Here is a 72,089-nt window from a genome sequence, read left to right as displayed (position 1 = left end):
GGCTTGTCTAGAATGCTGCTGTGCTTACAACAGGCACCCAACAAACGGTTACTGAGCAGACTTTGCAGAACTCGATTCCCCCATACTTGGTACAATTGGTAGAAGAATTGAGAGAAGAACCTCAAGTTTCTTGAGTGCTGGGATAATGCATTGTGGTCATTTGTTGCATGGAAAACAGCTCAGTGACTTAGTCAATTTAATCCATCCACACAAGGACCCCTAGCCAATAATGAGCCTATTATCTAGGACTCTACGTGCCCTTCCTAGGGAAAACTCTGAACTAGTAGCTCTATTTGCAGGCTGAATGACATGCTTCTTAGACAGGAGAAAACAATATTTGTCTCAGGGCACAGAAGAGGCTAAAGGGCTGGGACCTGGAAAGAAACAAATGAAGAGAAAACTCCCAGTTTCACATTTATTGCCATATGTGTTTTCATCAATACTCATCAGCAATATATATTTTTAAACACAGCACCAATTAAGCCTTACAATTTAACAGACAACTGATGAAAGCAACATGCTATGACTCAGTTAGGTCTCATTGTTTTTGCTATTTGATCTCTTTTTTCCAGTGTCACAAGTGATCTGACAGCCTTATTATTGACAATGTAAGCTGCTCAAACTGCTATGTTTTGGGAAGAGATGGATATGACTGTGGTGCAAACACTGTCCAAAAGAGACTAAAGACACTGTTTAAAAATAAGACAAAAATGCTCCTTTTTATAATCAGGGATGTTGCAGTCTGTGAAACAAGTCATTACAGCCTATCAGGCAGTGCTGAGGATAGAAATGGCAGTATTCACAACAAGGAGCCGGGTGGGTGTTGTGGCACAGGGGGTTAGCAGTTGCCTGGATGCCCACATCACATATCAGAGTGCCAATGTGAGTCTTGGCTACTCTGTGTTTCTGCTCTAGCTTCCTGCTAATTCTACTGAAGCAGCCGATGATGACCCTAGTACTTGGGTCCCTGCCATGTGGGAGACCTGGATGGAGTTCCTGGCTGCTGGCTTTCACTTGGCCAAGTCCTAGATATTGCAAGCAGTTGGAGAGTGAACAGATGACTGAAGGTTCTCTCTCTCTCTCTCTCTCTCTCTCTGTCTCTATGTGTGTGTCTCTTTCCATCTTTCCCTCCCCACTTGCTTGCTCCCTCTGTATCTGTCACTACTATTGGATATAAGGGTCCTGGGGCTGTGAGTCACCACCTGGAGGAAAGCCACCCAACCAGAACATCAGCAGACTTCTTACAAGTGAGACAAACCTCTATTGTGTTAAGGCACTGGGGTTGGGTGTTGTTATAGCCACTAGATTTGTTCTAATATTGTGTCTTGTACTCACTTATAGTGCCCTCTTTCTCACTGTGACTTCCACTTGTTCACGCCTCCTGGTCTACCCACTTCAGTTCTGGAATCATTTCCCTACCATTTAGTTCAATCCATCGGTCAGTAATTTTGTGATGTTATTGCCATAAACCTAGAATCATTTCTGGTGTCTGATTCTATTGGTACAAGTTGTAGTGGTAATAATAGTAGCAATAGTCATTGTTTCTTTTTTTTTAACTTTTATTTAATGAATATAAATTTCCAAAGTACAGCTTATGGATTACAATGGCTCCCCCCCCCCCATAACTTCCCTCCCACCTGCAACCCTCCCCTTTCCCACTCCCTCTCCCCTTCCATTCATATCAAGATTCATTTTCAATTCTCTTTATATACAGAAGATCAGTTCAGTATATATTAAGCAAAGATTTCAACAGTTTGCCCCCACATAGCAACACAAAGTGAAAAATACTGTTGGAGTACTAGTTATAGCATTAAATAACAGTGTACAGCACATTAAAGACAGAGATCCTACATGATATTTTTTAAAAATTAATTAATTTTCTATGCAATTTCCAATTTAACACCAGTTTTTTTTTCAATTATCTTTATATACCGAAGATCGATTCAGTATATACTAAGTAAAGATTTCATCAGTTTGCACCCACACAGAAACACAAAGTGTAAAAATACTGTTTTAGTACTAGTTATAGTATCACTTCACATTGGACAACACATTAAGGACAGATCCCACATGAGATGTAAGTACACAGTGACTCCTGTTGTTGACTTAACAATTTGACACTCTTGTTTATGGTGTCAGTAATGTCCCTAGGCTCTAGTCATGAGTTGCCAAGGCTATGGAAATTAGTCATTGTTTCTGCTCAGTAGGATCATGCAATGCCTTGTAGATGATATGGTATTTTTGCATTTGTTGTCTTGGTTTTGTTTTGACCTCTCATGGTTTCTGTCTTAGTTCAAAGTTCTTCCTGCCTGTTTTCTCCACATCGGAATCTGAGTTGATATCACTGAAGAAAGTTACAAAAAACCATGTTTTGGTTCAAATACAAATTAATACTTTTTACCCACTTCCACTGAATAAGTCATATCTTATATTCCTTATGTCTCCACTTTTTACAACATGTTTTCTATTCTCTTCAAAACCACACCTTTTATCGTGTGTACCTGATTTCTTCTTCTAATGATTCTTTTTCTCTCTTGTTTCTTTTAGAAGTCCATAGGTCAAAGGCTGTATCTTATTTGTCCCTCATCCTCCCTCTTTTCACCATCATCCTGCCTTACTATAGCCCACATTCTAGACACATAACAATTTCTGGCTCCCCACAAACTTTTGCTTCTCAAACTGGTGTTATTGTTTGCTGCCATGCCCATTCTCCACCTTCCCAGAATGGAAAACACCTTCCTTTCTTAAACTTTCTCATGCATTCTCCAGGAAGCATAGAGCTTCTTCCTCTACGCTCCCACAGTGGCTCAGATAGTTTTGTATCATTCCCTTACAGTGTTATCGTGATCTCTTCCAGATTTGTCTACCCCCTAGCCTTCCAGCCTTTCTGAAGGTAGAACCACCACGTCTGATTGCTCTCTTTATTTTTAGCGCCAGAAAGAATGTCTCACACAAGCAGTTCTTTAAACAAGGCAAGAAGACAACTGAATCTGCTCCATGGAGAAGTGGCTCCAGGATGCTAAAAACCAACAGCTTAGGACTCATAGTTAATGAGGCTGAGTTCAAGAGCAAGGAGTTCATCCTCATAAGAGAAATAATAAGCTAGGCTCTTCTCTGTAATTAAAAACTGCAAACTTACTTGGCTGTGGATCTTAGCTGTGTCCTAAATTACCTCAGAATGCAGAACCATGAGTGAAAGAAAAAAGTCATATTCAGACAGAGGTCACTCAACGCACTTAGGCCTTCCTAAACATTAATGATGTGTAACATGCAAGAAGCTGCTTGGAATGACAGTGATCCTCCTTATGGGAGCCAATCCAGCAGAGGCCGGCTGGCTGCCATGGAAAAGCTGCCCCCTAGATTTCTGCAGCAGATAAGATGCATGTAGTGTTATGTATAACATTCATTAGTCTGGAGCACACTTAAATGAGAAAGGCACAAACAAATGAGCAAATGTCAAACTATATGGATTTTAAATGGGCTTTGAGATCATCCACAGTCTTTTCTTCATATTTCTAGTCCAGTAAGGTATTATGACTGAAAACTTCAAGTTTAGGAATGACTTCATATGATATGACCTCTGTTGCTGACACAATGCTGTTTGTAAAAATACAGAGAATTCCACCCATAAAAGGAAGCTGTGTCACTTTTCTATCTCAGCATTTCCCCAAAGTTTTTCCCACTAAACTTTTATGTGATAGACTTGTGAATATTTTGTGGAAGAGTTCAGTCTAATTCTGCTTTTACCTGTGCAGAAACATCTTGCTCTGGAGACAGGCAAGCACAATATTTTTTCCTTTGATGATATCAACCCACATAGGTCTGAGATATGCAGCAAGGCTGCAGGCATTTTGAGGGAGAACTTATCAGTGGAGACAAGATATTTACTAAACTCTTACAACTTTGTTTAAAATTTAATACTGATCCCAACCCCGAACCTACAAGAGTGCTGTGAATATTCTTCCTTTTACGTATAAGGAACCAGATGCAGCATGTAAGATAACAATCCAGGACTCCGAAATCCAGTACCTTCCCGTTTCTTGACTCAGTTGACACTGAGCTAGGAGTACAGAGATGGGAAAATTTAATTAAGAGATTGTCAAAACTCCTTCTAGCATAATGGTCAATCATTCTTGATTTCATTATTTGAAAATTGACAGTCCCCAGAAGCATAAATGTCACCCTGATAATAACTATTGGAGTCCATTAAGCCCAGAAACTTAACCATTTCATAGTTACTACAGGAACAGGAATGCAGGAAAAAGTGATCATTACTCAATGGCAATATGAAAATCAATAACCCATTACCTCTGCCACCTTCACAAAGGAGACGCTGATGAGCCACCCCCTGGATATGAGTCACACCTCATATAGATAGACCGAAAGGGAATGAGTTAGATAAGATCATGGATGCTGGGCCAAGCAGCAAACGATGGCAAATTCTGGAACTTGTAACCTTCAAGGATACCTTTTACTGTCATCATGTGGGCTCCTACTTTGCTAACAAACTTACTGCTTATGTAATGCTGAAGTTTCCTGGTTGTATTGATGAATAGCACGTAGAGCTGCCACTCAGAACTTGAGGCCTGCTTATGTGAGGCAGAGTCTTGCATCAGTTGCTGTAACTCCATTCAAAACAAAGGAGCGATGGTGTTTCAGGTTGCATTTGCCTCCTCAGTACATATAAATGCTTATCTTTACTGGGGCTCCTTAAAATACTAGATAGTTTGAGGGAACGTGAGAAGGATTTGAATGGATATGTTTCAAAACTTCATATATCTACACAGTTCTCACTAGTATGATGATCATGTATTATTTGCATAGTTGAAAGACTCAATAAAGCAGAAAGTAATTCTGAAAAAGTGCAATGCCCTGAGAATTCTTACTCCTGTTTTCATGGTCTTCTTAGGGTTCAAAAGGCAGGAAACTAGTTTTTGGGTATCTCTAAGGACTCCTCTGGCTGAAAAATTCCAGGAAAAAATCCTATGGCTTTCTGTTTTGTTTTGTTTTCAGAGGGAAATAATCGCTCTCTCCCCAGTAGGATCACCATCAGCTATAGTAACAATTTGGCAAGGCTCTGTAATGCTGCTGGTAATGAGGCATCCTCAGACCCATATTCAGTTCATTCAGTGTCTTGCTGGGATGGCAGAGTGGTAAAAAAAAATTATGGAACAACAACAACAAAAAAAAACAGCCTTCCCATTTTCACATCAGAAATCACAGCCAAAAGCAAAAAGAAAAAGAGGAAAAGAAAATCCTTAAATACTCCACATCCTGCTACCTCAGCATTTATATAATTAGTCTCCTGAAGTTTGGCCACAAGGCTCATAAACAGCTACAAAGGTCCTACTATTTATTTTACAACATAGCCCCAAACCCAGTGCAAACAGCCTATAGGTTGGACATTAATTGGATCCCTGTATTGATTTATTTACTTCGATTGGAGAACCAGGGAAAACAAACACTGAAACACACACACACACACACACACGAAAACAACTGAGTTTACTATTATTCTTCCACTAAATTATCCTTGATGTTTTCCAAAATGAAAAGTCCAAATGTCTTGGAGTGGGTGTTTTTATTTCAACCCCAACCTTGCAAAACTCCCACTTAGGAAGTTACTTGTCATTGCTTCTTTTAATGACCAAATTAATTTGATTTTATTAGTTTGACTTCTTACTAACTTCCACTAATGGATGAGTTAACACATGACTCACACTTACAGTTATTTCTTTTCATCTTCAGGGATGAGGAAATGCTTTTTAAAAATTTCATCTACATAAATATTTGGACCACTTTGCATTGAAAGCCATATTTTATTGCTCATAAAAGAAAGCTGCCATGCTGTGAAGACTACTAATTTTGGTAAATTGATAGCACTTTTACCTCCCTACTAGTCTAGTGGATGGTAAATGGAAAAATTGTGTGTCCTCTGCCTAAATTATTCCCAAGGAGAGAGTGAAGTGCCTGAAGTGCTGCATTTGGTCATTTGGGTCACAGTTTGCTTTAGCAAGAGCAGTGTAAGACACCAAGCCATTCCCTACAGATATAGCATCAAGAACAACTTAAAGCCTGCACCTATTAAGGAAAAGGGTGGGAAAATTGGGGAGAAATTTAATTTGAACTTTTTAGCACATATTTTGTTCCAAATTTAATGCTAAGGTACAAAGATAAACAGATAAACTCCTGCCCACATAAACTTAGAGTTTAGCATAATAGGAGAGGCTCATATATTGTATTAGGGTTGTTTACAGATATGATAGGATATGCATATAAGTATATGAAGGAGAATTTATTAGGGGCTGTGGCTCATGTGATTGTTGGAGCTGAGAAGTTTCTTAACAGGCTGTCTGTGGTCTGGACAGCCTGGGATGCCAGCAGCATGGCTAAGTTCAAGTTCAAGTTCAAGGGCCTCAGAACCAGAGAAATCAAGGATTTGTGTCTCAGATCCAGGTTGAAAAGCCTGAGGGTCAGCAAAGGAACCATGGATGTAATCCTGGAGTCAAATGGCCAGCAACAAACATCCAAGGCAGGAGCCGAGTGAGCATGTCCCAGTTTTCTCTCTGTGTGTGAGAACTCCAAATCACCTTTCTATTTAGTCTATTCTATTTTAGCCCAGCCCATTGATGATGTCTGCCCAAATCAGGGCTGGGTTTTTACATCCAGTGTGCTCTGACTCACATGCTAATCTCATTGGAAATACACCCAAAATAATGCTTTCCCAGGTTTCTATACACTCCTCAATCAAGTCAAGTTGACACCATAAAGTTAGCCATCACACACATAAATAAGTTTAACCCTAAAAAAGTAAGAAGGATGGGTGTAGAGACAATAGCAGAAGTGATGGCAACACCAGTATAACAGGTACCTGAACTCTGAGTAAAGAGTGTGGGAGGAAACCATATTTCTTGTCTATCCTCTTCCTCAATCTTTTCACCACTTGACCTGAGAGACAGACAAAGGACAAAAGGTATATAGAGAGTAGATAATCCAAAGCTTTAGTTTTCTGACACTAAGACAAAGAACAGGTATTCCAAGAGCTGAGAAGTATTAGGTAAATCTTGCAGTTGAGGAAGCTAATGAAATCAAATCCTTAATGATGAATATCAAGTCCTGGGATCCTCCTTAACCTGTGTGTGTGTGTGTGTGTGTATGTGTGTAAACTAAAACAGTATACCCCAGACTTTCAGATCTGATAGATTAGTTAGACCACCACCTATCATTGGGTGGCATATAAGCAGGGCAGATCCAAAGGCTTTGAAAAGTGAAGACATTGGAATAAAAACTTCCCAGAAGGTGGATTCCCCAGAACTGAAACTTATGGCTTAAACCTAACCTAATAAACTGCCTAATTTAAAAATCAATATTAATAATTTACATAATATAAGAATTAATATCATCAAAATGTTCATCCTGTACAAAGCAATTTACAGCTTCAGTGCAATTCCATCCAAAATATAGAGGACATTCTTCTCAGACCTAAAAAAGAAAGATCCCCAAACTCATATGGAAAAACAAGAGACCCCAAATAGCTGAAGCAATCTTAAACAACAAGGACAAAGCCAGAAGAATCACAATACCGGATTTCAAAACATACTACAGGTTGTTATAATCAAAATAGCCTGGTACCAGCACAAAAATGGACATGTAGACCATGGAACAGAATAGGAACTCCAAAAATTATCCACACAAATACAATCAACTAACCTTTGACAAATGAGCTAATATAACTCACTGGATAAAGGACAGCCTCTTCAACAAATTGTGTTGGAAAAGCTGGATCTCCACAGGTAGAAGCACAAAATAAGATCTCTACCTAACACCTTATACAAAAATCAAGCCCCAATGGACAAAGGGTATAAATCTAGGACCTGATACCATCAAATTACTAGAGGAAAACATCTGGAAACTCTGCAAGACATTGGCAGAGCAAAGAATTTTGATAAAGGACCCCAGAAGCACAGGCAATAAAGACAAAAATAGACAAATGGGCATTCATCAAGCTAAGAAGCTTCTGCACTGCAAAGGAAACACTCAGCAAAGTTAAGAGGCAACTGACAGAATGGGTTGCCAACTACACAACTGATAAAGGATTAATATCCAGGATCTATAAAGAGCTCAAGAAACTCAACAGCAAAAAATAAACTATCCAGTTAAGAAATAGACAAAGGACATGAACAAGCAATTTTCAAAGGATGAAATTCAAATGACCAACGACACGCGGCAAAAATGTTCAGGATCATTAGCCATCAGGGAAATGCAAATAAAAGCCACAATGAAGTGTTACCTCACCCTAGTTAGAATGGCTATTGTCCAGAAATAAAAAAAACAATAAATGCTGGCAAGGATAGGGGGGTATATGTACCCTAATACACTGTTAATGGGAATGCAAATAAATGTAATGCTTTTGTGGAAGATAGTATGGAGAGTCTTCAGAAGTGTGAAAACAGACCTCCATAAGACTCAGCCTTCCCACTCCCGGGAATTCAGCAAAAAGAAATGAAATCAGCATATGAAACAGTTGTTTATACCACCATGATCATAATAGCTCAACTCATAATAGTTAAAATATGAAATAACCCAGATGTCCATCAACTGATGACTGGATACAGAAAATCTGGAGTATATATACATGATAGAATACAATTAATCCATAAAAGGAGTTAAATCTTGTCGTATGCAACAAAATGGGTACACTGGAAACCAATATGTTTAGTGAGATATGTGGTAGTTAATATAGAATACAAAAAAAACCCCAATGTATAAGAATAAAACTGAAATCTTATGATTTATTTATTTAATTGAGGGGCAGAGCTACAGACAGAGAGAGGGAGAGACAGACAGAAAGGTCTTCCATCTGCTAATTCATTCCCCAAATGACCACAATGGCTGGAGTTGGGCCAATCTGAAGCCAGGATCCTGGATCTTCTCCAGATCTTCCATGTGGGTGCTGGGGCCCAAGTACTTGGGCTATCTTTCATTGTTTTCCTAGGCCATTAGCAGAGAGGTGGATTGGAATTGGAGCAGCTGGGACTCAAACTGGCACCCAAATGGGATGCCAGTGCTGCAGGTGAAGGCTTAACTTACCATGCACAGACCCAGCTCCTGACTCCCTATGGTTTGATTATTGTTCATAGCCTTTCTTTATATTCCTGTGTAAAAGTAGTCTTTCTACTTTGTGTTTTTTGAACATTATGGTTAGTGGTGTATTAAGCCTGTGATTATAAAGTAATTTGAAAGTATGTTATTGTAAAAATTAAAGGAAGAAAAAGAAAGGAAGAAGGGGGAATTGAGGGAGAGAAGGAAGTATGGTTATCTTCTTAGAATTGTAGCTTTGAATTATTTATTTGTACTAATAAAAATTTAAGAAGATATAAGAAAGACTTAAGACCAAGAGTTATACAATTTAATATTTGTCCAGTACACAAACCAAAATTACTCCACATATGAAAAACCAGGAAAATTTTAATGGCTTGAAAGGGAAAAAAGATTCAACAGATGCTAACCTAACATGACACAAATATTACTGTTATCAGATATAAAAGAAGCTATTTTAACCAAGAAATGAGGGTAATGATTATTGAAATAAATGGAAAAATGGGAAGTCACAGCAAAGAAATTGAAGTTATTAAAATGACCAAAATGAAAATATTAGAACTAAAAATCACAATAAGAAAAGTGAAAAATTACACTATATATGCTCAATAGAAAATGGATATAACAGATACAAGATAATTGAACTTGAAGATAGATCAACCAAAATTATCTAGAGGCAGACATTTGGCCTAGCACTTAAGATGTTTATTAGTATGCCCACAGAAAAAGTGCCTGGGTTCAAGCCTCACTTCTACTCCCTATTCCAGTTTCCTGCTTACACATACCCTGGAAGGCAATAGTTGAGGCTCAAGTAGTCGGTACCTGCCACCCAAGTGGGAGACTTGATTTGAATTTCCATCTCTCAGCTTCAGCCTCTGGCTCAAGGCCACTGTGGGCATCTGATGAGTGCACCAGCAGATGAGGACTCTCTGTTTCTCTCTCCCTCACCCTGCTCTGTCTCATAAATGAATGAATGAATGAATAAATAAATAAATTTGTTTGAAGATTTATTTATTTTGAAGGTCAGAGTTACAGAGAGAGAGAGAGAGAGAGAGAGAGAGAGAGAGAGAGAGAGAGACAAAGAGAGAGCTTCCATCTGCTGGTTCATTCTTCAGATGGCTACAACAGCCAGTGCTGGGCTAGGCCATAGCCAGGAGTCAGAAGCTTGACCCAGGTTTCCCACATGGATGCCAGGGACTCAAACACCTGAGCCATTTTCCACTTCTTTTTCCAGGCCATTAGCAGGGAGGTGGATCAGAAACAGAACAACTGGAACACAAGTTAGAGCCCATATCATATTCCTGTGTTGCTTTACCTGCTACATTACAATGCTGGTCCCAAAATTTTTTTGAAGTTAAAAAATAAGCCCAGATCTGGCACTACAGCATAGCAGGTAAGGCTGCTGTCTGAAGTGCTGGCATTCCTTGTGGGCACCCGTTGAAGTCCCAGCTGCTCCACTTCTGATCTAGCTCTCTGCTGTGGTCTGGGAAAGCAGTGGAAGATGGCCCAAGTCCTTGGGCACCTGCCACAGTGTGGGAGACCTGGCTTCAGATCAGTATAGCTCTGTCCATTGTGGCCATCTGGGGAGTGAACTAGTGGATGGAAGACTTCTCTCTCTCTCTCCTCTCTCTCTCTGCCTCTTTGTAACTATGCTTTTCAAATAAATAAATAAATCTTTTAGAAAATTATCCAATCTGGAAATATAAAAGATTGACAAAAATGAGCAGAGCCTTTGGGACATCTATGACAGTACCAAAATATCTAATAATCATATTGTCCAAGTTCCAGAAGAAGAGGAACCATAGTGTAACAGACAAAATTTTTTAAAGAAATTTTGAAAATTTTCCAACATTGCAAAATATTCAATGAGATTCAAGAAGCTCATTGAAGCTCAACCAAATGAATTTAAAGAAATCCTTGCTCAGATACATGTTAATAAAATTGCTAGAATTAGAGACAAAGACAATTTTCTTAAGATAATCAGAGAAAAATCAGTGTTGTACAAATAGAGGGCCAATAATCTAATAAACAGAGAAAGAGCCAGAGTGGGCTCCATAGAAGAAGCCATATATTTTGTCCAATCTAACCTAGGAAGTTACATCCATAACTTCAGCCACACTCAATCTATTAGAAGTGAATTGCTGGGCCGGTGCCGCGGCTCACTAGGCTAATCCTCCGCCTTGCGGCGCCGGCACACCGGGTTCTAGTCCCGGTCAGGGCGCCGGATTCTGTCCCGGTTGCCCCTCTTCCAGGCCAGCTCTCTGCTGTGGCCAGGGAGTGCAGTGGAGGATGGCCCAAGTGCTTGGGCCCTGCACCCCATGGGAGACCAGGAGAAGCACCTGGCTCCTGCCATCAGATCAGCGCGGTGCGCCGGCCGCAGCGCGCCTACCACGGCGGCCATTGGAGGGTGAACCAACGGCAAAGGAAGACCTTTCTCTCTGTCTCTCTCTCTCTCACTGTCCACTCTGCCTGTCAAAAAAAAAAAAAAGTGAATTGCTAAGTCTGCTCACACTGAAAGTGAGGGTCTTACACCAAGATATGAATGCCAGGAGATGGGACCATTAGGGGAAATTGGGGAAGCTGGCTCTCACAAGGCTCAAGCCAGACTGAAGCCAGAGTTTCTTAAGCCAGGGGAGGGCTCTGGTTGGTTCTCTTTTGTGCCTATCCCTGCAGCAATCATTGGGATCCATGGGGCCATGGTCACATTTATTTTATTTTATTTTATTTTTTTATTTGACAGGTAGAGCTATAGACGGTGAGAGAGACAGAGAGAGAGAGAGAGAGAGAGGTCTTCCTTCTGTTGGTTCACTCCCCAAATGGCCACTACAGCCAGTGCTGCACCGATCCAAAGCCAGGAGCCAGGTGCTTCCTCCTGGTCTCCCATGCGGGTGCAGGGTCCCAAGCACTTGGGCCATCCTCCACTACCCTCCCAGGCCACAGCAGAAAGCTGGATTGGAAGAGGAGCAACTGGGGCTAGAACTCGGCGCCCATATGGGATGCCGGCACTGCAGGTGGAGGATTAACCAAGTGAGCCATGGCACCAGCCCCAAGGGTCACATTTCTAAACAGACTTTCTTTTTTTTTTTCTCTCTCTCTTTTTTAAAAAAATTTTATTTAATGAACATAAGTTTCCAAAGTACAGCTTATGGATTACAATAGATTCCCCCCCATAACTTCCCTCCCACCCCCAACACTCCCCTCTCCCACCCCCTCTCCTCTTCCATTCACATCAAGATTAATTTTCAATCATCTTTATATACAGAAGATCAATTTAGCATATATTAAGTAAAGATTTCAACAGACTAAACAGAATTTCTGTGAACAGAGTGGCCATTGTTCTGGGAAATGGAGCTGAACTTCTCATTGTAATTACTGGAAATTCTCACTGGCCTATACATACTACAGCCACACACACACATACATGCTCACAGATAAACACACATTCACACCCCTGATTAACCTGCTCTTCATCTGTTGTACATATTAGAATATTAGGATTCTGAAAGCATGCTTGTTTGGATGAAACTTTACAAACTTTGGGCAGAGACAAGATTTGTGTCAGATCACAGAGCAAGCTCGTGGCAGAGCAGGCAAGGAGGTGATGGGCTGGCGGAAGACGAACGCTTCCTGACTGTGGCTAGAGACGGTGCCCGAGATTCCAGAAGTGGCTCTGAAGGAGGAGGGCAGTGGAAGCCTTTGTGGAATCGGGGTTTATAAAGACAGATGGAGAGGAAGAAGTGCCTAAAGGATGAATGATTTGGTAGAGAAAAATAGATGTAAGATGATGCCAAGACTAGGCAGCTGGGTCAAAAGAAAGTCTGAGATGACTGAGACCCGCATTGTTTGTCGATGGAAGGGACAGGGTGGCAGGGAGAATGCTGCTGAGGGGACAGGAGATCAGGGGACAGTAGATGAAGTCAAGGGCTTGCAGAGAGCTGGAAAGGGAGAGGCCAGAAGTATAAGGGGTTGCAGACAGTGCTCTTTACCAGCAGAAAAAAAAAAAGGAGTGAAGAATGGGAAAGATCTCTGAGACATTTTCCTGGGAGGCACACGAAGCTGAGGACGCCCAGAGCAGAGTACACCTGCCAGCAAGTCAAAGACCAGCCATGAGCTGGGACACACAGTAGACCTGGAGACTTGAGAGTGTGTGGAAGAAATTTCACAGCTGCTGTGTGGACACACCTGGACAGCACGGGACAAGAAACACAAGGTTAATCAGATGCTGGAACTTTGCAGGGGGTGGGGGATTGCTCGTGTCCCAGAACTTCTCTGTCCCAAAACGAGCAACACAGTGCTGCCTCCTGACCACCCCAGTGAGATACCAAGGTTCCTGGATCTCTCCAATGCCTCTGCTTAGACTTGAGGAAGCTGCATCAGTTAATGGTGGCCAAATGGAGAGTACTCTGAAGACGAGGATCAGCTGTTCTTCCTTTTCATCAGGGAGAACAACGGGCCTGTGAGATACGCAGAGAGCACACAGAAATGGAGTTAAGGGGAACAGAAACTGCTGCCCAATTGGATTCAAGAAAACAAACTCCCCAGCTTGACTTCGTCCTATGGGATACCAATGTAGTTGTAGAGTAACATATGTAATTCTTCAACTGGTTATTTCCATTATGTGCCAAAGAATAAATGAGCTTAAGCTGTAGCTTGAGCTATTTAAGTAAATGTCAAGGAACCATTTGTGGGGCTGTTAAAAGGCAATGGCTTCGGAGCCACACTGTCTGAATTTGAATCTTGCCTCTAAATAACTGCATGGCCCTGGATGAGTCACAGGCCTCTTATATTTTGTTTTATTCCTCTCACCAATCGTGACGACAACTGTACCGACCTCATGCGGCGGTTGTAAAAAGCCACTGGCACAAAACGTGATAAACAGCATTCAATGAATATTAGTTACTAGCTGTTACCATTAAAAAAAATAACTCAGATTCCTTGGTGGGTTTCACAGAAGGATCTACTGGCTGTTGGAATAAGGGATTCTAAGACATCTAGGTCTGTGGTTTTCAAACTGGGTTCCTCACTGTCCAAGAGGGAAAGACAGGTGCTTCTAGGGTTCCTTTGGGGAGGGGGGAGAGAAAGCTGCTTGGATGAGCACAGCTCAGCTTCTGTCAATTCACATTCTTGGTGGGCTTCAGTCTATATCGGCCAAGCAGCTTCCAGTGTTTGAAATAAATAATGAAAACTGCATTTGGCACCGTGGCTAGGGCACCACTTGGTATGCATGTGTCACATACCAGTGTGCCTGGGGTCATGTCCCAGCTCCACTCCTGATTGGAGCTTCCTGAGAATATGCACCCAGGGAGGCTCAAGTACTTGCATCTCTGCCACCCGTGTGGGAGACTCGGACTGAGCTATGGGCTCCTGGCTTTAGCCTGGCCCAGTCTCTGCTGTTGCAGGTGTGTGAGGAGAGAACCAGCGTACTGAAGACCTCTGTCATGGAGCACCCAGGCCCCTGCTTCCAGTCCAGGGCTACTTCTACTTCTACTACAGCTTTCAGTGGCTTGGGGCCCTGCCACCACCCAGACTGAGTTCACAATGTCATTATAACATAACCCTCACCTGCTCTAAAACATACAATCCAATGAGAACCTTTCATTATAGAGTCGTATGGAAAGAGAGGAGTATCTTGAAGTTTGTCTTCAATGTGTATGTGTGCATGTGCGTTCCCAGATGCCTGATTTCTCCTCCCACAGGACCTAGCTGATCACATTTCCTACTTCCCTCGGCAGCTGTTTATCCCCTCCCAGAGCATCCCACAAGGCCTCTTCCCTGCAGAGTATTTTATTTTATTTTTTAATTGATCTTCTATCCATTAGTTTACTCTCCAAATTTCTGCAACAGCTTGGGCTAAGCCAGACTGAGACCCGGAGCCTGGAACTCCATCTGGGTCTACCACATGGTGTCAGAGACTCTGGCACTTGAGTCACCACCTGGTGCTTCCCAGGGTGTGCAATAGCAGGAAGCTGAATTGGAAATGGAGACAGAACTTGAACCCTGGCATGGCTATATGGTATGCATATGTCCTAAGGGGCAGCTTAGCCCCTTGCTCCTTCCTGGTATAGTATTTTGAAACTCCATTCTGCGTGGTGGACAAAATATGATCCAGCTTTCAAGCTGGCCACCTTTGACTCCCCAGTGCCAAGTTCAGTGCTGGGCAAATGATGCACAAGGATGACTCGCTAATGTTGCTCTCAATATTATCAAGGAGCACCACATGCCACATCTCTTGCCCCCGATGAGCTAATGACTGACTGGATGGCAAAACTTGGTTTCTCTTTGAGAATAACCTATAGGTCTGATATGCCACATAGTGTCTCATTTTTATGGGTCACATGCAGTGCCCAGAAGAAGGGTGCCAGGAAGGTGGGAGGGCCTTGGGAAAGGGTAGGTGGTATCTGCAGAAGTCCCCAGACCAAGCCTCCACCCGCAGCTGCAGACTCTCTTCTTTCCCATGCTGGTTTTCCTGCCAGCACACTCGGCAGCTGACTGATTAGGGGAGACCTTTAAATGATGCATTAATGAGCATGGCCCCAGCTCCCAGGGTGCCTGTCCTAGTGAGGATAGGGTCGGTCAGGGGAACACCCACTCAGACGGTTCTGCGTCTTCTCTCCAAGGTGAGGGCGCCAGGAGCTGCCCGTTTTTGCTGCCCGCCACGCCCTCTCCTCCCCACCTGAGGGACCTGCTCATTAAAATCCGCTTCCTACACAGTCAGCCCCCTGAGAATGCCAGGACCCGGGGAGGCAGCAGCATGAGACCACGTAGGCCTCCTCCATCCATGCAGAAGGCACAGTAACTGTGTCTCACCGGAAGAGAGCCTGCAGAGCTCTGTTCCCCAGGGGGAGCAGTAAAGGTCCACCCTCCTCCCTTCATTCTTGGACCTTCTTTGTAGAACCTTCCTTCCAAACAGTAGCAGGCCAGAGTCTTCTCCAAAGAACACATAAGATGAGGCTTCCAATGGAATTTAAAAGGTTAAGTTTACGGGCCACAGAGGATTAAGTTGCCACTTGGACACTGGCATCCATATTGGAGATCCTTTGCATGTTCCAACTCCACTTGTGATCCAGCTCCCCCGTAATGCATCTTGGGAAGCAGCAGATGGTGGTTCCTGAACCTGGGTTTCTGCCACCCATGCAGGAGACCCAGATGGAATTCCTGGCCCCTGGCTTTGTGCTGACCCAGCCCTGGTTGTTGCGTGAATTTGTAGAGTAAACTAGCAGATGGAAGATCTCTCTCTCTCTCTCTCTCACTCTCTTTCCCTATCCCTGCTTTCAAATAAAATAACATTTTTAGAAAATAATAAATAAAAGGTAGGCTTATTTAGTAGCAAAAATATTTGAAATCCATTTTTCCCATAGCACACATTTACATGAACTTTTGGAAGACACCTCATAGCATGGATTTCCAATGTTTTTGCACCAAAATAATCTTACTGTTCATTTTCTTTGTCCACGTGATTTTGTCCATACTCTTTTTCATATATGAGAGGAAAACTTTGAAAAGTTTGTAGACCAAAGGATTAGAAGATATTTACCATAAACTCTTGGGTGATGGCTCCGGTGTAGGTGTATATGACTATATATTCAACATGCATATAGTCATTTTCCCAGAAATAAATCACAGATATGGGTTGATTCATTTTTAAGCATATGTTGGCTGATGTGATTATTGGGAGTAGCAAATCCGAAATCTGTAAAGCAACTTGGAAACCCAGACAGGAGTTCACGAGGGAGAAGTTCTTCTTCTCTGGCAAAACTCAGGTTTGTGCACCTAAAATCTTTGAGCTGATTGGACCCATCCACAACTTTATCTTCACTTAAAGTCACTAATGTTCTATGTCAACAACATCTATAAAATAGCTCCACAGCAACAGTTAGGTTAGTATCTGATTAAATGACTAAGTACCATAGTCCAGCCAAGCTGACACATGAAGCTAACCATCACATTACCCTTTCCATCATCATCATTGGAACCTTCCAATATTTCTTCCAGCTAAGCAGGAAAGTTAGCATTTTCTCCATTCTACAGATTCAAAAGCTGAAGCTCTTCTAAGTCAAGTCTTGTTCACTTTCATACAGCTAGTCAGTTTTATTGCTGAATGTTAAAATTAAACTGTAGTTTTTGACAGTTTAAAATTCTTCATTGAGACCGCACTGAATTTCTCACACCAGTGATTCATCCATGCATTCAATAATTATGTGTAGCTATTGCTGTGTATCTGTATCCAGGACTTCCCACAGGTACCCAAATCTGCAGGTAGTCAAGTCTTTTTTTTTTTAAGATTTACTTATTTATTTGAAAGTCAGAGGTACACTGAGAGAGGATAGGCAGAGAGAGAGAGAGAGAGAGAGAGAGAGAGAGAGAGGGGTCTTCCATCCCATGGTTCATTTCCCAAATGGCCGCAATATCCTTGGCTGCACTGATCTGAAACCAGGAGCCAGGGGCTTCTTCCGGGTCTCCCACATGGGTGCCAAAGACTTGGGCCATCTACTGCTGCTTTCCCAGGCCATGGCAGAGAGCTGGATCAGAAGTGGAGCAGCTGGGTCTCAAACTGGTGCCCATATGGGATGTTGGCACTTCAGGCCAAGGCATTAACCTGCTGTGCTACAGCGCCAGCCTCTCTCCTATATACTTTCAGGGATGGGAATGTCCTGCCTGTGGGCAGTATAAGGTCCACAAAACCATTTGTTCTGGCCCTGCCAAGGCAACCAGAGATAATACTCGAAATTCAATAAATCCATAGCAGGTCAAATTTTTAACTTGATAATTTTGTATGGCCTGCACATAATGTCATAAATATCCAAAGGGCCCTTGGCAGAAAAAAAGATCCCTGCCCCTGTGGATTCTTTCTAGATTGCTTAGAGCACCTGATGCAATGTAAATGCTATGGAAATAGCTTTTATACTTACTGTTCGGGGACTCTTGCCAAGGAACATCTGTACATGTTCAGCACAAATGCAATTTTCTTCTCAAATATTTTCAGTCTAGAGTTAGTGGAAACTGATGTAGAACCCAGAGATTTTGAGGAGCAACTGTATTTAGTCTTCACCATGTGCCATGCACTAACTTGCACCTGACAGTCCTGGGGTCTGGACGTGATGTGGAACTGGCCCTCGTGGCGAGGGAGATAGACACATTGCTATTGGACACGTGTGTGTGCCTGTGCACACACAAGCATATGCTCATGGGTTACAAGCCTTCTGTGCAATGACTGACACATCTGGAAGCAGGGATTGTCATCCACAAGAGAGGAGCCAGGGACTGAGAAGGCAGGTCAGGAAAGGCAATGATTCCTTTTTTCTAAAGAGAGAGACAGTCTAAATAAATGCAGTGTCAGGGTGCTTTAAGTGAGACTGAATTCCATGTCTGTGATGAAGAGGGGGCTGATTTGAGAGTCAAAAAAGAGCATCTTGACTGCTTCCTTTTGCATGAAAAACTGAGGTCCAGAGACACTGCATGACTTGATCAAGGGTTTAGGCCAATATGGTTGAGGGCCTTAGGCCCTTCACTGCTTCATTTGCTGCTCAACCACTGAAACCAAACATCGTCAACATGCTAGTTTACGAAGTACCACCAACTGGCTTAGCCAGCACAATTGCCACATCCCACACTGGTGGAGCCTGAGACTTTGAGACTAAAGATATCAGCAGGCGTGACTCCTCCTGAAGGCTCTGCGGCTTTCCTAGCTTCTGGTGGTTTGCCTGCCATCTCTGGCATTCCTTGGAGAAACATCTCCAGTCTCCACCTTCATGCCCGTGCATGGTGTTCTCCTGTGATCTCCCATGTGCGTGTCTGTGTCTCAACCTCCCCAATTCAAGAAGCTTCAGCTCGGCTGGGAGCCCACCCGTGTCTTCCTGCTAACTAACTATATCTGCAACACCAGATTCCCTTCCAAAAAGGAGACATTCTGGCGTATTGGAAATAGCACTTCAACATATGAATTTGGAGGTGCACAATTCAATCCAACATAGTTAGTTCTTAAATCCATCATCTTCTCTGTGATGGGGGCTGGGGGGCAAAGCTGAGATGATTATTCCCATTTACAGGAGGAGGATTAGAATCTTCAAGGGCAGGTGAGCTGCCCGAGACCGCCAAGCAAATGGCAGCTCTGTCTCTGACCTCACTCTACCACGTTGTGCCTCTAGGCTGCATTAGGATATGTGGTACTTGCTGTTGGCCGAGGTGGAGGTGAATGTCCCAGGTTCTTGTTGAGAACCTGCTGGCTGAGAGAAAATGGCTGAGTTCATAAAATTCTTTGACCATGAAGCATATCTGGAAGAAAGGAAGAGATTTCAACCCGGAAAAGAAAGCAAGCCATTGCCAGTTCTCTGTGTTTCAGCCTGCAAATACTAAGGAAATGGCACCAGATAGGGGTTGTGCACTGTTAACTAGATAATGCAAAGGTTAGCTGTACTCTTCGGGAACATTAACATTTCTTTGTTACCATAACGACATAGAATTATCAGCAACATTGTTGTAATCCAAAATAGGATCAAGATATATGAATGAGATTATCTCAGACCAGAAAACCTTTCAAAATTGTCTAGGTCTTTCTAAAGAGAACAATGAATTTTCAGCTTTAACATAATTGCACAAATTATGATATGCCTGACAGAGAACTGATTGGAGCCACTGATTGAAGCAAGGAGTATTGGATGAGCTGTGGAACATAAAGCAGTTCTCTGGCACCCAGAGGGGACCACAGAAAACGTGAGGATCCACATTCTGCCCCGGCTCTGCCACTTTGGCCGAGAAGCAAAGGTCAGAGAGGTGTGGCCCTGTCTTCTGGATATCACTCACCACTATGTCACCTAGGGCAGCTCCCTCAAAAGTTAAAAGTCTTGGGGCTGGCCAGCGCAGTGGCTCAATAGGCTAATCCTCCACCTGTGGTGCTGGCACCCCGGGTTCTAGTCCCGGTCGGGGCACCGGATTCTGTCCTGGTTGCTCCTCTTCCAGTCCAGCTCTCTGCTGTGGCCTGGGAGTGCAGTGGAGGATGGCCCAAGTGCTTGAGCCCTGCACCCGCATGGGAGACCAAGAGAAGCACCTGGTTCCTGCCTTCGGATCAGTGTGGTGCACCGGCCGCAGCGGCCATTGGAGGGTGAACCAACAGCAAAAGGAAGACCTTTCTCTCTGTCTCTCTCTATCTCACTGTCCACTCTGCCTGTCAAAAAAAAAAAAAGTCTTGGGGCCAGCATTGTGACAAAATGGGTCAAGCCACTGCTTCCATCACTTGTTTAAATCCCTCTGCTCTACTTCTGACCAAGCTCCCTGCTAGAGTGCCCAGGAAAGCAGTAGAGGATGGCTCAAGTGATTGGGCCCCTGACACACACATGGGAGACTTGGATGGAGTCCCAGGCTCCTGGCTTAGGCCTGGCCCAGTCCTGGCTGTGGTAGCCATTTGGGGAGTGAATCAGTAGATGGAATCTCTCCCTCCCCTTTCTGCTTTCAAATAAACAAATAAATAAAAATCTTAGGGAAAAAAAGATGAAAGTCTTTAGAAGAACTAAATGAAATAACACGTATTAAGTAACTGCTGTATAAGTGTGAGTTGATTCTTCTTCCTCCCCTTCCTCTCTGATCTCTTCCTATCTACTTGTGCATAGTTTTTTGATTATAACAAAAGAAAATGGAAATGATTATCTCTTGGAGGCATCCTAAGGGAGAAGCATTTTAAAGTAAAACTAACAAAATCCTGTTCCTGAAGCTCTTTTTGCTTATCTGCCCAAGATTTCGTGCCTGATGCATTATTTCAATAAATCCAGGGTTGATGCAGGCACTTTGTTGACAAACCACAAATATCAGTTGCCAAGTATAAAGAATGGTATTTCCAGCATGGGTTTCTAGCAGCTGTATCCTTGTAGTCTGACAAACCCTACTTATAGGGCCTATCTGGGCCACTGTCCCACACTGTGACGGGCGTTGTTTCAAAGGTTGGCCTGGGGCGGGGCTCCCTAGTACCTTCCTCCAGTCCTGACTATGCACTGGGGAAGACAAGGGTCATTATCCCCAGTTCAATGTCACAAAGAGACTGAGTTCCACAATGCAGCTTTTTGATGTCGCAGCCACAATCTAACCCTAGGCTCCTAGCCTTGTAATCACTCTACATCAGAATCATCAAACAAACTGCACCCCCAAATCCCTCTGTAAGAGGCAGACCAAGTTCTCAGACAGGGTTAATGTTCATATTTGCAGGCCTATTTGCTGGTGCACTGGGTTCAACCCCTCACTCCTTCTACTCCACTGCCTGTCATCGTCCTCTATCCAAAAGTCAGAGCTCTCTGCCCCAGGAGGAGAGGTGCTTAACACTGATTCTCACCTAATCGGCCACCAGCTTTCATGTTTGTTCCTTTTTACCAAAAAGACTTATTTTTTTAATCACTGTATTAAACTCGGCTATTTTCTTAATAATGCCTAATGGCTAAAGAACATTAAATTAAAGTTGTACTTAGTTTACGTTCACTGGGGCCTATCATGTCAGGGCCTGTGCTCAATTCTGTGGGAATATGAAATTAATCACAGACAGAGGCTGCTTCCAAGGAACTCACAGTCTAGGAGGAAGATAAGACGCACACGGCTACAGCAGGAAGGGAGGAGGACTCTCAGCGTCTGTACTACGAGCCTCAGGGTCCCAACGCAGAGCCTGAAGGGGACAGCATCGGCTGGCTTCTTTTAGATCTCCCTCAGTTGTGTTCATTCTACAGACTAAGTTACCCTACCCAAGCGTCCGGAGCTGCACTATCAGAATTCTCCAGTGTTGCAAAAGTTCTATGGCCGTGCTATTGAGTGTAGTAGCTCTGGAGCTACTGATCGCTGGTACAGTTAAGGAAATGACGTCTTACAGTTGCTTCATCTTCATCAATTGCTAGCGTAGATAGTCGTTACTGTGTTGGACAGTGCCGGTCTATAAGCAAGAAAACAGTGCTTTCTGATATGGTGGGGGCAGCTGGAGGAAGCTCTGGGGAAGAGCTCTCCCACGGCCCCGTCGCCCCACCCCCCCACCCCCCGGCCATCTGTCAACACCTGGTTCTCCTGGATATGCAGGGCTGGGTACTCTGAAGTGTCTGTCACTAGGCCGAGGTGGTCAGTCAGCTTCTCCCACCCTCCATGTGACTGCCACCAGCAATGCTTCCTTCTCCTTGAGTGATCAAATTAATAGAGGCTGGCAAGGTGCAGCTTTGGAAGGTGTCAGCCCCAGGGACACAGAGGTACCGAGTTGTCCAAAAGGCCCCGGGCCTTGCCACCCAGGCCATGTGGCAGCCTGAAGGGGGTGCAAACGCGACCTGCTGGCAGCTGTGACTCAGCCCCAGTCATCAGCTCACTTGATGACCCAGAGCCCACTTTGGCTCTCCTTGGGCCTCAGTGTCCTTTTCCGTAGACTGGAAATTGAATTTCCTAATTTTTCAACCTGCTCAAACCCTCCGAGAATACCTATTTCCAGAGGCAGCAATTTAGACAGTGAAGAAAAGAACGTCTAGAGATTTATTTTCCGAAGTGAAGCACAGGGTAAAGCTCATTTAGCAGCAATAAAGAGTAGGAGTAGTTGAAGGTACATGGTGTTACTGTCGGTAAGCAAGTGCTACCGATAAACTTAGCAACAGTAAGAAAAAAAGGCTAAGAAGTCTACAGAGAAGAAGGGGGAAAGTGACCAGAAGCAATATGCAAAGCAAGTGGAGGACAAAGGGTAAGGGCCACAAAAGAGCAAGACCAATAATGAGAGAATGCTCAACTGTGCACGCCAGCAGGGGATGAAAAAGGCAGCAGGTGGACCTTTGAACCAGACAGCAATTCCATCAGGGGCCCAGGGATGGCTCATTCCGCCCTTGACTCAGAAAATACCCACCTCTGCCATCATCTTCTCAAAGGACAGAGGAAGAAAATGCCATGGGAACAGCCCCACTTCTGCACATATTTAACGAGCACCTACAACAGTGGCTCGTATTCCTATTGAGAGTTTGCAATCACCTGGGGAACTTAAAAATGAAAATGTGATGCCCCGGACCCTGCTCAGATCTCTCCATCAGTGGGTCTGGGGGTTGCTCTGTGTTGCAAGCTCTTCAACTGACTACACTGTTCAACCACAGTTGAGACCTGCTGGATTCTTGTGTGGCAGGCCCTGTGTTACCCAGAACATTGGGTGGTGGACAGGAGAGACATGGCCCCCATCCTCACTAGAGCCAGGTATTTTCTAAGTTGAGACCCAGTGAGCTTTAGTGGTCAAGAATGATCTCAGTGGCATAGATGAAGAGTGTGATCCTTTGAGAGGTGATTTATTCACAAAGACCCACAGCTTAAAAGTCATTAATCCAAGATTCAACTCCATTGTCCAACGTCTCAACACTCCATGCTCCTTCCTTTGCACCACCCCCAGCAACAGGATACAGCTGAACGGGATCTCCCATTGGTCCCTTTAGTTTTCAAACACATTAGAAGTTCAACAGGCAATGGCTACAGGCAACGAGGCAATGGCTATACTTAGAGTTATACTGTAAGTACCCATGGACTGTGGGGGTATCCAGAGGTTGGGAACCTTGGGATACATATACTGTGGATTACAATCAGAGTGTGAAAAAATGGAGGTAAATGAAAATTTATGGAGATCTAACATTTTCCAGGCACTGTCCTTGGTACTAAAAACACAGATAAAAGAGTTGACCCTAGTTCTTAAGGGTTATGTAGACTGGTAGGAAGAAAAAAAAAAAAAAAACTCCATCATGAATTTTTTTAAAAGATTTATTTATTTATTTGAAAGTCAGAGTTACACAGAGAGAGGAGAGGCAGAGAGAGAGAGAGAGAGGTTTTCCATCCGATGGTTTACTCCCCAATTAGCCGCAACGGCTGGAGCTGTGCCGATCAAAGCCAGGAGTCAGGAACTTCTTCTGGGTCTTCTATGTGGGCACAGGGCCCCAAGGACTTGGTACATCTTCCACTGCTTTCCCAGGCCATAGCAGAGAGCTGGATCTTAAATGGAGCAGCCGGGTCTCGAACTGGTGCCCATATGGGATGCCGGTGCTTCAGGCCAGGGCATTATCCAGCTGCACCACAGCACCGGCCCCACAATCATGTATGTTCTAGAGCAGGGATTGATAAGCTTTCTGCAAAGAGCCTATGGTCTCTGTCACAATTACTGATTCTGCCACTGTAATGCAGGAACCTTAATGAAGGCACCAGAGGCTCAATACACAATGTGGCTTACAGACGCTGACATTTGTATGTCATGTAATTTTTATGAGTCACAAAGTATTACTATTAATTCAATTTTTTGTTTAATCATATAAAAATGTAAAAAATGTTCTTAGCTTGTGGGCTGGAGAGAAAGCAGGTAGTGGGCTGGATTTTGTGCAGGGGTTCTAGTTGTCACTCCTGTTCTAGAGGTTCCACACCTGGGAGTGTGTGGGGACAAATGGCTGCCTCCACGGGGGTTGGTACATCAAGGGCGGCTTCTCAGAGGAGGTGGCCCTGTAACTTCTCCCAGTTCGCCTGGCTGCCCTTCTGTCGGTGGTTATTTTCTTACTTGGAACATGATCCACAAATGAGTCCCAGTGAATTCTCTAGATTCCTTTACAGGAAGAAGCGAAAACAGATTTAAAAATATTTCTCATGTATTTTTAATAAGCATTGGACTGTATAGCTGAGAGAGTCTCCCATGACAAGGGACAGTGGCCCGGCTCTGGCAGAAGCTGGGAAGGACAAGGATGGGAGGCAGTATTTCCTTGGCGTCTTCTAAGTGCCAGAGGCTGCAGTAAGCCTGTTGCTTACGCTTTTCTCACTTAATCCTCACGCTTACCCTGCATACTATTATTACTACTTAGAGATGATGAAGCTGCAGTTCAGAAACAAGCAATGCCGAGGTCACCAGGTTAGCACATGGCAGAGTTCAGGTTTGCCCCTGGGTCATCTGTTTTTGAGGCACGATTTCCCTTTTCCTTATGTAAAATGCTCATATCTCATGAACAGGGAGACTTGAAAGCAGGATGGAGATAGCGCAGAAGGTTCTAGAAAAATCATATGTGAATTACAAACTCGGCAAGTGCCTTGGAAAATGAGCTTTCAATGAACGTGCACCTGGAAAATATCATCTCTCGGTCTCACTTGCTCACCTGCCTCTTTCAAAATTTCATCCAATTAAAGAAAGATGCGTTGGTAGGAAAAGCAATAGCTTTTAGAAAGCCAGGCTTAATGAGGGCTTTTACTATTATTGGAGTCTGAAAGATTTATACTTCAGAAGATAATTTTTATGGAGTGCTTTAGAGATGAAAACCTTTATATAGAAGAGTTCTACTCCAGCAATAAAATTCACATATTATTTCATTAATACCCTCCCTAGGCTGCTGACACAGAGAGCGGGCAGGTAATATGGCTTCTGGTCATGAGGTCAGTTTTTGTTCCTTAACTGTCAGGAGGAGTCTGCATCATGTGTGTGTCCCCTCCAAAATCAGTGCCACATGCCACTTGGCACACACCAGAAAACTCAAGGACTCAAGGTGCATCCACTCAGCAATTCCTTTGTTCTTAGCAATACTGCTCAGGCTTGGGTAAGGAGCATTTGGTGTGTACCTCCCTGGTACCCATTTCCAAGGGGTCTGGCAACAACACTGCTACATAGGGTGCAGCCTTTCCTCTCCTCCAGCTCGTGTTTTCCAGGGGCACACGAGCACCGGGCATGGGCTAATGGTGCATGCCTTACATGTGGCTGGGGGTGATGCCCAAGTCACCCGTTCTGCAGCCATCCTGGCAGGAAAAGATCCTTCTTCTTTTCCGCCTGTCTGTTACCTGACAACCATATCAGTCTTCATGGGGAGAGTCTGCTTGAGAATGGAGTTGAAATAAAGGCGAAGACAAAGAAACACAGAAAAAGAAAGCACTTTTTGCAATGCATGAGCCCTGGATCCAATCACATTTGTTCCACCTGTGAGATGAGCTCATCAATTCAGTTTTTTGCTTAGATTCGGATTTGTTTCTCTGCTGTTTACAACCAAAAGAATCCTAACTGAAACTTTAATTCCCACCTCTACTCCAGCCCCATGAACAGAGTCTTTGCCTTGATCCCTGTTCTGTGCTTCTGTTCTCATCATCTCGAAAGTGTCCTGGTGCTTCTATTGCCAAGGCCCTGCCTTGTTTTCATCCTTACCTTGGAGATTAGATGTTCACCAGGACCAGCTTTGGAATAAGTAGTGAGAAAGCTCTCTTTTTGTTGAATATTTATTACATAAGAAATGCATGTAACAATATAATATTTATTTAGGACATGGCTGACTGGGGAAAATACTTGTTATTTATAATCTCTCTACATAAAAATTATAAATCCAGATAGCTGGAAGACTTACACAAAGCTCTTCACTCAATATCATGGTCTTATACCTGTTTAAATCCGATAGTACAGAATCAGGAAGGAAATGCAAGCAAGGAATGGCTCTGTCTAAGAAAAGGAGAGATGTAAGAGGCTCCAGAGAATAATTGCTCAAGGACTAGGAGCCAGAAACCAAAAGGCTGCCTGGAGGAAGTTGGAGAGCCGCAGTATGGACCCAGGGGTGGAAGAGGCAGGGGTGGAAGATGTGAAGCACAAGCCTGTGCACTGTGAAATGTCAGTCTTTCCCCCTGCCTCCTCTGTGAGTTCTCGAGGGTTCTGTGTTGGCCGCTGTCCCGTAGGAGCAAAATTAATTTGCAGGAAGCTTAAAGGAGGAGAACATGGGGACTGGCGTGGGGAGCAAGCTGAAGTTTACATAAGGAATAGGGGTACAAATGCTGTGCGGCAGAGGAGTAGATGATTTCCCTTACAATCATTCCTCTCCCATCCTGGCTGAAATGAAACCCCAGTCCTGATAGGAAGTGGTGTGTAGCAGCCCAAGCTTCCAACACACTCATCTGCATTAGGTGTCTGAAGGTTTCTGAATGGGAATTGCTCTGGGTCCTTCTGCCTATTTGCATCTACTAATTTATATAGTGTGGGGCCAACGCTGTGGTGCAGTAGGTTAATCCTCCGCCTGCAGCGCCGGCATCCCGTATGGGCGCCGGTTCTAGACCCGGCTGCTCCTCTTCCAATCCAGCTCTCTGGTTTGGCCTGGGAAAGCAGTAGAGGATGGCCAAAGTTCTTGGGCCCCTGCACCCATGTAGGAGACTGAGAGGAAGCACCAGGCTCCTGGCTTCGGATTGGCACAGTTCTGGCCGTTGTGGCCATTTGGGGAGTGAACCAATGGATGGAGGACATTTCTCTCTGTTTCTCCCTCTCACTGTCTGTAACTCTACCTTGCAAGTAAATAAATAAAATATTAAAAAAAATTATATAGTGAAAACTTCTTATTGTCACTAAGGATATTTTTGCTGGATCATCTTCCATAGCTTAATAATACCCATTGTATAACTACACAAAACTTTATCTATTATTAGCTTGGCATTGAAATTGCCTATATGATTTATTTACATAAACCACACTGAGTTATTGCATATGTTCTTGCATACTTTTCTGATGTTTTTCTTAGGATGAATTCCTGGGAGTAGAATCTGTGGATTTGGAAGAAATGAGTACTGCATGTTAAAGCAATCTCTTCCATACACTGCCTTTGACTTTGCATCGCAGCTGTATGTAAGCATATATCATTATATATATATGTATATATATATAAATGAGTGTATTATGTGTGTATATGTGTATATATATAGCATGAATGTAATCAAGATTGTATTCATTTTCATATGCACACACAGACTTTCCCAAAAGTAAGGATTTGCTAGTTGTTTGTAGAGTTAAGGAACAAAATTCAGTGCAGTGTGTTTGGGTCCAAGTGTCCTCTTGGAAAGGCCCACAGCCTTCCTATTGCAAGTCTTACCTGTTTAGTGGAGTGACTGGACTAAAGTCATCCTCGCCGTAGGAAGCCTCAAACTCCTTAGGAACACCAGGATCTTGCTACCAGGTCCATAGAAAGCATTCAGTATCTCCACTTTTCTCAACTTCCCTGCATACAGCAAAGGAACTCAGACTCCTTAAATAACCTCCAAGGGCCCAGGAGCTAAAAGAGAAATGAAAAAAGTCATCATTTTCTAATCCTTAAGAGTTGATTCAGGCAAAGATAATCAAAGAAAACTAACACAATCAGGTGAAAAGTTGTGGGAAACATGATGTTCTCACAGTGCCAAAACGCCACCCTCATTCAGTGGGAAAATACAGCATTGTAATGGAAAGACCTGGTGACCAGGACGTTCACCAAGGGATCACACTTTTCGTTACTGAGGGTGGGAAATCCTGGTGTTAGTGTCTTTCTATGTACTACACTACAAAATTCACAAAATTTCCTGCTGTGGCTTCTTGGCCAAGACATCTAGACCTAACTTCCATGTTACAGGAAATATGAAAGACAGAAAGCAAGTTAAATGATACAGGGAAGAAGTAGAGAAGTCCTGAGCATAGGCTGTACCCTTCAAAAAATCAGTCTTGTTTTGTTTATAATTTGCTTGTGAGTCTAGACGAAAAGACTACTCTGAAGATGGAACATAACTAAATCCAGCATATTAGCTTAGCCTCAGATCTGGCTGGGAAAAGAGAGCAAAGCGAAGAAAATGAGCTATAAAAACATTCTTGGGAAAATTAGGGATATTTGAATATGGAGTCTTGTTAGATGATATTATGGAATCACTACCAATTTTCTTAGCAATGACAATGATATTGTAGAAGGAGGAGACTGTTTTATTCTTAGGAAACAAATGCTGAGATATCTACATGCAAGGAGTCGATGTCAACAACTTACTCTGAAATGATACAGAAAGTATACGTGTGCAGAGAGAAAGTAAAAATATCTGACAAAATGCTGAAGTCAAAGTGGGCATCTGGCATAGTGATTGAGGCACTGTTGATGCTGCCTGTGTCCTGTACCAGTGTATCTGGATTCAATACCTGACTGTGCTCCTGATTCCAGCTTCCGATTAATGCATACAAGGGGAGGAGCAAACGATGCCTCCAGCAGTTGAGCCCTTGCCACTCATGTGGAAGACCCAGACTGAATTCCTGCCTTCCAGCTGGGTTAGCCCCAGCTATTGTGGGCTGTTGGGGAATGAGCCAGCAGATGGAGGATAGTGCTGTCTCTTGCTTTCTTTCTTTCTCTGCCTTCCAAACAAACAATAAATAAAAACGTTAAAATCAAGAAATCCCATTGAAGGGCATATAGATGACATCATATCATTATTTTAGCATTTTCTTGTGTGGACGAAATGCCCTAAGCTTACTTTTCCTGCAGTGTGTCTAAAATCTGCCTGCCCAGTTGAGTGCATCTGTGCTTCATAGGACCCTGAGTCCTGGTGGTCTTGTTAATTCCTTGAGTTGGTCAAGCTGACCACAATGTCCTTCCTCACTTCATTGATTTTATTTTCTTCTTTTCCTGGCTTATTAAGTAATAATCTCGGGGGCCTGCATTGTGGTGTGGCGGGTAAAGCCACTGCCTGCAACATCAGCATCCCATATGGGTGTGGATTCTGCCCCAACAGTTTCACTTCTGATCCAGGTCTGAGCTAATTGCCTGGGAAAGCAGTAGAAGATGGTCCAAGTACTTGGGCCCCTGCACCCACGTGGGAGACCTGGAAGAAGCTCTTAGCACCTGATTTCCACCTAGCCCTGCCCTGGCCATTGTGACCATCTGCAGAATGAACCAACAGATGGAAGAGCGCGCGCTCTCTCTCTCTCCTTCTCTCTCTCTAACTCTGACTTACAAACAAATCTTAAAAAAAGAAAAAGTGCATCAAATTAAGACAAGATTTTTTCTTTGGTGATGTAAATTTTATGGCAAAAATGTCTAAGGTCTGTTTTAGTTGTGTCTCCAAAGTTTTACCATATTTTCACTTAGTCAATATTAAATATTTTTTAAGTTTAATTTTGATGTCTTATTTGACCCATGAATTATGTGAGTTCTTTTATTTTTAAATATGTGTGGGTTTTCAATTATCTTTGGTAATTAACTTCTAACTCATGCCCTGTAGTCAGGGAACAGTGTCTGATTTTTCTGCTTGTTGAAATCTGGTTTGTGGCAGAGTAGACAGTCAATCTCTGTAAATATTTTATGTGTGCTTGAAGAAGTGGGCTTTTGAAACTTCCCAGGTGCAAGACTCTATTTATACAAGGGAGTTTCAAAAAGTTCATGGAATGTAGAATTAAAAAAGTCTATTTTGAAGCAAAAATATTTCTGAAATTCATGCCTAGTTTTTCCACAATATGCATTAGCTCAGGTTGCTAATTGTAGTACTTAAATGCCCTATATTCTTCCAGAGCTTTTTACTAGTTGATATGTAAAATCTGAGGGAGGAATATTAACATCTTCCATACCTGACAATGGTTCTGTCACTTTTTTTCTGGTAATTTGAACAATTTTTCTTTATAGATTTTGAGAACACGGTTTTAGGTACATGAGAAGCATAGGGACAAGGTCATCAAAAACAGAGTTTGAAAAACTAACAATCCAGAAGAGTCCAAGGGGACACATGACTAAGTGGAATGCAATATTCTGGGTGGGACCCTGGGACAGAAATGGGGCATTAGGTAAGTACTAAGGAATTTTGTATCAAGTACAGACTTCAGTAAATACTAAGGTGCTGATGGTGCAGTAGTTGTGACAAATGCACAGCACTAGTAAGATGCTTATCATTGAGGAGACTGAGAACAGGGTACACAACTGTTCTGAAATCTGGAGCTATTCTCAAGAAGTTTCTTCTACAAAAAAAGTTGTAGAGATTCAGTGATACTGTCCAAAGGCAATTGCAAAATCCTTACAAAGAATCACAATATTTGCAGACAAAGCCATACAGAAGTTGATCTCAAAACCTGAAATTAGAAAAACAGAAACAGGAGAGGAGTGCAGGAGTTTAATTTGCTACTCAGAATGCCTGCATCCCATATTGGAATGCCTGGGTTCAAGTTCTAGCTTCTTGCTAACGCACATCCTGGGAAGAAGCAGGTGACAGCTCAAACACTGGCATTGCTGCCACCCATGTAGGAGACCCAGATGGAGCTGCAGATTCCTGGCTTCAGCCTGCTGTGGGGATGAACCACAGATGGAGACTCTCCCTGTCTCTTTCTCTCTCTGTCCCCTTCAAATCAAATGAAATATAGAAATAAATAAGAAGTATAAAGATTTCAAAAACTTGAGATAATAGAGTTATCTGATACATATCATAAAATTACCTCCAAAGCAAAAGAATAAAAATGAATCAAAATGTAAAAACTAATTAGAAAAACTGACTGCACTGCACATTTTGTTCATTTATGGAAACAGCATACTGAAAACACAATAGAAACAGTTTTCATTTAACAGACCTACAGTCATAATCAGGAGAAATTGCTCTGCATTATAAAAAGCTTTCTCTGATAGTAAGCAGTCATTATCAGAGACATGCAGTCTTAAATATCCACTTTAGAAATATATTACAAGACCCACAAGGTAACGAAATTCAGAAGAGCCTTAAGGAAAAATGCAAGAAAGCATCAGTTCTGAATGATGATGCACAACATTACCAAATAGAGATCATAGAAGATAAATCCTTCCAAGGGCTTACAGAATTTTTGTTTTCTTCGTAATTTTTTTTCTCTGTGGTGGGGGACAGGATTTATGTTCTGCGAGCAAAAATATAACTCTGGGTTATTGAATGGAGAGTTTGCACAAAATCACTAAAACGTGTTTGCAGTCTGAATAAATGATTTTCCAGACTCAAAACTCTTACAGATGAAATGGGAAATGGCAGCCCTACCTTGCTTTTTAGGGCACTTGGAGCTCAAATTCCACAATCCCTAGGACCTACAGGTGTCTGCTCCCTTATGGAAAGTAACGGCTGACACCACCGAGACTGTGAAATCACCCCTCACATACACTGCACTTTGAGTTTCTTACCTGCAGCTCAAGTCAAATCAGGGAAAGACAGAGTGAAAAGAAGACCCTTTTTCATGAAGGGGCAACAGAGCAAGGAAGAGATGCCCCCTCGTGATGTAAAGAAATCCCCCTAGAGTCTTAGGCATATCCAGTTGCGGTCTATGCTGCATTGACTCAGTGAAACTATATGAACCGCTCCAAGCCAAGAGTGGCTTTATTTCTCCTCCATTGTCTCGTCTATACCTCACCCATGTGGGAGGCAGTGAGTCATCCCCTTCGTGAAGGGTAAGGAAATCTACTATGGTCTGATTAAATCCAAGTGCTCAGCCAGAAGAGCATCTTGTGTTCCTACTAAAAATTTGTTACAGAGAATATTATCACATTCATCACCCTCCACCAGCTTTCTTGGGTAAATAAAAGAGGCCATTTTCATCTTCTTGCAAAAATTAAAGAGCAAGAAGGGGTTTGTGCAGGCAAATAAGACAGTAAGTTGAAGGAAACAGGAGCCAGGTCTCCAGGGACTCTGCCTGGACACAAAGGAGCTTTCTCCTTGAAATGTCTGGGGTTGAATAAGACAGTGAACATGAGGGAGTGCATCGCACAGCACTCACACTTCGAGTTCCTCTCATTTCCACTCCTTCCATAACAAGTCCCTCGGCAATCCAAACTATTCCTCAGTACCCTTCACACAACTCTGCTAGTACCTCCATATTCCAAGCTTAGTGTCTGCCTATCTGGGATCATGACAAAGGCTTCCAAAATGCTTTCTTTGCCTCTCCTGACCCTCTTCAACCTATTCTCATGCTTGCAGCCAGAGTCCAGGTAACAGCAATGAAGTTGGAAGGACAGCCACTCCCCTGCTGCAAACCTCCGATCACTCCCATGGTACTCGGACAGAAGGAAATTTTTTTTTTAAGGATAGTCTCCCAGATACTCTCTTCCCTGGTCCTTGATCCCATGTCTGACCTCACCTCTGATTACACCTGCCCCTAACAACTTTCCAGCCACTCTTGCCTTGTCTTTGTCTTGCAGACGAGCCCATTACCCATTGGGCATTGGCACTGGCTCTTCTCTAAGCCTGGAAAATTCTTATCCAAGGTCTCCAAGTGGTCAGCTCAGCTCTTGAGATCTCAGTTTAAAAGTCCCTTCATCCCTGAGAACAAACCTAGTATCACAAGCTCAACAGCTGCCAGTCATTCTTTTTCTCTTACCCTGCTTTATTTTACTTTGAATGCTTACCATTACCTGGGGTTTTTTGTTTGCTTGTTTGTTTATAGATTTATTTATTTACTTGAAAGGCAGAGTTATAGAAAGAGAATGAAAGAGAAAGAGAGGTCTTTCATCTGCTGGTTCACTCCCCAAATGGCAGCAATGGCCAGAGCTGAGCCAGGCCAAAGCCAGGAGCCAGGAGCTTCCTCTGGGTCTCTCACATGGATGCAGGCACCCAAGCACTTGGGCCATCCTCTGATGCCTTCCCAGGCTCATTAGCAAGGAGCTGGATCAGAAGTGGAGTAGTTAGTAACCAACCGGTGCCCAACTACCTGGTTTTTAAAATCCATTTATTACCTGTTCTCCATCTGTCTTCCATTAGGGCCAGACAAGCAGGAAACCTGTCTGTTTTGTTCATTGGTTCATCCTTACCATCTGGTGTAACACTTAGCACATAAGAGCAAAAAACATTTTCTAAATAAATTAGTGAATAAAAATGAGTGAATATTGCTAACTTAGAGAAAAAAGCCACATAAAAGCTGGATGGGTAAACAAATGGTCATGATTTGCTGATAAAGAATAGGATACAAACACTAGAATTGTTGAAAGAAGTCTCATTTAGGTAAAGTTACGTCACTAGAGAACATTCCATTTTACTTTGACTCAAGCCCAAAGGCACTGACAAAATGCCCATTTGGGAATGATGGCTGGCTCTCCACCCAAACAAGAGATCCCTCTCCCTTAGCAGGAGATTAAGGCTGGACATTGGCTGCCCAACCAGGGGCTGCATTGCCCAGTCGGCTCCATTTCCCTTGACCTCAAGCTATAGTTCATCATGGCCTTTTAATGCATTCTCTCAGCAAAATGTGCGGGGAAATGATGTGTGCTGCTCCCCACCGCAGCCCACAGATCCCTTCCATGTGGTCCTTTCCCTGCGGCTGGCAGGGATGGAGGAGAGGACAGGGAATCCTGGGTGGCGGATCTTCTGTCAGCCCGTGTCTAAGCGTGGCGGCGTGGAAGAAGCTGACATGCTGAAACTGTCACCCACAGCTACCATTATGTGAGTAAGAAGTGCTTTTCTCTCCCCTTTGAGCCATTTTACATATTAAGGTCTGCCTGTTACTGCCGTGAGTAATATTATCAAGGTTTCAAATGAATCAAAAGTATCACAAGAGCAGGTCTGGCCCATTAAAATGATTCTGTTTGGCTCCTTGGAGGCTTAAAGTGAATGTTTCATACCAAATTTAGGAGGTTAGAAAGATTGTAAAGCATGAGGGGCTAAATGTTGCAGAGCAGCAGGTAAAAGACTCAAAGTCACGTAATGATGAACAATTCCAAACTGGCCATATCTCTGTACAAAGACAATGGAGGGGCTTCCGTTCCTAGAAAAAAAGAAGCATATTGCGAAACGTGCTTTCATGGGGATGGCAGTATCTCTGCAATCAGACTGAGCTCAGAGGTAAAGGAGGAAAATTGCAGCCTCCTTCCCTAGCTGTTCTCTAAAAAATGTGCACTCCGGCAATCAGAAAAATCCAGCTTCCAGCCTGCTCTATCTATAATTTCCTTTGAGCTTTCTACTTCACCTCACTGGATCTAACAGCTTCTCTTCTAGAAGTAGTTAGGGTCCTGATGGCTGCCTGCTAGGTTGAGTGTTGTCTCCTGTTCTGATAAAACATTGAGCAGAAGGAATTAAGCATCCTCAGGGTGATTCAATGTCTTGGGCTTTGCCATCCGAGAGCAACAAACCTCCAGGGGCATAGTGCAAGGTCTTTGGGTGGTGATTCAGGTTAGGATTGAGTAGAGCAAAGCATCTCTCTCACTGGTCTCTGAAACATAAAGAGATCCTTGGCCACGAGAAAGATTAGTTCTGCCTGAAGGAAGAGTCATAGCTCAGATTACTTAGCCCTCCTGCCAGTCCACAAGAGCTGTTGTTCTGCTACCCCCTGCTAGCCAAAACTCATCCTCAATTTCCGCCTGAATGCCCTCTCTTTGGAGATAATAGAGCAGCTTTGGCTCTTATTTACTGTGAGACTCTCATAATTTGCAAACTCTGTGCAGCGGCAGGCATCCTGACCATGCCATTCTCACAAACCAATCCCTTCTGCCCCTCAAACAGCAGCATGAGGTGGCCCATGCTAAGGCTACTGTGGCTCCATGAACTCTGTGAATTACCCAGAGCACTTGGGGTACAGGTTTATATCCCCCCCTCCCTGATTCAGAGATATTAGAGAGGGCTGTGTGTTTTGGGGGTAGGTTGGATTTGCCCAATGGCAGGGTTGCTGTGCAAAGCTATTCTGTCCTCTAAGTCTAGAACATTTCAGTTTGCTCTCTAATCTGGAGATTCCTTCTCCTGGGCACCACATTTCAGGCAATACCATGACCACAGGCACAGAATGGTGACGCGATTCCACCAGCACAACTCATGGCTATTGTCAAGCAAACTTTTAGGATGTTCTATGGAAGAAGGGTTGAGCTTGGCCCCAGTGGCTTCAATGGATGCATACATCAAGAACAGGCATATGGAAGCCATGAGGAGACTGATTTCACGCCAGCAGAATAGGCTGCCATTGGGAGTAAGTGAGCTCCCTGTCCCCCGGGGTTGCCCATGCAGGCCTAAAGGACTTTTTAGAGGCTGTGAAGCAGAGGGAAGTCACAGGTGGATGCTGCAGAGAGGAAAGTTGGGGTCAGTATTAAAAAGAACTGTGTGTTTTTTAAAAAAAATACTTATCTTATTTATTTGACATGCTAAGTTACAGAGAGAGAGGGAGTAAGAGAGATAGAGAGAGAGAGGTCTTCCTTCCACTGGTTTACTCCCCAAATGGTCACCATAGCTGGGGCTGGCCAGGCTGTAGCCAGGAGCCTCTGGGTGGATGCAGGGGCCCAAGGACTTGGGCCATCTTCTGCTGCTTTCCCAAGAGCATCAGCAAGGAGTTTGATTGGAAATGGAGCAGCGGGGACTTGAACCAATGCCCATAAAGGATGCCAGTGGTGTAGGTGGTGGCTTAACTTATTACAGCACAGCATCGGCCCCAGAACTGTGAGATTTCAGCTGGACTTTCTACAGAAGTAATGCATTCCTGGAACTACAAATATTTTAAAAAGAATTAAGTGATGTCTTAATTCCTCAGTTTGGTCAAATTTTGGGCTACAAGATTTTTAAAACTCATTTTCATTCATTCAAGGATCCTTTAATTCTCTTTTAAATTGAATTATTTTTACAGTTAGATTTAATTTTTAAAATTAATTTATATATACATGCATTTAACTGAAGTTGAATATGACTAAAAAGAGCTCTTGCATTACCTCTTCCTACCTGCCAGTCCCACTTCCCAACATCACCTACCCTTAACCCTTTCAGCTGTTTACTTAGTACTTAAAACCCTATTTCTGAACAATATTTATATCTTTCTTGAATTATCAATTTTAGATATTTGTGTTGATTTTATTCTGTAAATGATGAGGGCTTACCTCTCCAGTACATGGCCTAATTCTTTAATTCCAATTCCTCAAAATAGTCACAGTAAAATTTTAGTTAAATCAATAGTCAAGACTTATCAATGAAAAACATTGTTTGATGAGCCAATAGCATGCTACAATCATGCATCTTTTCTTGGACAACTCTCTAATATTTCCAAAGTTAATAGTTGTCCCCTTTTCTTTTTGCTTACTTTTAAAATATTATTTTCCATAGCCCTGGCAACTCATGACTAGAGCCTAGGGAGATTACTGACGCCATGAACAGGAGTGTCAAATTGTTAAGGCAGCAACAGGAGTCACTGTGTACTTACACCCCATGTGGGATCTGTCCCTAATGTGTCGTCTAAAGCCAAGTGATGCTATGACTGGTACTGAAACAGTATTTTTATACTTTGCGTTTCTGTGTGGGCGCAGACTGATGAGGTCTTTGCTAATTATATACTGAAGTGATCTTCTGTATATAAAGAGAATTGGAAATGGAAAAAAAAAAACAACCTGGTGTTAAATTGGAAATGGCATAGAAAATTAATTAATTTGAAAAAAAAATTATGTAGGATCTCTGTCTTTAATGTGCTGTACATTGCTATTTAATGCTATAATTAGTAATCCAATGGTAGTTTTTTCACTTGATGTTGCTATATGGGCAAAATGTTGAAATCTTTACCTAATATATACTAAACTGATCTTCTGTATACAAAGAGAATTGAAAATGAATCTTTACATGAATGGAAGGGGAAAGGGAGCGGGAAAGGGGAGGGTTGCGGGCGGGAGGGAAGTTATGGGAGGGGGGAAGCCATTGTAACCCATAAGCTATACTTTGGAAATTTATATTCATTAAATAAAAGTTTAATAAAAAAAATAAATAAATAAAATAAAATATTATTTTCCCCCAAATATACCAGCGATCTCAACACAACTCTTATTTTTTATAATCTTAAACATTTCACTGTCATTCTCCATAGAAATCTTCATTATTCCCCAGTTCTAAAATGGACCAGTTTCTACTTTTCCTCCTGTGCAACTTCATTCTGGATTTCTTTCAGACATTTTCCTGTGTTTTCTACATTCTCTGTCATCTTCTTTATTTACCCCTCATTTTGGTGGAGCATAGTAGTTTCCTTAAAAAAGAGGCTCCTGGGAAATCATTTTTCTGAATCTCTGTGTGTTTGAGAATATGTTTATCTACCCTTACCTTACACCAGTGGCTTGGGCAGTGTGACAGAGGCTTCTCACTCCCCTCTAAGCCATTTCCCTTTTTTTTTTCCCTTTTTTTTTTTTTTTTTTTTTTTGCCAGGTAGAGTTATAGACAGTGAGAGAGAGACAGAGAGAAAGGTCTTCCTTCTGATGGTTCACCTTCTGAAGCAAGGAGCAAGGTGCTTCTTCCTGGTCTCCCATGGGGTGCAGGGCCCAAGCACTTGGGCCATCCTCCACTACCCTCCCGGGCCACATCAAAGAGCTGAACTGGAAGAGGAGCAACCGGGACTAGAACCCGGCGCCCATATGGGATGCCGGTGTCGCAGGCAGAGGATAAACCAAAGGAGCCACGGCGCCAGTGCCAAAAGCCATTTCCCTTTCATGAAGATACAACTCCCCTTTAGATGTGTTCTGCCGCTCTGAAGTCTGTACTTGCCAAACTGCCTAGAAGCCTGGAGAGATCAGGACTAGGTCATGGCCAGGAACTGTGAAGGAAATCATTGTGTGCAGATTCTGCAACCCGTCCCTGACAGGAAGTTACTGCCCCCTGCACTGTGGTGTCAGGAAGACAGTAGAGCAACAGGACAGTGGGAACTGGTCTCCCAATGTTCTTGTGGAGTTGGACTGTCTTCCCCAGCCCATCTGTATCTGCTCTGCCCCTGGACACAAAAACGAAATTCTAATTTCAATGACCACTGAATTGGAGGACTTGGGTGCTGGGGAGGCAGTCTCTATGCTGCAGTATCAGTATCTGTCCCCTAGTTGGAACGAAAATCAGCTGAGAAGCACTGTTCTTCATAATGTTACAAACATAACTTTATTGTCTTTAAGCTTCCAGTGCTGTCCTGATGCCCACACGTGACTGCAGATGCATTTAGGGGCTTTTCTTTACCCTTGGCACTTTTTGGATTCCATGTGACAGACATTGGTGATCTGCCCTGAGCTGAGCCCTCAGTGGTGCCTTCCATGTCAAAACTCACAGCTTTCAGCGCTTGAACTATGCCCGTCATCACCTCCTCTCCCCCTGTTTCATTGTGTTCATTTTCTGGACCCCTAAGTTAATGGAGCTAGATCTTTCTCTGATTTCTTTATCTATTACGGTTTTATTTTTCACATCTCCTTTTATCTGTTTCTGATATATTCTTTTGATCATATCTTCTGATGCTTTCACTGATATTTTATTTCAGATGTGATTTTTTTTTTTAATTTCCAAGGTGGTCTTTATAGTTTTTGAAAGTATTCCTGTTCTACTTCCTCTTCTTGTTTCAGCTCTTATCTCTCTGGGGATATTAATTATATGTTATAATGTTTCATCTTCTTCTGCTTCTGTACTGCCTCTGTGTCCTCTGAATTTGTTTTTTAAACCTATTTGTTGAAACTCTCTGGCCTATATTTGAAGATTTTTCTGATATCTGGTGTCCTTGTCAACCCATTTGTACATCTCTGTGAGCATGGATGGAACTTGTTGAACCTTTGTTTTTCCAGTGGGAGTCTTAGCATCAAATCAGCCTTTGCATGGAGTCCAACCACTGGTATCCGTGGGCCTTCCCCCTGCATCCCCTCAGTTTCCCCACAGAAGGAATCTTCTTATAGAAGAAAACAGTCTGCCTGGCGGCCAAGCCAGCAAGGTCAAAGGAGCAGAACTTGGAAGTTGGGGTGAAAATCTTGTGGCTCTTGCCCCTCATTTGAGCCAACACTTCACAACAGCCCTAAGCTGTAGCTGGTGTCTTCAGCTGAGGAAAAAATTACTCTATTTATTGAGTGAACACTATGGCTGTCCAGGGTTTCCACATGCAAGTAACTTTCTGGTAATCTGGAGTAAGAAAGAGAATGGAAATGCCAACGATTCTCCTCCGGCTGCACGGCTGATCTCCCTGATTCTGCCCCAATCCCCTGCCTCCACCAGAGCCGAGGTTTCTAGGGGTTGCATAGGCCATATCTGCTCACTACTCATCACAGCCCATCCCAAGGGCCTTTGTGTTGTCACAGTCTTCACTCTGATTTCAGACTTCCTGAAATACAATGGCAGTCCTCATTGCCGTGGACTCCTTCCCCATATGCTTCGTCCTTGGGACAAGGACATGCCTCGCATCCAGCCATTATTTTTAACATATGATTATTATTATTGCACTTAATACAACATTTGAAACCCTGTTTTTCTTCTTGGACCCTGTTCCGGGGAACTTTTGGGAACATCCTCATTCCTCAGAGGCTTTTGCCACAGTGCTCCCGAGTCTTAGGCACTCAGAAGCCTCAAGAAACCTCAGGAATCCTGTACATAAAAGTAGCCTCCTTAGAGAGGCAGAGACAATTAGAAGCTTCTCTTGGAGTGCAGGTCACCAACTGTTTCAAAATTTCAGTCTGGCAAGTCATCTCAAGGTAGCAGTAAGCATCAACCTGTCGGAGGACATCCCAAGGTCCCCTCCTGAATTCTGTGTGCCTGTTCCTCTTGTCTTAAGCAGCTCCAGGACAGCTTCTCTTTATTCTAGTTCTTTCAAAATCTGATCGAACTTGAAGTGGCTCCTCCTCAAGGAGTAGCTGAAGCAACTCTGATGCTCAGAAGTCACAGCCAAAGCATCGCTGGAACAGCACACACACACACACACACTTTTATTTATTCAAATTCCCAACAGCTCTGCAGTTAACAAGTGCTTCCTGGGGAAAGCAGACATGGTTCCCTTTTCCCCCTCCCCCTCGACCTTGACTCCTACTGAAGAATGTCAAGATCGTAGCTATAAACTAGATTGACAGTAAGAAGCTTGCTCCATCTAAAACTAAGGACGAACCACTAAAACTGGAGAGTTTTCTCCTGTGGGTCCGTAAATCTTAGCTCCTCTCTCATTAATAAGAGAATTTACTTCCTTGGGCAAAATGGAGCAGAACTGTCATATTCATGACAGAGAAATCATAATATTATTTTAGTTTATCTTCAGCACCCCTCCAACGCTGAGTTACTTTGGATATGAACCAAGTTATTTTTGGCACTTTGAATGTATTAATCTTCATGAAGAAAAGAGGCAGAGGAGCAGGGTGTTTAGGATCTCAGGGTCAGGAATACCTGGATTAAAATCTTGGCTCCCTCACTAGATAGTTATGATGTTTTGATCATGTTACTTAACCTATGATCTTCATATATTATCTAGGAAACACACAATGATAGTACTTTTTCAATAGGAAAGTGAGGATTGAGTGTAATAAAACACTTAAAAAGCCAAATGTATCTGGCATGTAGTAAGTGTTCAGTAAATATATTATCAAGAAAATAGAGTGTGTTTAGAATGTATGATTTCAACTGGCAGAGCCTTTGAGCGTTTACACTAAGGAATATTAGTACCTCTTTACTGGAAAGACTTTTTTTTTTTTTCAATGAGAAACAGAGAGAGAGAGAGAGAAAGAGATCTCATCCATTGGTTCATCCTCTAAATGCCCACAACAGGTGAGGATGGGCTAGGACCAAGGCAGAAAGACAATCTAGGTCTCCCTTGTGGGTAGCAGAGACCAAATCACTTGAGCTATCACTGCTGCCTCCCAAGGTCTGCACTGGCAGGCAGCTAGAGACAAGAGCCGGAGCAGGGAATCAACCTAGGCACTCCTTTGTAGAGGCATAGGGGTCTTTACCACGAAGCCAGAGGCCCACTCCCAGGAAAGACTTCTTGATGGCTCTAGTCCAGTTTGCCTCAGATTTCCATCACAGCTCCCCTGCCAGCAAGGGATCACACTTCCACCAGAATAAAGCTCACCTGGTGTATACCAGTGGCCTGTGTCATCTTCAAGAAGCAAAATTTAGTTCTCTACCTATTTCATTTCTTACTCGAGCAGCCCCTTGAGGGCATATGATAGAAGCCTAACCTGATCTCCACTTTATAGTCCTCCAGGAATTTTTAACACCATTCTCAAGTACACCTAGGGCTTTCCCTTGGTCAAGGCAGCTGAACTGAACATGCCCATTTTCTTCATGGTTTATCTCAGACCTCCCCTCCTTCTGGGGCACTCCTTTCATTCCCATGAATGGTACTCAGGGGTGAATGCACCATTACAAAAGTTTTTTCTCCAAGGCAAAATTAAAAATTTTAAATGAAAAAAATTAAAATTCTCAAGGAATTTTAATCTCCCGAGCTCCATTCTAACCATTCCAGGCATAGGCATTTGGTGCAGTTGTTTAAGGCACCATTTGGGATGCTATTTCAAGTCCTGGTTTCTCTGCTTCCAATCCAGCTCCCCACCGATGCATCCTGGGATGCAGTAGATGATGGCTACACGGGAGACCTGGTTGGAATTTTGGGCTCTTGCCTTCAGCCTGGCCCCACTCTGATTGTTGTCAGCATCTGGAGGAGTGAACCAGCAGATAGAAGACACTCTGTCTCTCTGCCTTTCAAATAAAATGAAAATAATGTTTCCTGTGCCTTTGCTTATCACAGTGCATATTGATAAACCATGAGAGAGTGGAGTCTTGTGGACCCTGGCTTTCCCAGGCTGTTTTCAACTCAGCTTTGAGAATAATTTCTGTGATTACAATCAGATTTGGGTTCAAATTCAGTCTCTGCCCTTCATCAAAAAGAAACTTGACAGGTGCAATATCTTGTTTACTTCCCAGACTTTCAATTCCCTGCACAGTATCTGTAAGAGGAGGGCCTCTGAGGTTTGCCACCTCTTTGCTTTCTGCTCTCTATTTTAAAAGTAATTTATTTGAAAGTTAGAAAGGTAATTAAGAGAACTGACTTTTTATGTAAAACTAACTGTGAAAAGGGATTAAGAGTTCTGGAATCTGTTTCCACCCAGCTCATGTGACTTCCAGATGTCCTTGCACCAGCCAGAGTCTCAGTTTCTTTATTTGCAAAACAGAGTTGGCTGGGATTGAAAGATTCTTACCAAGTCTAATATTTTGTAACTCTAATTAACTCTCTCCCCTTCCAGTTCACAAAATTGTTTTATATTTTCTGGAAATATACTTGAGAAAGCTGAATTTTGCTTTAACCCCAGAAATGTATTGAACCAGAGAGTTCCTAGAAGAATGCAGGCTTATGACTCCAAACAATGGTTTAAATGATTTTCCTTTTAGACCATGTGTGATTGGCAGAACTTCAGTGCTATGCAGTGTCAGGATATGTGTCATTTTGACTTTTCAGTCCGTGGGGAGTTATTCAAAAGACAGAGGTACAGGCCACTTGCAGCTCAGGTCCCACTGGGTATATCCAACTGCCTTCCTTGAGAATGCCGAGAGAGAGGGATGCTCTTCACAGCGACTGGGCAGGAGTCAGGGAATGAAGTCCATCTTCCCTGCCAGCCAAGTTGCCTGAGTGATGACCCTACTGTAAGCTCACACATTCAGGCAAAGTGAAAATGATTAATGTGGGGAAAAATAAGGGCCAACTATTCCTATGACCATACATTGATCATCATGTTCATATCCATTGCAACAGTATTGACCTAATACACAGCTCTAAAATTTGCACAACAATTTTCCTCCCTCTAATTCCCAAGAGCAATAGCCTTCCTGTAGAGGTGAGCTAGGACAGCAAAGAGCAGGGCTGAGATTATCATTTTATCTTCTGGTAGAAAAAAAGTAATACATCTAAGAGAAGTTATAGTATTCTGTAAGTTTCCACAGACAGAAAGAAGTGGCAAAATCCTAGCATGAATTGAGGTTGTTTGGTTGTAAATTCTTTGTTTGGTTCAGTAGACCACACTTTCTCTTACTGTGTATCAATTTGACTGACACGGGAATGCTGAGGAGTGCCAATGACAAAGGACAACCAGACAGAGCACAGTGACCATGGGACACTCCCACAACAAAGGAGATGTATGGATGTCACAGCAATGGGCAGGTGGTCACTTACCAAGGAACAAGACAGAGTAAGGCAGACTTCTTACCAACATCCTTGAGAATTACGAGACAATGAGAACTTCAAATTTCAGAGGGAAGAAGATTTAACATATAATTATATATTCAGGCAAACCATTAGTCAAATGTAAAAGCAAAATTCACATCTTTCTAGATGTGCAAAAGCTTAAGACATTCCGTGACCTTAAAGTCATTGAAAAAATATTACATGAGATGTGGTCTTCTCTCAAAGCAGATCCAAAACTTGAGAAAGGGGATAAAATGGGATATAAGAAGTAGCAGCAGAGAAAAACCCAGGAGTAAGGGAGACTAAAAATCAAGTAAGAGAGAATCCATTAGATGTGACATTCAGAAGATTTTTCTTTACCTGAACTATGCTAGTGGCGGAAACCATTTCCTCTGTAAACCTTAATCTATACTTCATGGTTCTATATTGAATAATATTTACATAATCTTTAAATGCATTTTATTCATTACACTTACATTGTAATCACCTGCCTATTAGATAATCACTTAAGGTGTATTTACAGTTACAGAAGAGAATGTAAATACCATAAACTTAGGCAGTAAACAATTACAGAGGAATGAAAAATTTGGAGGTGGCTATCCAAATGTCACATTCTTTATAGTTAAGTTGATAGCCATCTAGAGGTGATAAATCATAGAATATAATTTACTTTTATTGCTTAAATTCATAAAGACAACCAGTGAACAATCCAAAAATTATAATCAAGCTAAGAAACATTGAGAGTTGGAAGGAAAGAAAAAGTAGATTATAATATGAGTGAGTAAACTCCTTAGCTCTCAGAAATAATGGCTCCTGTCTTGAGTTAATAAATCAAAAAGTAGGTACCTCAGTACATTATATAAAGTTATCACAATAACTCCTAGGGAAACCAAGAGGAAAGGATATTGACAGTGGCTGTCGCGGAGGAGGAAGGCTGGTGATGAAGAGGGATGATTTTACTTTTTATTTTTGTTCTTCTGCAATGCTTGAATGTATTAAAATTCTATGCATGCATTAATTCTATATTTAACAAAGGAAAAGTCATTCTATTTGAATATCTAATAACATGCAGATAAAATCTGGATGGTGGTTTGATGAGACACTGATAGATACTTAAATCACACAAAGAAAAGAAATGGAAGACATTTAAAAATGAGGGTCATCACCTGTATTTTAAAGACAAAATGCCATGAGCCAAGAGACAGAAATACCCTCAGAGGTACTCTGCAGTGCTGCCCATATGACAGATTAGTATTTTGCTCAAGAATATTCTGGGGTGGGTGTTTGACACAGTGTTTAAGATGCTCCTTGGTATGCCCACATTCCATACAGGAGTGTCTGGATTCCAGACTTGGTTCCACTTCCAATTGCAGTTTCCTAACAATGCAAACCCTGGGAGGCAACAAGTGATAGCCCAAGTACCAGGTCGCTGCCACTGACCCAGGCAGAGTTCCAAGGCTCCTGACTTCAGCCTGTTCTAGCACCAGCCATTGCGGCATGTGGGAAGCCTGCCTGTTTGTTTGTCTCTGTCCTTTTAAAATTAATTTTATAAATACTATTTTAAAAAAGAAAAGCATATTATCTAAGAATTCAGTTAAATAGTTGTTAAAGTAGCCAACATTGTGCTTTTGAAGTATGAAATCTGGGAGCTTTTGCACAGTGACAGCACCCTGTCAACCACCTGATCTATAAAGGAGATTGGATTTTGACCTTGTTTTCTGCCCCTTCACTTCTCCTTTGTAACTTAGCTTTAAAATGGGATAATATCAATGCCTCTAGTCAGCAGTATTTTGAAGAGTTTAAAGATCACAAAATCATCTCTTACTGTTGTGAACGCTTTTATACGTTGCTCATCTCCGTGCTGTAGGGAAGAGCCTACACAGACTTTGGATGGATCCACACTCAAGGTCATATATTTTTTTATGTCTCATGAAGCCTGAAACAGTGACTCACGCAAAAATCCCAGGCCTCTGCAGCCCAATAGACCTTAGAACCAGACTGTCTCTATGACAGGAGATGGGTCTACAGAGGGCATCTTTCCATTTGTTTCTGGAGCAAGCAGAGGAGCTGCACAGCAGACTTAGCCTCTCCCTCCCTGCCTTCCTTCCTACTTTCCTTTTTTTTCTATTTTGCTTCCTTTCCTTCTCTTTCCTCCTCCTCCTCTTCTTCATCCTTCTTTTTTTTCTTCTAGATCCTCAGCAGAAAACAGCTTTATCTGACTTTTTGTAATGAGTTCAACCCATAACTAGTTCAGCGTTCTCCACCCACAGCACTGCCACCTCTACCCTGCACAAAGAAGTGAATGATTGCCTTATCTGTCTCCTCACAACTCCCAGGGGTTACCACATGGTTCACTCTGTCCACACCACATTCCCAACCACCACTCCCATTGCCACAAGCTCCCATCCTACCCTGCCTTCAAGTCTCAGTTCATAGATGAACCTTTCTTGATTGTCCTGATCCTAAATAACCACTTCCTGCTCTGTTTGCTTTGTATCTAGCCCTGTTTTCTGGCACAAATCTCTGTGTACCCCAAATTGGAGTCATATATGCAAGTACCACAGCATCTTACCATTCTGTGGAATCCATGTCCATGTCTCTCCTCTTCTCCTGCATAAGACATGCTTCATCATAAGTGCTCAGTAAATATTCATGAGTTATATCGCATTCCCAAGGCTTGCATAGCTAATAAGTGGCAACGTGGGGACTAGAACCTGGACTGTTGCTGCTCCAGTGGAACCTCCATTACATTGCATGCTGTCACATATGTCACCACCCACTTAAAGATCTGAGCATTTTGAGCTGTGATAGGGAATCCATGGATGGTCGTGATACATTCCAGCTTGATATCAACTTAAGCTGACAAGGTAAAGCATAAGGTATGAAAGTGACTTTGGGTGAAGCAAACGTTAGGACTTGCCATTTTGATATTTTATACACATCAAAAACATGTCAGACACATTAGGCATCTTCAATACTCTTTAAAGAAAGAGCAGAAGATGCTTGCTGAAGTGTCACGGTTTCTACTTACCGTTTGCATCTGTTGTCCTCAGGCGAAGGCAGTAAACCGCTGCCCAGCAGCCCTGGAGAAAACTCTCACTCAGCATCGAGCTGGCCTCGTATTCCTTCTGAGGCTGCACAGATACTGTGATGAGTGAAGAGGGCAAAAATTAGGAATAAATCTGTTTTATAGGGAATAGATTAGCAAAATTTGTACTTGTTAAAAGTAATTATTTAACCAAGAAAATTACATATTCTTATCCTTTCAAAAGTTGAAACCATAATATCACTCTAAATTGTTTTCGGGTTTCCTTTCTTATTTCATCCTGGACAAGCAATATGCAGTAATTTGTCAACTCAAATATGTGAACCACTGAAGGCAATGTAACTGAATTTATATTTTTGCTTTTATATCCTGGACCAAAGTAAACACCTACAACAACTGTATGTTTGCACGAAATGTTCCCAATCAAACCTTGATTGTCTGAATCTCTGCTCTTCCACAATGCCCTAACAAGCCCATATCCTAGTCACCTGTCTTCCCCGTTGTATACAACCTACTTACATGAGATCTCTACTACTCAATGTAATTCAAGTGCCCTGTTCAATTTGGAAAATTGAGGCTTGAGGGAACACATCGTTTGAAATTCACATTGGTCTGCACAGTGTAACAAAAATCTTAGTTATCTAAGACTTCTTAAAAGAAAATAAGCCCAGGTACTTGATATAAGAGCAACCCTGAGTCTTTAAATAATAAACAATATCTAGACACTTGTCATCACACCACTTGTCTAGGGATTCAGAGCACTTTCTACCCAAAGAATGAATCCACAAGAATATTCCTTAAATCGTTATTGCATGTGGAACTCTTGTGGTGTATTTCTCATCCACTTCTCCTTGTTTACTCAACTAAGACAAATTTATTTTCTTCTGTGTGGAATGCCATCACCTTTGAAATGAGTATGTCTTCTCTAGTGTTACTGCTGCTGGTAATACAAATGCTCATGGGAAAACATAAATTCTTCCCAAAGCAAACAAAAGAAGCAAAGTCTCTATTGGACATTATCATGGGCTACATAGCGTCACCCAGAAGATATGTCTAAGTGCTACAAAGTCCAGTTGCTGAGAATGAGGTCCTATTTATAAGCAGGTTCTTTGAAGACATAACTGGATTCAGTCTATCAGGGTGGAATTATCCTAGGTTTAGAGTGAGTCATAAATCCAGTGACTGGTGGCCTTGTGACAGGAAGGAAGGGAAGATTTAAGGCACACAGACACGGAGGTAAAGGCAATGTGAAGTGTGGTCTGAAATTGAAGCAATGCGACTACAAGCCAAGCAAGATCAAGGTCCCTGGCAACCTCCAAGCTAGGTGAGAGGCAGGAGCTGATTCTCCTCCAGGCCTCCAGAGCACCCACCTCTGCCAGCACCTTGATTTCAGACATCTGGCTTCAGAACTGGGAAGGAATGCAGTTGTGGTCCTTTTCTATGGTAGCCCCAGGAAACTGATACAAACACAGTGATGGATATCTAAACAAAAATTCTTGATTTAGCAGAAAAAGAAAAGAGTATGTGCACGCATGTATATGTGCGTTCACACTCATCTGTAGGAGTCAGAGTCATTACTGTGGCCACCAAGCCTGCGAGTGCACTATGAAGACGACAGTTGAGAGAAGGATTCAGTAGGGACTTGTTCCATGAATCACTTCATCAGAAAACTAGCAGTGCCTGTGCTGTACAGAGGTAGATAAGCTACAGGTATAGGTAGACGTGGGTCAGCTACAAATCTTCCTGAAGTTGAAAGCAAAGAGATTGCAGTCATTCTGCCCTCCCCCTACCCAGATCTCTTAGTGAGATAATGAAGGAAAAGCCAACACATTGTCCTCCCTGAAGACCAACGAATATTTTCACTCTGGCCAGTTGAAAGGCATCTTGCTTGCTCTGAGCCTCCACCCTCCCCTTTACTGGTCTGGCTTTATGAGCAGTTGTGTATGTAAGGTCTCTCTCATATTAAACCAAGCAAGCTGGAGGCAATTCTGTGTGATGGAATCAAGCTACATTTTGAATTAAAGGACATAAACTCTTCCTGCCATGATCCAGAGTGAATGATCTTCTCTCTGCTTCAGGCTCTTCTGTAAAACAGGAATAAAAATTCCTGTCAGACATCTCTCACAATCTTTTTGGGAGTTGTAAATAAAACAACGAGTGAACGCATCAGCCAGAAAAGGCATGAAACATAAAGAAGAAAAATCAGAAAGGGCAAACCATAATAAAAACCAACATAAAGGGTGATTTGCCTCTGTTTGCCTTAAAATCTAGCTCACCAGAGAGCCCTGCATGCAGAGGGAATCAGCCAGTGTCTCTGGCACAAACAAGGAATGTCCAAGTGTGGCATCGTCCTCGCTCAGAATACAACCATGAAGCTTGTTAAAGGTATTTAAAAACAAAGAAATTAGCTGACCAGACAACCAGGCTCTGCCTATCTCCTTGAGGAATAACATAACTCAGCACTCCTATTTGCAAGGAGGCTTGAGAAGCTCCAGACAGCCCCATGCCTATACAAATGGAGTCCCTAGGGTCATCATCAGCCTGTCCAGGAGGCCATGAGACCACTCTTTGTTCCTCAGGTTTCACAGCCTGAATACTGCTAGCGTCTCACACTTGGCAGTCTCTCATTTTGTAGAATCATAATGAGACACTTTATATTTTATTTTTTGGATAACTGCTAACTGGATTCTGAGTTAATGTAGAATTGGGGACTTAATATATCTCCCATCAGGCAAACTGTTGAAATCGTTACCTAATATATACTAAACTGATCTTTTGTATATAAAGAGAATTGAAAATGAATCATGATGTGATAGGAAGGGGAGAGGGAGCGGGAAAGGGGAGGGTTGTGGGTGGGAGGAAAGTTTTGGTAGGGGGAAGCCATTGTAACCCATAAACTGTACTTTGGAAATTTATATTCATTAAATAAAAGTTTAATTAAAAAATATATATCTCCCATCAAAGTTCCTGTTCTTACTCTATTTCAAGCCTCTACCAACAAGATTTTTTTCTTGAAACATAATGTGATTCAATCAGTTTATGGAACATTTAGACAGTATTTCTCTAGTCATTAGGCAGGCTAGGGAAATTTCAGTGATACTGAGAAAGCAGAGCATTCTTTAGTTTTCCAAGAGTTCTGAATCAGGAATCTCTGGACTGCATACTTTTTTAAGGTTTAAAAGCAAGATTTTATTAGAGTCAGAGACTTCCAGCCATAGTAGCATGGAGGGCAACTCTGAGAAATGCAAAACCCGAAGTGGTCAGGGGTAGTAGGGTTTTTAAGCACAATTTGGGGGAAGAAAAAAAACTTTTCAGCTTGACATACAGTTACAAGGCAGGGACAAAACCCATCAAAAGACCTGATTTGCAGGGCTGGTGCCAAGGCTCACTGGGTTAATCCTCCACCTGTGGTGCTGGCATCCCATGTGGGCACTGGGTTCTAGTCCCAGTTGCTCCTCTTCCAGTCCAGCTCTCTGCTGTGGCCTGGGAAGAAACTGGAGGATGGCCCAAGTGCTTAGGCCCTGCATCCACATGGGAGACCAGGAGGAAGCATCTGGCTCCTGGCTTTGGATTGGCATAGCTCCGGCCTTGGCGGCCATTTGGGGAGTGAACCAACGGAAGGAAGACCTTTCTCTCTGTCTCTCTCTCTCTCTCACTGTCTAACTCTATCTTTCAAATAAAAATAAAATTTAAAAAAAAACCTGATTTGCAATCCTTTATCCTGTCTGGCTTGCTCATGAGAAAAGAAAAAAAGCCACCCAGAAATGTAGGATAGGTAACTTGTTTTCACAATAAACTGTGAGCTCAGGAGTGTGGAATCACCACTCCCTTGCTATTCTCCCTTGCTATTCTCATGGTAACAGTGGAGATTCCAGAGGAAATGCACCTCATTTTCCACTGACTGTCTGTTAACCCATCTGACTCCTCATATTCCTCCCCCAGAAGAATGGACCCTAACTTCTGTTAGGGGAACTGGACAATTATTGCTATAGCTGCTTCATGCTTAAAAGGGGCATCATTGGGAATGGCAGTCAAGACAGGGCTCCAGCAGGAGGTGGCTTCTCAGCAGGAGGTGGCTTCTCATAGGGACAGCAATGCCAGCTTGTAGAAACTGCTTCCAACCCAAGGTTTCATGTGCATGGGCACCTAGAATTCAGTTTCAAGCCTGGAGAAAATGAATCTAATAAGCAGTTTAAACTCACAGGGTCTAAAACAAAGCACAGAGTCATTATTAGAGGACCTAAGAAAGGTGCTGTCCATGGCCGGCGCCGTGGCTTAACAGGCTAATCCTCCGCCTTGTGGCGCCAGCACACTGGGTTCTAGTCCCAGTTGGGACACCAGATTCTATCCCGGTTGCCCCTCTTCCAGGCCAGCTCTCTGCTATGGCCTGGGAAGGCAGTGGAGGATGGCCCAAGTCCTTGGGCCCTGCACCCTCATGGGAGACCAGGAGAAGCACCTGGCTCCTGATTCGGATCACCGCAATGCGCCGGCTGCAGCGGCCATTGGAGAGTGAACCAACGGCAAAAAGGAAGACCTTTCTCTCTGTCTCTCTCTCACTATCCACTCTGCCTGTCAAAAAAAAAGAAGAAGAAGAAAAGAAAGAAAGAAAGGTGCTGTCCAAACCACAAGCAATTTTCCCATTGAGATCAAACAGAAATTGACAGAAGGGGCTTGATAATAATCATATGGGCTTTAAGGTCTTGCCACTTAAAAGGCCCAGAACTAGCTCTTCACATGGGGTACATGATAAGGGAGATGTGAACCTCCTTGGGGAAGGCACCTTGTTTGTGGTAGAATGAGAAGGCCATGTCAAGATGGCACTGGTGAGCAAGTGTCAGTTACTCAGGAAATGGCTTTGGAAGGCACCTGGCAAAAGAGCCTGCCTGGCAACAGGCAGTGATGGGTTATGGCATAAACCACCCCTTGACCAGATTGGCTGCCTCAGCTATATAAGCTGCTGCACCAACTGAAATAAATGAGTTTGCAAGCTGCTCGTCTCTGGCCCACTTTCACTTGACTCCCAGTGTCTGTGCCATGACTCTGTGCCTCTTGCCCCCACCAGGCTTCTCCTCTCAGAATGAATCTACAGCAATACCTGTTGGCTTCCATTATCTAGCTGATCTTGGAGGAGAGCTGGCCTGAATAGAAGGTAGGTGGCATTTCTACATGGAAATTTATAGTTCTGCCTGACATATGGCTGACTCTACTTGGCTGTCTCTTCAACAGCCATGTTTACTTTGGAAGCTGGGCTGAGTGAAGGGCTTTTCAGCTTAGAGCCAAGAAGATCTGTGGCTCCGACCTGGGAGCCCTTTGACTCCAGGGCAGTTCTATTTCTAGTGACCCAACTCTTGGCTGGCAGAGCTGACAAGGCTCTTCATAAGCTGATTTCTGCTGAAGCCCTGGATTTCCACATTGAAAAGCAATGCAGTGGACTGGCCTGTTGGGTCTCCTTGATGGCAGATCACTGTGTAAAGCATCCATTGATTGGCCTGGCACCTATCTTTACATTGCTTCTGTTTTCTAGCTTCTTCCTCCTGGTTTCTGGTAAAGTAGATCAAGTCAACGGGGTTCTCAGTCTCATTCCAAATCTTTGGTGGCCTAAGCTAGAACTCTATAGTCACAGGCATGTTCTGAAAGTGGATTTTCTCTGAAGTAGACAATGCCCATGTGTTCTCATTTTAACATTAAACATGAGAGAGCGGCAAGATGGCGGAATAGGAAGGGAGCACATTGATAGTCTGGGAAGAGACAGTTTAATAAAAGTGGAGATACTGCAGGTTCAAGGAACAGTAGGGGAAGAAACAGCAGAGGAAACTCTTCCAGAACTAGTGATTCACAGTGGACCTGCGTGGAGAGCATGGGAGCCCAAGTTCGGGACACCAGCGGCAGACTCAACACACCAGTGCTGGAATGCAAGGTGAGCCGAACCTCAATAGCCCGAGACACCAGCGGGAAAGTTGAAAGAGGAGACTAGAGGGTACGAGGCTAGAAAATCTGTGGGGAAAAGTTCACCAGGCTAACTAGAAGAGAGAGAGGAAAAAAAAAGTGACCGATACGGACACGAGTTTCTCTCTCTCCACTCACCTCTCAAAGGCGAGCAAGACAAAGAGCAGGCGCCATTTTGGACATACGTCATAAGCAGGGCGACCTCAGGTCTGCACCGGCCCTGAGCCTAGCAGAAAAACCTGACTCTGGGGGGGGGTGAAATAACAGGAGATTAGGATCTCACTTGGCATCCCAGTGGGAGACTGCAGGAGAATTGGAGCCCACACCGAGGGCAGCAGAGATTCCCTGTGTGGTCCTTGGGAAAGAGTTTCCGATCTCTGGCTCCTGTGGGTATATCATTCGCCTGCTAACTACCTCAAATTACATTCAGCTGTGTGGAATTACTTCCCTTTTGAATAAAAAAAAAGAATGAAAGAAAGAGAGATTTACCACTGTGCAGTAAACAAGTGCCTCTTGTTGGTTGATGAGTTTATAATTTTAAACATGGCAACTTAAAGTCTTTTGTCATCCATAGTCATATATGATTTGCTGCTCATAAAACTAAAGTGTTGTTTGTTCTGTGTTTAGCTGTCCTCCTATAGGTTCCTATGGACTTTTTTCAGCCACTTCTATTGTATTCAGTACTTTGGGATGGCTCTGTAAACAGATGAAGCCAATAATGTATTAACAGTACCAACTGAGAGAAAGTATGGTTAACTGAGGTTACTAAAACAAAAAGCAATTCAAATCAATTGGCAATCTACAAAAAGAGTTAAAGATTTTAAAAGCTATTATTAAAATTGCTATATTGGTCTATTATTCTATGTTATATGTGTGTACATATTGTATGTCCACATGGGAAAATTTTATTAAGAATTTTATTTTAATTCACTTATAGATAAGATTGTCCATAAATTTAAGTTGCTAAAATTAATCAAAGATACATTTTAATTCATGTGACCTGAATCTCTGCATCATATGTTTTATACTTGTTGGTGAAAGAAACTAAAAACATTTTATATGGTTGTGCTTAAGTTTACTGGTTAAACAAACTACACCATGTTAGATATTTAAGAGGTGTTTTCAAATACATGATTCTTAAAATTTATAGAAGGCATTGGACCTTCTGGTAAATGTTTGCTTAAGTTGTTATCTAATGGTTGAAACGGTTTGCTAAGTATTCATGTAATATTGCTATTGTCGGCAAGCTATCTAGGACTTGCTCCCTCATTTCTCTATTCTAAGCCCAACTTGTTCTTTCATTTCTCTGTTCTCTTCAAGGTAGGAAACTAATTCTATTATAAAGGAGTCTGTAGGACGCACAATTTAATCTTTAGACCTTATAAAAGAGATGGCTAACATTTTTCTGGAATAGCATAGCCAAAATAAGAGCTTAAATAATAATCTCATAGCTAGATTCACTTCGCCATCAGCGAAGTAAACAGTAAGTAGAAAAAAACCTCCTTTTTAGACCAAAGGGAAAGACAGTTTTTAAGTGAGAATATACTTTTCCTCATGGGCATTGTCTACCTTAGAAAAACTACTACAGAACATGCCTGTGAATATAGACTTGTAGTTCAGGCCACCGAAGATTAGAGATGGCACTCCTTTGACTTGCATCCTCTGGTCTGCTTTAACACAAACCAGGAGGAAAAGAAAGCTAGGCATCAGAAGCAATGGGCGGCAGGCCTATTAATGGCTGATCTGTACAGTGATCTGCCCTCAAGGAGACCCAACAGGCCAGTCCACTGCAGTGGCTTTCAATGTGGTAAGCCTGGGCTTCAGCAGAAGTCAGCTTGTGAAAAGCCCTGGAAGCTCTGCCAAGAGTTGGATCACTGGAAATGGACCTGCCCTGGAGTCGAAGGATGCCCAGGTCAGAGCCACAGATCTTATTGGCTCTAAGCTGAAAAGCCCTTCACTCAGCCCAACTTCCAAAGTGACCACTGCAGCTGAGGGGATGGTCAAGTAGGGTCAGCAACATTGCAGGCAGAACTGTAAATTCCTTGTTAGAAATGCCACCTGCTTTACCTGGCCAGCTCTCCTCCCAGGCCAGCCAAGTAATGAAAGTTAACAGGGTGCCTTCCACTAGGAGGTTCACACCTCCCTTAGGATGTACCCCATGTGAAGAGATAGATAGGTCTGGGCCTCTTAACTTACAAGGCCTAAAGACCAACAGATTATTATCAAGCCCCTTCTGTCAGGTTCTATTTGCCTCTCAATCAGAAAACTTCATTGTAGCTTAGACAGCAGCTTTCTTAGCTCCTCTAATAATGACTCTGTCCTTTGTTCTAGACCCTGGCTAGATGGCTAATTTTAACAGAGTTAGAACTAGGGAAGAGAAAACAGCTTACTGGAGATGGCTAAAACTCTGACAAAAGTCAGCAGTTAAACAAAAACTATTAAAAGGAGATGTTGCAGTCTTTAAACAGCTTTAGGACTATTTCAAAATATTTACTAATATATATGCATTGCAAAAACATCATTGCTTTAACAGAGGATCAGATTCCAAATAAATAAAGCATTTTCTAAATAACACATTGAGTTTTAACCTTAGTTACTTTCAAGCAGTGTTGAACAATTTTCATATGGACAATTTGTGAAAGCATATGCTAACAGACCCAAATGGATTTTCCATAGACTATAAGGTGCTAAGAGTATCAAACTTTACGTTTAGATACATTTATCTCATTTGCCTTTACCCAATTTACATTTAGCAATTATACCTAGATGACAAAAGATGCTGATATTATATCATACTTGTATCTGGATTAAGGTCAAAACTACATTTGTATGGAATTCCACTCCTTTTTATAGAACTCTATCTATAAATCAGTGACATTAAACCAGAGATTGCAAAATCCACCTTAGAGAGGCTATAACAAGCACTGATTACCTGTTAAACCAAGTTACTATCAGAAACCTGTTAAACCAAGTTGCAAAACAAGTTTGGTAAGTTACAAGGCAGTATTTTTAAAGGTGGTGATCTTCCTAGATTCAAGAGAGAAATTCCTTTAAATCCAGTGTCCTAGAGCTGAACCAAATTTTCGTGCATGAGATTATTATTTACAATTGACATCTTTTTAAATTCTAATTGAATTTGAGTCTAGTTTTCCACTGGAGATTGTTCACTATTTTGTTAGGATCCACCAGAGCAGTTGGGCATGCTCCAGAGAGATTTCTAAGGAGGAGAATCTGATAGGTGATGGAATAAAGGGCAATGACCTACAAGGAGGCTGCTCTAAGAGCCCACAAAGAGAAGGCTGGGGGAAGAAAACTGGAGGCCCTGCAAAGAGACAATAACCGTATGCCCCCAAACCAAAAGCCAGTACTGGAGGTGTCTAATTGTGGGGCTGTCAGTAAAACCAGCCTCAGGGATGAGGAGTCCAGGAGGTGTCTCAAGCCCAAGACTTCATCATCTGGATTAATCCATTTATATGCAATAGAATCTGAAGTTGGTGAGCCTAGATTCTTGCCTAGAAGCCCCCAGGGCAAAATTACAATAATAGGGGCAATTGACATCTGATTAAAAAAACTCTCCTCCACTGGGGATCAAAAGCCTCAACAATAGTCATATGTGGTAACAGAGGGACCCTGGTGGCTCATTAAATAGATCCAAGGACCCTGTGATGCTCTGGAAAAGAGTTTAATGCATATTGGAGCACATGCAAGGAGATTGAGGCAAGAGCCCGGTTAGGAGGCAGAGTTCTGAGATGGAGTCAGCATAGAGGGGCCGGCACTTTTCACAACTCATGTAGGCTAACTTCTCCATCCTCTAGCTCGTAACCAGGCCAGATGGTGGTGCAGAAAAATGATGAGGCGTTTTTCTTTAAGCTTAGGGACAAAAGAAATAAAGTATCTGATCTGCCTCCTGACTAGAATGAGAGCATAAAAATGGTAGCGTACTTCAGATCCTATCTCTCCGGAGTCTGAGGCATCTCTCCAAACTCTCACTGCCTGTGGCATCCACACGTGCACTGAAGCCCACAGGGAAGGGAGGAAGGTGAGGGTGGGATTAGCATGCACCACTCACTCTCGCTCAGCCTTCCACGCCTGTATCCCAGGGTATATATTTGTCAGAAGAGCATACTCAGGGAGTGACCAATCCCCTTACTGGTGCTGTGCTAGACTGGGTCTCTGCCTGGTCAAATATACACTGCTGCTTTATTCTTACACAGAAGGAAAAATAGGTGTTCTACCCCCCTTAACCTTGAGTCTTATCTGATGGGCCTGATTTCCACAATGAGCCTTCATGGTGAGAGCCTTAGCAAAGGTGTTTTTAAGCTAGAGTTTGTGGAAAGAGTGGCAGTCCTGGTTGCTACCTAGGTTGGCCGCTAGGCAGGTGAAGTCACAAAGAAGCAGAATGTGGAATAAAATTCTCCCCAGTAAACCTCCTCCAAAGTATATGCTACATAGGTAGGACCAGAGAGAGGTGACCCCAAAGAAGGGACTGGAGAAGGAGGACAGGATACCAGGGCATGCTGAGGCTGTCTGCGCAAGGTCAGGCACAGACTTGGGGACTTCGTGGGAGTCTAGATCGAAAAGCTACCTGTCTGCAAAAGGGATAATTAAACTTAAACCCAAATCTAGCAAATGAAATATCTAGGATATATTCACTAATGGGACCAGGAAATCGAGTTTGTAGGAATTGAGGAGGCCTGGAGAGGTATGGAAAGCATTTAGAGGAGCAGAGAAAGACGGAGATCTTGTTGGGATCTGGGGTAAAGGAAAAACTCATTGAGGCATGGAGCCTGGAGCCCATGGCCTCTCACAGAGCCGTGCCCAGTTCCACTGACAAATTAATCTCCGAGGAAGGGCGAACAGATGCAGTTTTCAGCTGACACCCTAATGGGCTACTGGGGTCTGGGGTCTGGTCAGGGAGTCCTTGAAAATTGACAGAGAGTGGCCCTGGCCTGAATTTCGAGATTACCCCAAGTCCTTCTCCCAGTCCCAGGTGTCAGGCCGATCCCCGTGAAAGGAAGCTGAGTTGGACCAGGCCAACACTCCCAGAGCTGAGACTAGAAGTATGAAAAGAGGAGCCTCTGGCTTTACAGCTCCTGAGGACTCCAAAGCAGCATGGCACTTGCTCTCTGCAGGGAAGTGTGTTTCCCAGTCCAAGTTCATCTCATCTGTCAGGGTCTGGTGCCCAGCCACGAGACCTGCTGGGAGCAATGGAGTGCTGCCCCAGCCAGGATCCACCAATTAGCTCAAGGCCTTCTTCCAGTACCACGAGGAGGGCTGATCCACGAAAGAGGAGGGGGGTGTTTCACAGCCCAGTGCCCACATGGGCTTGTTAGGGATGGGGGTCTGGCCAGGAGATTTTCAGGATACACCAGGGAGCCCTTTAGTCATCTCAAAGCCTTTTCCCAGTTCTTTCACAAAGGGACGATCCACAAAGGAGAAGAGAGGGGTTGGGACAGAATATCAGCTTCAGGGGATTGCCCTGGCTTCAATCAGCAAGCCTTGCCCTTGAGTCCTAAGACCAGCAGCCATGCTAATCACTTTTGCCTGGCTGACAGGGACCTGGTGTTTTTGAGAAAATGACAGTTGCCATGGAGGAGAGTGAAATTCTCTGAAAAAATGAGAGCCATCCACATGCTCCCCAGTCTGGTGGGATGATCCGATGCTGGCTGGAGTTGAACTCCAGTGGGATCCACGTCGCAATGGAGTTGCCATCTGAGTCATTACACCAACATGTTGCAGGTGAAACGGTGGCAGAGAAAATATTATTGGCTCAGTTCTCTGTCTCACACAGAAGAAGAATTTCCAAGTGGATAAGGCAAAGAGAAAATCAAGATTTAAAGGTTTAAAAGCCAGATTTGTTGAGTCAGAGACCTCCAGCCAGAGTGGCATGGAGGGGACTACCAGAGAAGCAAAACCCCTATGTTTGGGTTTTCAGATGTTCTAAGGCCCGCAAGTTGTTTGCACTTTTGCCTGTATATATGCATTGATAGGGAGGGGAAAAATAGGGTTAGAAACAAAGTTCCACAGCAAGTTTCCCATTGAAACTATTTTTACTGCTATGCTGCTACTAGTACTACTACCTTGATTGCTTAGCCTGAGTTAAACCCTTTGCTTACCTGATCTCATTCAATCCTCACCACATCCTGCCAACTTACATTATCACTGTTAATGCAGCAATGGAGACTGAGTTGTTGGTTAGTTGATTTAAGGGAAGCCATCCAAGGCCAGTCTGCAATAGAATAGGGCAATATTCCAATTTCCACTCTAAACTGTGCAGTAGCAATTCTTACAAACATGAGTGCTCTGGCCTCACTGATGTTGTCACAGTGAACACCCTCCTTGAGTTGCTGGTTTCTGGATGGACATGAAGGCCAACACTCAGTCTCTGTGTGCCAACTTGGTCAGGGTTCTGTTTTCTTGCACTGCTCATTGCCACAGCTCTCACACACTGGAATGGCATCTGAAAGGGAGTGGTTGGAGGCCGACTGTCCACAAGAGCACAGCAGAGATGTCTGGCCATGAAGCTGTGCAGAAAAACCAGAGTGGACCAGGGCCAATTCCCCCTTACAAGTGAGGACTAAGACCCAGGATGCAGAAGTGACTCACCTAAAACACTAATTATACTAGGGCTTATAGTAAAGGCACTTATAAATACAAGACCGGGGGTTGTGACAGCCAGGTTATAGGCCAAGTTCCACCACTGGGGGATTTTGAGGAGTCTCCCTGCTCTCTGTTCTTCATTTTAATCATCTGAAATATGAGGAAATCCAATCATTTGATTCAAGGATTCCTTCTGCCTCACCATACCACAGTCTCTTATTCAAACTTCCTTTTCCAATGTATTTTGATCAAGTATTGCAAAAGTGAAAAGTATTGGAATAATAAATGAAAACTCACATAGTTTTAAATGTCACAGAGTATGGAAAGATATTTTTATTTACAAATCATATGTTTTTAAAGAAAAACACCCAGCAAGTTAGTAGAAGTCATTATTGGTGAAATCATCAGGAAAAATAGCAGGGCATGATCCAGTGTAGGTGATTTAAGTTGATGGATCATCAACAAGCTCATCTCCTGTCAATTCAAAAAGCTTTCTGACTACTTGCCTTCCATTTCCAAAGCTTCCAACTCAAATAGCTCTTCACAAAAATGATGGAGCCAGACAAATTGATATAACTGCCTTGTGCCCACTACCACCTCTCCCTGTCTGCCAACTCTGTCTGACATTGCCGTGAAGAAAGGGAATGGCAGGCATCCAAGCACTTGCAGAATTTCCAGGACTACAGAGGCCTTTGACTTAGGCATCTCATGAAATACTCTACAACCTTATGAGAAAATTTGCAAGATTTCCTTTTCATTCATGAGAAAACTGACACACAGAAAATGTGAACAGATTAGAGTTACAAAGAACTGAAACTAGAATGATAAAATGTGACTTTAGCCTCCCGATTCACCAGAGCCTAAATGAAGGTAAATCTTGAGTTTGCATCTTCACACTAAATGTAAGCTATTTATTCATGGTTGGTCATTCACTATCCACCAGCGTTATGTGCCCCCAAATTCTTTTGTTGACTCTCATACAAAAGAGAAAGGAGGAAGTCAAATTACCCCTGTTTGAAGATGACATGATCCTATACATACAGAAACCTAAATACTGTATTAAAGATTATTGGAACACATAACAGAGTTTGGTAAAGTTGCAAGCTGTCAAACCAAACCATAAAAATCAATAACATTTGTATACACAAACAATGCCATGACTTAGAAAGAGCTTGTAAGATCTGTTCTATTCACAACAGTTATAAAAGATTAAATATCATATATAAATTTAACCAAGGACATGAAAGTCCTCTACAATGAAATTACAAAACAGTAAGGAAAGTAATAAAATAAGACACAAAAAAATAGAAAAAAGTCCATGTTCATGGATTGAAAGAATTAATATCATCAAAATGTCCATATTACCCAAAGTAATTTACAGATTCACCACAATCTATATTAAAATACCAATGACATTCTTCTCTGATATGAAAAAGAAGACTCTAAAATTCATATGGAATCACAAGAGACACTGAATGACTAAAGCAATACTCAACAATAAATGCAAAGCTGGAAGCATTACAATACCAGATTTGAAGCAGTTATAATCAAGAGACTGGGATTGGCACAACAATAAAAATGTGAAATAATTGAACAGTATAGAGACCTCAGAAATTAATCCACACATTTATGAACAACTATTCTTTTAGAAATGAGCTGAAATCACTTCCTAAAGAAAGGAAAATCTCTTCAACAAATTGTGTTGGGAAAATTAGATCTTCCCATGCAGAAGTATAAAACAAGACCCTTTCCTTACACCCTAAACAAACAAAAAAAATCATCTCACAGTGGATAAGAGATCTAAACCAAAGACCTAAAATCAATAGGGGAAAGCATAAGGAAACACTGTAAGACATTGGCCTAGAAAATATTTCTTGGAAAAGGACCCAGAGGCACATGCAACAAAGGCAAAAATAGGCAAATGGGATTACATCAATCTAAGAAGCTTCTGCACAGCTAAGGAAACATTCAACAAAGCAAAGAGGCAATCAACAAAATGGGAGAAGATAGAAAATTATACATCTGATAAAGGATTAAAACCCAGGATATAAAAGGAGCTCAAGAAATTCAACAAAACAAAGCAAACAATCCAGGTAAGAAATGGATGAAGCCTGGTACTGGCACAAAAGTAGGTATGTTGATCGATAGAATAGAATAGAAATTCCAGAAATTAATCCACACATCTACAACCAACTAATCTTTGATAAGGGAGCTAAAATCAGCCCCTAGAGAAATGATAGCCTGTTCAGCTATTGGTGCTGGGAAAACTGTATCTCTGCATATAGAATTATGCAACAACACTCCTACATTACACCCTATACAAAAGGCAATGCAAAATGGATCAAGGATCTAAATCTATGACATGATACCATCAAATTACTAGAGGAGAACATTAAGAAAACTCTGCGAGGTATTGGCCTAGGCAAAGACTTCTTGGAAAAGACCACAGAAATAGGAAATAAAAGAAAAATAGACAAATGGAATTACATCAAGTTAATAAGCTTCTGCACTATAAAGGGTACACTCAACAAAGTGAAAAAGACAACTGACAAAATGGGAAAAAATATTTGCAAACTATGTAATTGATAAAGCGTTAATATCCAGAATCTATAAAGAGCTCAAGAGACTTAACAACAACAAAACAAACAATCCATTTAAGAAATGAGCAAAGGACTTGAAAAAGCATTTTTCAAAAGATGAAATTCAAATGGCCAACAGACAATGAACAAATGCTCAGGATAACCAGCCATCAGGGAAACACACATAAAAACCACGGTAAAATTTCATCTCACCCAACTTAGAATGGCTCTCAAACAAAAATAAAAAAAAAATTAAATGCTGGCAAAGATGTGGGGAAAAAAGGGACCCTGGTGCACTGTTGGTGGGAATGTAAACTAGCACAGCCATTGTGGAAGACAGAATGGAGATTCTTCAGAAGTCTGAAAACAGATCTATCACATGATCCATCCACCCCACTCCTGGTAATTTACCTAAGGGAAATGAAATCAGCATATGTAAGACTTATCTGTACTCCCATGTTTATTACAGCTCAATTCACAATAGCTAAGATATGGAATCAACCCAGATATGACTAGATAAAGAAAATGTGGTATTTATACACTATGGAATACTACCTAATGGTAAAAAAGGAATGAAATCCTGTTTTTTTGCAACATGTTGGGCAGAATTAGAAACCATTATACTTAGTGAAATAAGCCAGTATCAAAAAGACAAATATCGTATGCTTTCCCTGATCTGTGATAGCTAATAGAGTACAAAAAAATGTAATGTATTTGAAAGAAATTGACATTTTGAGATCTGATTAAATTTTTACAGCCTTCGTCTATACTCCAGAGGAACAGTTTGTTTCTTTTTTTATTTTACTTAATACTTGTTGAATTCCTTATTTAGTGGATGTTTAAGATTATAACCATAAAGTAAACTGAAAGTATGTCATTGTAAAAATTAAAAGAAAATTAGAAATGAAGGAGGAACAAGGGTGGGAGTGAGGAAGGGAAGAAAGATAAGGCAGGAAGTACCACTATGCTTGTAAAGCCATATATATGAAATACATGGAATTAGTTCCCTTTATATAAACTTTTTTTTTGACAGGCAGAGTGGACAGTGAGAGAGAGAAGCAGAGAGAAAAGTCTTCCTTTTTCCCTTGGTTCACCCCTCAATTGCTGCTGTGGCCAGTGCTCTGCAGCTGGCGCAACGCACTGATCCAAAGCCAAGAGCCAGGTGCTTCTCCTGGTCTCCCATGTGGGTGCAGGGCCCAAGGACTTGGGCCATCCTCCACTGCACTCCCAGGCCACAGCAGAGAGCTGGACAGGAAGAGGAGTGACCGGGACAGAATCTGGCACCCAGACAGGGACTAGAACCCGGTGTGCCAGCACCACAGGTGGAGGATTAGCCTATTGAGCTGTGGTGCCAGCCTGAGATAGGCTTTAACTAATAGAATGTGACAGAGATAGCATGGTATTTTCAGGTTCAGGCTTTAAGTTAATCTGCAACTGATGTTTTGCCCGTTGGGTACTCTTTGGAGTTAGACAATGAAAGAGAGAGACAGAGAGAAAGGTTTTCTTTCCATATGTTCACTCCCCAAATGGCTGCTATGGCCGGTGCACTGCGCCGATCTGAAGCCAGGAGCAAGGTGCTTCTCCTGGTCTCCCATGTGGGTGTAGGGCCCAAGAACTTGGGCCATCCTCCACTGCACTCCTGGGCCACAGCAGTGAGCTGAACTGAAGGGGAGCAACCAGGACAGAACCAATGCCCCGACCGGGACTAGAACCTGGGGTGCCAGCACCACAGGCAGAGGATTAGCCTAGTGAGCCGAGGTGCCAGCCTCTTTTTATAAACTTTAAAATAAAATTTAAAAAGGCAATACTAACTCTCAGTACATCAAAATATGATCTCGGAAGATTAGGGTCTTTACAGATATAATCAAGTTGAAACAAGATCATTAGACTGAGTGTAATCCAGTCTGGCTTTTCCTTATAGAAAGGGGAATTTAGCTAGTACAGGAAGCTCATAGAATCCCTAGTAAACATGACCAAAAGAGATCCTCACCACGACACGTTGTAATTAAACTCACCATAATGAAACATAAAGAAAAGATCCTAAATTGTGCAAGAGAGAAATGTCAGATTACTCTCAGAGGATCTCCAATTAGACTCACAGCAGACTTCTCATCAGAAACCCTACAAGCTAGAAGGGAATGGTGAGACATAGCCCAGGTACTAAGAGAGAAAAACGGCCAGGCCAGAATATTATATCCTGCAAAGCTCTCATTTGTGAATGAAGGTGAAATAAAGACCTTTCATAGCAAACAGAAATTGAAAGAATTTGACACCACTTGTCCAGCCCTGCAAAAGATGCTTAAAGATGTGTTACACACAGAAACACAGAAACACGGTCATCAATATGAAAGAAGGTAAAAGAAGGAAACCTCACAGCAAAAGATCACAGGAAGTTCAAAGCATATGTTAGAAAATATCTTTGGGAAAATGGCAGGGCAAAGTTACCACTTATCAATAGTCACATTGAACGTTAATGGCCTCAACTCTCCAGTTAAAAGGCACAGATTGAGGCCAGCGCCGTGGCTTAACAGGCTAATCCTCCACCTTGCGGCGCTGGCACACCAGGTTCTAGTCCCAGTTGGGGCGCCGGATTCTATCCCGGTTGCCCCTCTTCCAGGCCAGCTCTCTGCTATGGCCCGGGAAGGCAGTGGAGGATGGCCCAAGTGCTTGGGCCCTGCAGCTGCATGGGAGACCAGGAGAAGCACCTGGCTCCTGGCTTCGGATCAGCGAGATGCGCTGGCCACAGCGGCCATTGGAGGGTGAACCAACGGCAAAGGAAGACCTTTCTCTCTGTCTCTCTCTCTCACTATCCACTCCGCCTGTCAAAAAAAAAAAAAAAAAGGCACAGATTGGCTGAATGGGTTAAGGTACAAAACCCATCTATTTGCTGCTTACAAGAAACACATCTTTCCAACAAAGATGCAGGCAGACTGAAAGTGAAAGGCTGGAAAAAGATATACCATGCCAAAAGAAATGAAAAAAGAGCGGGCGTAGCCATCTTAATATCAGACAAAATAAACTTTAACACAAAAACTGTTAAGAAAGACAAAGAGGGGCACTATATAATGATTAAGGGATCAATTCAGCAGGAAGATATAACAATTATCAATGTACATGCACCTAACTACAGGGCACTGGTTTATTTAAAAGATATGTTAAGAGACTCAAAGGGAGACTTAGATTCCAATACAATAGTACTGGGGGACTTCAATACTCCACTCTCAGAAAAAGACAGATCAACCAGACAGAAGATGAAACAGGAAAAAGTAGATTTAAACGACACTATAGCCCAAATGGATCTAACAGATATCTACAGAACATTTCATCCTGCACATAAATAATTTACATTCTTCTCAGCAGTACATGGAACCTTCTCTGGGATTGACCACATATTAGGCCATAAAGCAAGTCTCAACAAATTCAAAAGAATTAGAATCATACCATGCAGCTTCTAAGACCACAAAGGAATGAAGTTGGAAATTAGCAACTCGGGAATCCCTAGAGCATATGCAAACACATGGAGATTGAACAACATGCTACTGAATGAACAATGGGTCATAGAAGAAATCAAAAGAGAAATCAAAAACTTTCTAGAAGTAAATGAGGACAACAGCACAACATATTAAAACTTATGGGATACAGCAAAAGCAGTGCTTTTTTGTTTTGTTTTGTTTTTTTGTTTTTTTTTTTTTTGACAGGCAGAGTGGATAGTGAGAGAGAGAGAGAGAGAGAGAGAGAGAGAGAGAAAGGTCTTCCTTTTTGCCGTTGGTTCATCCTCCAATGGCCGCTGCGGCCGGCGCATCGTGCTGATCCGAAGCCAGGAGCCAGGTGCTTCTCCTGGTCTCCCATGCGGGTGCAGGGCCCAAAGACTTGGGCCATCCTCCACTGCCTTCCCGGGCCATAGCAGAGCGCTGGCCTGGAAGAGGGGCAACCGGGATAGAATCCGGTGCCCCAACCGGGACTAGAACCCGGTGTGCCAGCGCCACAAGGCGGAGGATTAGCCTGTTAAGCCACGGCGCTGGCCTACAGCAAAAGCAGTGTTAAGAGGAAAATTTATAGCAATAGGTGCCTACATCAAGAAATTGGAAAGGCACCAAATAAATGAGCTTTCAATGCATCTCAAGGATCTAGAAAAACTACAGCAAACCAGACCCAAATCTAGTAGGAGAAGAGAAATAATTAAAATCATAGAACAAATCAACAGGATTTAATCAAAAAATACAAAAAATCAGCCAAACGAGGAGCTGGCTTTTTGAAAAAATAAACAAAAATGACACCCCATTGGCTCAACTAACTAAAAAAAGAAGAGAAAAGATTCAAATCAATAAAATCAGAGATGAAAAAGGAAACGTAACAACAGACACTACAGAAATAAAAAGAATCATCAGAAATTACTACAAGGACTTGTATGCCAGAAAACAGGGAAATCTATCAGAAATGGATAGATTCCTGGACACATACCTAAATTGAATGAGGAAGACATAGAAAACCTAAACAGACCCATAACTGAGTCAGAAATTGAAACAGTAATAAAGGTCCTCCCAACAAAGAAAAGCCCAGGACCAGATGGATTCACTGCTGAATTCTACCAGACATTTAAAGAAGAACTAACTCCAATTATTCTCAAACTATTCAGAACAATCGAAAAAGAGGGAACCTCACAAATTCTTTCTATGATGCCAGCATCACCTTAATTCCTAAGCCGGAGAAAGATGCAGCATTGAAAGAAAATTATGGACCAATATCCCTGATGAACATAGATGCAAAAATCCTCAATAAAATTCTGGCCAATAGAATGCAACAACACATCAGAAAGATCATCCACCCAGACCAAGTGGGATTTATCCCTGGTATGCATGAATGGTTCAATGTTCACAAATCAATCAACGTGATAAACCACATTAACAGACTGCAGAAGAAAAACCATATGATTATCTCAATATATGCAGAGAAAGCATTTGATAAAATACAACACCCTTTCATGATGAAAACCCTAAGCAAACTGGGTATAGAAGGAACATTCCTCAATACAATCAAAGCAATTTATGAAAAACCCACGGCCAACATCCTATTGAATGGGGAAAAGTTGGAAACATTTCCACTGAGATCTGGTACCAGACAGGGATGCCCACTCTCACCACTGCTATTCAATATAGTTCTGGAATTCTTAGCCAGAGATATTAGGCAAGAAAAAGAAATTAAAGGGATACAAATTGGGAAGGAAGAACTCAAACTATCCCTCTTTGCAGATGATATGATTCTTTATTTAGGGGACCCAAAGAACTCTACTAAGAGACTACTGGAACTCATCGAAGAGTTTGGCAAAGTAGCAGGATATAAAATCAATGCACAAAAATCAACAGCCTTTGTATACACAGGCAATGCCACAGCTGAGGAAGAACTTCTAAGATCAATCCCATTCACAATAGCTACAAAAACAATCAAATACCTTGGAATAAACTTAACCAAGGACGTTAAAGATCTCTACGATGAAAATTACAAAACCTTAAAGAAAGAAATAGAAGAGGATACCAAAAAATGGAGAAATCTTCCATGCTCATGGATTGGAAGAATCAATATCATCAAAATGTGCATTCTCCCAAAAGCATTTTATAGATTCAGTGGGATACCAATCAAAATACCAAAGACATTCTTCTCAGATCTGGAAAAAATGATGCTGAAATTCATATGGAGACACAGAAGACCTCAAATAGCTAAAGCAATCTTGTACAACAAAAACAAAGCCAAAAGCATCACAATACCAGATAGATTTCAGGGCGTACTACAGGGCAGTTGTTATCAAAACAGCATGGTACTGGTACAGAAACAGATGGATAGACCAATGGAACAGAATAGAAACACCAGAAATCAACCCAAACATCTACAGCCAACTTATATTTGATCAAGGATCCAAAACCAATCCCTGTAGTAAGGACAGTTTATTCAATAAATGATGCTGGGAAAATTGGATTTCCATGTGCAGAGGCATGAAGCAAGACCCCTACCTTTCACCTTACACAAAAATCCACTCAACATGGATTAAAGGCCTAAATCTATGACCCGACACCATCAAATTATTAGAGAACATTGGATAAACTCTGCAAGATATAGGCACAGACAAAGACTTCTTGGAAAAGACCCCAGAAGCACAGGCAGTCAAAGCCAAAATTAACATTTGGGATTGCATCAAATTGAGAAGTTTCTGTACTTCAAAAAAACAGTCAGGAAAGTGAAGAGGCAACCGACAGAATGGGAAAAAATATTTGCAAACTATGCAACAGATAAAGGATTAATAACCAGAATCTACAGAGATCAAGAAACTTCACAACAACAAAACAAACAACCCACTTAAGAGATGGGCCAAGGACCTCAATAGACATTTTTCAAAAGAGGAAATCCAAATGGCCAACAGACACATGAAAAAATGTTCAGGATCACTAGCAATCAGGGAAATGCAAATCAAAACCACAATGAGGTTTCACCTCACCCTGGTTAGAATGGCTCACATACAGAAATCTACCAACAATAGATGCTGGAGAGAAAAAGGGGGAAAAGGGACACTAACCCACTGTAGGTGGGAATGCAAACTGTTAAAGCCACTATGGAAGTCAGTCTGGAGATTCCTCAGAAATCTGAATATAACCCTACCATTCAAACCAGCCATTCCACTCCTTGGAATTTACCCAAAGGAAACTAAACTGGCAAACAAAAAAGCTGTCTGCACCTTACTGTTTATTGCAGCTCAATTCACAATAGCTAAGACCTGGAATCAACCCAAATGCCCATCAAGAGTAGACTAGATAAAGAAATTATGGGACATGTACTCCACAGAATACTATACAGCAGTAAAAAACAATGAAACCCGGTCATTTGCAACAAAATGGAGGAACCTGGAAAACATCATGCTGAGTGAAATAATCCAGTCCCTAAGGGACAAATATCATATGTTCTCCCTGATTGGTGACAACTAACCGAGCACCAAAAAGGAAACCTGGTGAAGTGAAATGGACACTATGAGAAACAATGACTTGATCAGCCCTTGTCATCACTGTTGATGTACAATTTAATACTTTATCCCTTTTAGTATTTTTGTTTCTTCTACTTAATACCATTGGTTGAGCTATGTAATTAACACACAATTATTGTTGGGTGTTTAAAGTTAACTGAAAAGTGATCTCTGTTGAATATAAGAGTGGGAATAAGAGAGGGAGGGAATGTACAATTTGGGACACGCTTAAGCTGACTTGCCCCAAGTGGTGGAGTTAGAAATGTGCCAAGGGATTCCAATACAATCTCATCAAGGTGGCATGTACCAATGCCACCTCACTAGTCCAAGTGATCAATTTCAGGTCACAATAGACCATAATTGATAGGTCTAAGAGTCAAAGGGATCACACAATCAAGACTGGTGTCTGTGAATACTAACTGAAAGAATAAAAAAGGGAAAGAATGATCCAACATGGGAAGTGGGATACATAGCAGACTCCTAGAATGGCAGATGTCCTAAACAGCACTCTGGCCTCAGAATCAGCCCTTAAGGCATTCGGATCTGGCTGAAGAGCCCATGAGAGTATTTTAGGCATGGAAAGCCAAGACTCTCTGGCAAAAAAAAAAAAAAAAAACCTAAATGAAAGATCTCTGCAAGTGAGATCCCAGTGGAAAGAATGGGCCATCAAAGAAGGAGGTGCCTTTCTCTGAAGGGAGGAGAGAAGGAGAGAACTTCCACTTTGACTATGGCCTTGTCAAAATAAATCAAAGTCGGTGAGCTCAGGAGGCTTCCATGGCCTTGGCAACTCATGACTAGAGCCTGGGGAGATTGCTGACTCCTTAAACAAGAGTGGCAATTTGTTAAATCAAGAACAGGAGTCACTGTGCACTTACACCCCATGTAGGATCTCTGTCCTTAATGTGTAGTTCAATGTGAATTAATGATATGACTAGTGCTCAAACAGTATTTGGCACTTTGTGTTCTGTGTGGGGGCAAACTGATGAAATCTTTACTTAATATATACTAAATTGATCTTCTGTATATAAAGATAATTGAAAATGAATCTTGATGTGAATGGAATGAGAGAGGGAGCAGGAGATGGGAGGGTTGTGGGTGGGAGGGAAGTTATGGGTGGGAAAAAGCCATTGTATTCCACAAACTGTACTTTGGAAATTTATATCTACTAAATAAAAATTAAAACAAAATTTTAAAAAGGGGAATTTAGACCTGGATATTGTCACACCTACAGATGGACTGTCATATGAAGGTAGGTATCTCAGTCATTCTTTTACATGCCAAGGAGCACCAAAGGTTGCCAGCACACCTTCAGAAGCTACCTAAGATGCATGAGTCACATTCTCTTCCACAGCCTCACTTAGAAACAACTAACCCTAAAGGCACCTTCATTTCAGATTCCTGGAACTGTTGTGAGCCTATAAACTTCTGTTGCTTTTTTACAGCTGCCCTGGCAAGCAAATACTCAGTAAGGTGGATCTCAAAACGAGAGAGTACATTTCTACTTGTTGGTGCAAGCAGTCACAGCTATGGTCACCTCTTGCATTCAGTGCAAATTTCTTCCTTTCATTAGCCACTGACTACAACCCCGAGAGGCAGTGGTGGACAGAAGGTATTATTTTCCCCACTTCACAGATGAGTAATCAGAGGCCAGAAAATGAACTTAGCCTTTACCACCAGCCTAGTAACCAAGTAGCAGACCTCAAACAGGGACCCAGGGATGTGAACTTCTGAATGTGGCGAGAATGCTCCTGGAAGAACATGAGGGGTCACTGGGCAGGGCTGCATTCCCTAAAATACAAGCACCGTTGCTCATATCCCCTCCTTGTCATTTCCACTATGATGACTTGAAGGCTTTTCTGAGCCTTGAACGGTGGAGCGCAGTCCCAGGGTACCAGAGTGACTGTCACTGTCTAGGGGAATCCCCTGCAGAAGATCATTGCAGAGTTGACAATTTTATGCCTTGGTTAGGAAATGAAGACATTAGAAGGAGATAGATCAAAGCAGTCACTCCCATTGCAACCCTTGTGAACTGCCTACCAGGCTGCTAGTACTGTGGTGGGCCCTTGGAAGGTGAACATGACTAAGACATTGCCCTTGTCCTCAGTGGCTCATAACCAGGGAGAGCCAGACACATAAAGAGAACTTCCCAGAGGTGTACCTAGCCCAGCATGGTGGTTCAGAGAAGGCTTCAGCGCACTTACCTTAGCCCTCTCAGGTCCCCTAGAACTCACACAGGTCCCCTAAAGAACAAAATCTTCCAGAACATCTCAGAAAGTTCATCATCCAAGGTACTGCTGGAAAAAGAAAGCCAAGTATCTGCCTTCCAATTTTATAACCTCTTTCTTCTTCCCCAAAATAGTTCTCACTCCTCCCCCAGTCATAGCAGGAAATTTTTAAATACCCTATCACACTTGTCAATACTGTTCCTCATTCTGGATGGGTTATATTCTCTATTACTCCCTTTGTGCCAGGTACTTTGCTGAGTAATTTTCATATTGGACCTCAACTAATTTCCATTTGAGAGTTGAGCACCCTTAAAGAGGTTTTTACCTCTTTATTTACCTATGGTCAGAAAGTGGCCTATGTTTTTTTTTTTACCTATATTTACTTATGGTTACGGAAATGGCAAAGCATGGAAGTTCACTACCAACAGCCACTCTGCCTTCTTCCTAAGAGACCACAACTCTTATTCAGGGAGGTAAAATGCCTAGCTAAAAACTACATTCCCTAGCCTCCCTTACAACTATGGTAGACAAGTACCATAGTCATTTCAAGGGGATAGATCTTATGAAACCCTTTAAAGGAGTCTGAATCAGATGACACATGGATTGCACGGTTTGCTCTTCTCCATGCTTCCTGATTAGAACAAGAATGTGATGGCTGGTGTTCCTACAGCCTTTCTGAGACCAAGAGGATTCACATACACACACAAGGTGGCTGAACAGCATGGGAGGACCCATGAGTCAACACTGGCAGTTTAGGATGATGTGACTGCAACAGAGTGCCCACCTCTGGATTTTTCAATGCTTGGTAGAAAAACAGGTCTCTGTATGCTATTTGTGCCACTTTTTACATTTTTTCTTACTTTCAATAGAAATCATTCCTTAACAAAACACGTAGCTGAGAGTAAAATATTCCTAGATACAAGGTCTCTGGACTACCAAGATCTCTAGGAGCTGGAGTGGGGAAGGGCAGTGTTATGTTCACAGTGCAGAGGGAACTGGAAACAGGCTGTGGGTCAGT

Source organism: Lepus europaeus, chromosome 2, assembly GCF_033115175.1.
Source record: "Lepus europaeus isolate LE1 chromosome 2, mLepTim1.pri, whole genome shotgun sequence".
Taxonomy (NCBI): Eukaryota; Metazoa; Chordata; class Mammalia; order Lagomorpha; family Leporidae; genus Lepus; species Lepus europaeus.
Note: the sequence above shows the minus strand (reverse complement) of the source record.